This window comes from Amphiura filiformis, chromosome 13 (assembly GCF_039555335.1).
Source record: "Amphiura filiformis chromosome 13, Afil_fr2py, whole genome shotgun sequence".
NCBI classification, from domain to species: domain Eukaryota; kingdom Metazoa; phylum Echinodermata; class Ophiuroidea; order Amphilepidida; family Amphiuridae; genus Amphiura; species Amphiura filiformis.
Window position 1 is genome coordinate 14,511,295 of NC_092640.1, and position 72,089 is coordinate 14,583,383.

The 72,089-nt window shown below is 36.6% G+C and overlaps 1 protein-coding gene across 1 annotated transcript; it reads right to left on the reverse strand.

Moving 5' to 3' along the window:
- Positions 1 to 2,775: 2,775 nt before the first annotated feature.
- On the reverse strand, positions 2,776 to 49,776 carry LOC140168027 (acyl-CoA dehydrogenase family member 11-like). Its single transcript, XM_072191331.1, has 18 exons — positions 49,624 to 49,776; positions 38,225 to 38,324; positions 36,209 to 36,334; positions 31,852 to 32,019; positions 29,660 to 29,830; positions 26,306 to 26,432; positions 25,467 to 25,618; positions 24,008 to 24,114; positions 21,133 to 21,283; positions 20,447 to 20,515; positions 19,141 to 19,279; positions 15,876 to 16,082; positions 15,276 to 15,342; positions 13,520 to 13,605; positions 11,440 to 11,508; positions 9,613 to 9,767; positions 8,655 to 8,771; positions 2,776 to 6,352 (listed from the first exon to the last, which is right to left on the reverse strand). Exons 1-18 carry the CDS (start codon positions 49,743 to 49,745, stop codon positions 6,134 to 6,136), a joined length of 2,352 nt encoding a protein of 783 aa, XP_072047432.1. The 5' UTR covers positions 49,746 to 49,776; the 3' UTR covers positions 2,776 to 6,133.
- Between the last annotated feature and the right edge of the window lie 22,313 nt (positions 49,777 to 72,089).

Sequence of the window (72,089 nt, forward strand, 5' to 3'; positions counted from 1 at the left end):
TTTACCACGCAGACAGAGGAACAATCTGGATTTTAGTGTACGAGCAGATACTCAGGAGATATCAACGAGCTAGGCATGAAGAGGATAGAAATAAATAAGATGCAGTGAAGCAGAAAATTACGTATTGTGACTGAATGGAGTTATACAGGTGCAACTTGACAAAGGAGTGAGTACTGGCGCAAATAACCTCAGTAGTTGAAAGCGCCATACAAATCAACAAAAAACAAAAATAAACAAAAAAACGAATCGATGAAACCAATCCTGAATCCTTGTGGATGACGTACAAAACCATATTGACGCAGACAGCTGTTTCTGGAGAAGAATGCTGAACATCAGTTGGAGAGAAGACGGAGAAAGGAATAAACAGAAGCATCCTTGAGGAACTTGTGTGCAGAGACAGCTGCTTAAGAAAGTTAGCCCACCTTGGTCACATCTATGAAGTGGCAGTGCACTAACACTCCAGGCAATAGATAGAAAAGTTGAAGGGAAAGGGAACAGACGACGACAGAAGAAACAATAGTTTGACAACATCAAAGAATGGACAAGAATGAACCTAATGCAAGCCAAGCGTCTAGCTCAGAACAGAACAGCTTGGACGAAGGAGATAAGGAAATGCAGCCAGATGTTAACCAATTGTCAGTTGTGACGGCGGCCGGAGAAGAAGAAGGTCACTCTATTTCAGCAATTTTCCTGGGTCCTTAGTACCATTTCTAGGTATCCATTCTGTTTGGTCAATCGTCCATCTAATGTTCTAGGTAGGTGAACAGCCGAAGACCACTTCTTTTGTTTCACAGTCTGGATGCCACCGGTGACCTGTGTCATGCTTATGATCCACTCATTTGCCCTCTCCTGTCTCTTGTGATCCCGAGCAAGATCTTGACACCCCAGCATACTGAGCAGATACCCGGGGATATTTAATTCCAGAAAAGGGTCGACAGGGAGATACAATGTCACCAAAATTTTTCAACACACCTCTGAAAGCATCATACAAAAGCTTGACTGGGAAAAGAAAGGGATCGACATCAATGGAGAGAGGATATGAAACCTGAGATTTGAGATTTCCCGATGATCTGGAGTCTATGCCGCAACCCCTCAACAGAAGTAACTAAGTGGAGGCTGAAGATCAACATGAGCGAGACCAAAAGCATGTTCAACAGATTTATCATCAAGACGCAAATCTACATTCACCAAACAGCACTACAAGAAGTAGAAGAATATGTGTACTTGGGTCAATTTGTCAAAATGAGCTGCAACCAGTTTGACAAAGTTAGAAGAAGAGTAAGAGCAGGATGAGTTGCTTTTGGAAAATTGAATGAAGTGATGCAGAGCAACATGCCATTATGTCTTTTAAAAAAAATCTACAACCAGTGTGTCCTCCCAGCCATGACATATGGCTCAGAAACTTGGGCCATGACTCAGAGAATGGAAAGGAGCATGCTCGGGATCATAAATAGAGATATGAAAACAAGTGAGTGGCTCAGAAGCATGACACAAGTCACTGATGTCATCCAGACTGTGAAACAAAAGAAGTGGTCTTGGGCTGATCACCTAGCTAGAACATCAGATGGACGATGGACCAAACTGGTTACAGAATGGATACCTAGCAATAGTATTACTCCCCATTCCAAAAAACTGGCAATGAAAACAAAAATGTTTGGTCAATTTTTGGAAATACGGGCCCAAAACATGCATTTGTAGGGAGTTTTTCAACTTTTTTCGTATTCTCCGACAATCAAGCCCAAAGATTTCAAGTTATGCATTCTAATATTTGGAAAACACATTTTCCAATCTTTTTCATAAACAATTAGCAAAAATAACACAAAATATAGTAAAATATTTAACTCTTACCCTATACTCAAGATTTTGAATGCTTAGACTAGTGTCAAGTCTCAACAAATTTGTGACTACAATTGTAAGAAAACATGCAAAATTGCACGTTTTTGGACCATTTTCCTTCAAATCGCAAAATTATTAAAATTTGACTTTAAAGGAGTTTGACTAACTAAAGGATTAGGATCATTTGGCAAAACAGGATAATATCTTTTGAATCCCAAACAATTAGTGCTGTATTTTTCTGGAATGGGGAGTAGGCACCCAGGAAGACAGAAAGTTAGATGGAGGAATGAAATAAAAAAATTTCTTGATTAACCTGGATGGGAAAGATGTGGGATAAATCAGAGTGGCGTCACCTTGGTGAGGCCTTTACCCTGCAGTGGGTCGACAATGGCGTAGGATGATGATGATGATGATTATTCTTCACTCAGTAGGATATAGCTTTATACATAGAAAAAAAACCACAATAAAAATATCAAGAAATATGGGCAATAACTGGTATTGGAAACATGTAGTTATTTCTTCATTTTTTTTTAATTAACTTTCTTTCTTTTACAATTCATTAATTAATATAATAGTTTCTTTTTGTAATACACAAATTATGGTTATATAAAAATAATGAATTTTGATTAAAATAAAATAATTATATAGTATATACATAATTTCACTCAATATATATCTGTCTTGTCCAAATTGGAATGTGCAATATACATAACTTATTTTTTAGTTGCTGTGAATAATTATGAGCCCGGGGGAGGGTAACATTTTGGCAAGTCTAGGGGGGGCAAGCGATTTTTGGCGCACATTCATGGGGTGCCTTTTAAAACAATGCTCTAAAAGGGCTTAGGAAAGCAGTACGGAAACGGTTTGTAAATTGGGATCTCAAAAATTTGCCATTGGCAAGGGGGGGGAAGCCATTTTTGGTGAGCGAGAGACAGCGATTATCGCACAGCCCCTAAAGAACAATCTATGTTTTGCTCTCTTTTTCAAGTTATTCTTAATTGAATGTGCACATTAGAATTTAAAAAAAGGTGTGTTTTTTCATGAACAAAATAAGGGAACAAAATATTTCGTATTTATCCAACTTGTTATAATATGTAATATATGGAGGAGACTTTGTGTATAAAATCAGTACACCTTACAATAATTTATTTGGTAGCAGGTTAGCACAAATTCCTTTTAAGCCAACCAGATAGTACTTAAGGGCAGAATAAGGGGAGAAATAATTTGAGATTTCTTGATACTTATCAACACTAAGTATTCTTTCACTTGAAACTGATACAATACAACTTGTTAATATTTCTTCCTATGTTTCATTGATTTAAAAATCATTTCACTCTTTTCAACTCTAAAAAGTCACATGGCTCAATACAGCTTAGGGATCAAATCTAAACTGACCCGGCGGTTGAACCACATTTCATTTTTTAGAAAACCGGTGAAAACCGCCCGGAACCGGTGGTTGAGTTTTGATTTGATCCCTTAGTAAATTTGCAGGAAATAACATTACGTTTCACTACCTGGAGAGAATTGATCAAAAATTAATTCCTTCCTGAGGTTTGTATCTGTCAATGAGTTGTTCTATAGGATGCCATTATATAGCTAGAGGCAGTATGCAACACAAATGGGTCAATGAGTTACATAAAAATGACCTTGTGTGGTATTTAGTTCCCAGGAAGTGAGTTTTGTCTGAGGTAATTTGTGGTTAAATGTTGATCCCTCACTACAAGAGTTATTAGCGTCGATTTGGTTGAAAAAGGAGACAAGACATGATATTTGTGAAATATTGTGATTATGCATGCAATTCATGTTGCATGATGCGTGCATGACTTTTGACAACATTGCACAATTATTGTGACAAGATATAACTCGAAAAATATGCAAGCAAAAGGTAAACTTTTTGCACTATCGTTTAGAGCACATCAATGCCTAGGGAAGGTTATATCATTTTTTCAAAATGTATTTTTTTAACAAAAATTAATATACACTATTATGCTTTTTCTTTTGCTGAATACAGTCACAAAGTATTGCTTTTTACACATGGTGGTTTTTTTTTCATTATATCAAAAAATTCATTTTGGCCAACAACATTTTTCTTAAGAAAATCATTACTGTAAACTCATTATAACATTTATAACTGTCCATTACTGCATCGATGTTTCCAATAAACTTGGCGGCTTATGCCTGTAAGTATGCAGTTGTTCTAATTTAATCCAATTCTATGGTGTATCTTGTGTACTGAAGGTCTGAAGTGAAGTATTGATGTATCTTTCCACTTGATCAATGTTCATTGCCTGAGGCCTATAGAGTAGTGAGTCATAAAAAATATATATTTTTCCGACCAACTGACCCACCCCAAAAATCCCACTGGAGGGCATGCAAACAATTTTTTTTTGGCCTTATGCAATTAAACTGAAGTATACTCAATGTCATATCTTATAAAATGGATGCAACACAAGATGGATGATCTATTTCACAACCTGATTTTTAACACACCCCTGTGGAAGATTTTGGTGTCATCTCAATTTCACTTCCACCTTATGGTAAATCCAGCTGCAAATATTTACTAGTATTTTGTGAAATTCCAGCTGAAATTTATTTAAAATGGTTGCATAATTATTCCAGATGCAGTCATTTTCATATATGAAAGGTGAGAAACATTTTAGAATTCTAAACAAAATTGTCTAATTTTAGGCCAAATTCAACTGAATTTGATAAATTTCAGCAATTTTCAGCTTGAATTTCACATTAAGAAATATTTCCAAGTGGGGGTGGGGTGTGCTTTTCAAATAGAACAGCCAATGTCTGCACCAAGTCAAGAATTTGAACACATTTTAAACCCCTGCGCACTACCTGCCGATCTAACATTGCCTCTGATTGGTCAATTACATGATATCTTCACATTAATCACCAATCAGAATGGAGCTTTGCAACCCAATTTTTTGGTTTGGTGAAATTATTCTAACAATGTTGCTGATTGGTCCAATTGATAATTATAAATTCTTTTTGGCCAATCGGCAGGTAGTTCTCATGGGGTAAAAAATAATGTAATTATTTGGTATCAAACTATGATACAAAAGCTGAAATGAAAATCATATTTTCTCACGGAGGAAGGATAGACTTATCTAACATAAGTAGATTTCAGTTAAATTACTTTCAGCAATATTATATAACATTTACTTAAAATAAAAAAATAGATTTGTATTTCTTTTTCACTGTCAGATATATTAAAGCACATTACTATCGTGTTAAAGTCTGAATTTTGACAAAACATTAAGGGTGTCTTCTCAGCAAATGTTTGCAACAATTTGTCTTTACATTTATTATAAAATTATAGATTCTCAATCATCTGCATCATCAGCAAAAAATAAATCTCTTAAAGGTTATTATACTGTGAATCACTTGTTTTGAGGGTATTGTGAAAATCTAAACATTTTGCTTTGGAACTGAGGAATATATTCTGAGGTCCATGACTCTTATTTTTGTGAATCCTATGTATCAATGGTTAGTCTCCCACTTTGGTTTGTCCCTCACAAAGGCTCCAGCATTTATTCGTAAGAGCCCAAAGTTGAACATTAATTTGCATCTTTGCTTGCTCATGTAACAATTAGCACATATTTTAGGCAAAATGCATTACGCAGAATGGGCTATTCCATTTAAAATCCACACTACCCCTGTGGAAGATTTAGCTAAAGTCTGCCACAGTGGGAGTATCAATTTTGAATGAAATAGACAATTGGGTAACTTCCCTTTGAAATACTCACTCTAGTTGTGGAAGATCTAGGTAAAGCCATATTACAGGGGGAGTGTGGGTTTCAAAATGATTAACTCTGACCAATTACATTTGAAAAACATACTCCCTCTGTGGAAGATATTTCCAAAAACTTCCACAGGGGTAGTGTGAATTTCAACTGGAATAGCCCAATGCACACAACAAAGTACTTTGAATCAAAGTTGGGCATATAGCAACATAATCCAGTGGTTCACTGTTTTGCCTCTATGAGCTGAATACAAACATGGCGGAGTTGGTACCCTTTGGTTCTACATTCATGTAGATCTTCTTGTTGCATATTGGGAGTGTTATCTGTGAGACTGTGTTCTTTTGCAACATATATACCCAGATAAGGTGATATTAAAGTTGAATATGCAGCGACGCAGCAGTTTCATCGATGATGAAGATTCCTTTAAAAAAATGAAGATCCTTGTCTGACCTAGTTGATTGGAATTACGTCTGATTTTAGTAATTGACTAAATAAAGCGCCCTCTAGCAATTTCAAGCCACTAAGCTTACTTTTCAGCATGTTTACAATTTAGCCATAGTCATTTGATGTTTCAACTCCTGCAAGGCCACCGATGTCAGATGCACCTCATCTGGTCCGTCTGCGATACGTAGAGTACGCGCCCCGGCATACATACGCGACAACGGGAAATCTTGACACACTCCAGCGCCCCCATGAACTTGGATTGCTCTGTCAATGACTCGGCACATCATACGAGGTGCGACTACTTTAATCATGGCAACCTAAAAGAAGGAAACAAAGAAGAACAAAGATTTAGTGTGATTGCAAGACAATTTTCGCGAAAAACACCGATCATATATATGTAGGCATCAAAATAATATAAACTAATCAATTTCTGGCAATACGATGCATCAAGTAAGGACAACATGGTACATGATTGGTGTGAACAATCATACCATGCTGCCATGCCACACGCTCATCAAACGCATTGTCGCCAGTGTGTATTTGGTTAAGGTGTATTTGCTTAAGGTAGGAAACTCGGTTCCCACACGTCGGCAAGGAAAAAATTATAAAAAATATTCTGCCTCCTGGTGCACACCTCTTAATTTTTATGAGTAAACGACACATCCCAATGCTTGAAACCACAAAATATTTGAGCTGCTAATTTGCATCAATTAATGAATATCAATTAATTAGTTTAACCTTAATTTTACGACTAATAATTATTGCTAGCAAAAACTTCAACTCTGATTCCAACTTTCACTATTGGAAAAATTGTAAATAAATATTATCTAAAATCTCTCGCCAGCTTTTTCGCCTAAGTCCATTGATTACGTAATAGCACATGTTTCTAGTCTGTGAAAATACTGATGTCATTAAAAATTTATTTCTGCTTAAAGAAGCTGAAAAGTAACAAAAGCTGGCGAGAGAATTTAGGTAATCTTGTTATGTTTAACTTTCAATTAAAAAAAAAAAAGGCTACATTAAGTCAATTTTTGTGACAATAATTCTGAAATTCCCCTATTTTAGGCTTTTTTCACAGAAAACACTTTTGCGTGTATAAGTGTCCAAATATTATGTAACATTTGGCAAATTTCATTCATAAAGAAAGATCTATTTATAACAATTAATCTCTGCTACTTTAAAAGTCTCTGACCAAAGTCTAATTCTTTCACTAGGTGGGAAAACATTATTCAGATAACGCCCTCAAAGTTCTGTAAAACTTTTTTCCGCTAAAACAGGGAGTCTTCAGGGGAGTCTTTTAAGATTGCCGTAATTTTGCTCGCTGCCGGGTCTTTTTCGTGAACTCTCATGATGCGTGTTATCGCAATTGGAAAAAAAATTTTAGGCGATGCCCGGCGCTGCATGGGCTCCTTTAGTTGTAGTTTGTACAGCGCTCAATGGGACAGGTCTGGCGAAATCATGAAATTACCAGACATGTAAAACCAAATAATAAGGGTTCAGTTATAGAAACATGCATATCTCCACTTCATTTATGACTATGAGGTATTGGATATTTACCAAATTGACTGGTAAGTTAATTGTGCGCACGTAAACTAGTGAAATTGGGAGCCAAATAGCTCCGTATTTTATACAAGCAGTGTGTGTGTGTGTGTGAGTATAGGGATCGTGAATGCTCACAGCTGAGCTTCATGACATGACAAGACAAGAGCCGCTGTACATTGTGTCGCTCACTAGAAAGCACTGATAATTTCATATATTCTTACTGTACAACTCATAGCATTAAAAAAAATTCCCATTTGACAAAAATGTTCAATGAAACTACGGCTACGCTACGCAATGTTATTATTCTATTCATGCATACACGATACTATTGTGATTGCGCAATATCAATGAGACGGCTAAGTTAGTGAAAATTAACATTTTGTTTTTTGCGGATTCAGAATGATTTAAATGATGCCCCGATCTGTAATTTGGGGAAGATATTTATTACAGGATAGGGCACAATTAAGGAAATTTTGAGGGGATTCGGTGCATGACACGATAGCCGACGATCCGACCTTAAAGCCATGTTGTAACATTTCCATAAAAAATAGATTAGTATCTATTTTCCATAAAATGTTAGCTTTTACTGTCATATATTTTCACTTTTAATTTTGAGCTGAACAACTGAGGTAAAGCAAAGAAAATTTGAATTTACTACTAAAGCCAATTTCGTCAATGCTTGTCACTCCATCTGTTGTGTTACGGCATGGTCCTTTGTATAAAGTACTGTGTTATGAACATCGAGTACATGTTTGCTAATATTTCCATTGTAATAATTAAACAACAGTACCTGTGTTTTATTCAAAATCTCAGATTTTGACTAAACTATGATGTATGCTGAGTATGTTAGTTTAATAACGTACATGATAATTGAGTAAAAAACAGAATTTTGAAAAATATTGAGGGCGTCCTCCTCAGCAAATGTTACAATTTGGCTCTAATGCATGGGAAAACATCTTTCAGAACTAATTTGCTGAAAGTTCTTGATCACAGCTTTCAAATGTCGATCCTAACAAGCTAAAAGGAATGTAATATCAGAAACACAACTATGCAGACTTGGTAATTTATTTAACTTGCCTGTTTTCTTGCACTCTTGGTTCCATACATATCAATGAGATGGGCTGCTTTCAGAGTTAATAATCTTGCCTGGTCAATTTCTATACGAGACTCTGCTATCTGGTGCTGAACAACACCCTGTATGTAGTACACAAAAAAACAACAGGAAAATGTAGCACTTCAATAAACTGGTAGCAAAGGGCTACTATATAGACTGCAGCATATCCACCAGAGGGGGGGGTACTCAAGTTTGGTTTAGGGAGAAAGTGAATTTGAAAGTGGACCCCTCACTGAACCAATTTTTCAAGAAATTTTGACCCACTGAAACAACATTTTTCCAAATCTCTTGAAAATTTCTTTAAAATTTTGCTACAGTGAGGCAAAATTGGCATATTTTCCAAAAAAAAAAAAAATTTGAACAAAATGACCCATCCATATATCAATGGCTTGGGTCATTTACCAAAATTGGCAATGAAAAAGGGCTCATTCATATACCAAAAGGTCATAAATACGACCCATGTTTGCGGCACATCCCTGTACGGTCATTTGTATTGAGTCCGCTCCCCCAGCATTTCCATTGCCTACTCTGATTCTCAATTCTCTGATGCAACTTTTTCCTCCGAACTGCAGAAAGTTGTTGCCATAGCAAGCAAAGGTTGTTGCAAAAGCCTTTTTTAATTATTAACCTTAATACAAATGCTGAAGGGCTCTGGGATGGTAACTTATTTTTTTTTTTTTTGCTTCTTGATTTCTGTATGTTCCGCCCACTTACCTCTGCTGTATGTGTAAATATCTGATTACTAGCTATATACTTGATTGTCATGATGAAATATGAGAAAATTACTAATCCCAATTCTTATTCATGCTATAGGTGCCATATAAAATCCATGCTGCTGCAAAAGCATTTTATATGACAGCCCTTTTCAGAAGTAGTCCCAAAACTATTTTAAATACAGAAGAACCTGTTTATATGACTTACCATCATAGCCAGCTTTCGTCCAAATGCTTCACGTTTTATGGCCCTATCACACATCAAGGAAAGCGCTCTCTCAGCCATCCCAATTGCCCGCATACAATGGTGAATGCGCCCTGGTCCAAGGCGTCCCTGAGCTATCTCAAAACCTCTTCCTTCACCTATCAAGATACAAGGGTATATGAATAGATATGGACAATATTATCCTGATATCATTTTACATATGGACACTATTATTATTCTGATTTTGTTTTATATGTGACACGATCTGGTCCAAGGATGCCAAAGGAGGCATTTTTAAAAATTGATTTACTATAATTATTACCTTACACAAAAATTAAGCTATCCTATACTGAAAGCACAAACGGTCTTTTAGCATACTTAGTTCTAAAGTTATGAAGTTTTGTGTATTTTCTTATGTATTTTGCTGGGTTTTTTACTACATATTTTTGCCTTTATCTCAATTTCAAATTTGCCGCGTTTGGACCCCATATACCAGATCAGTACATATTGAACAGAGAAAGTAAACTGGTTGGCTTGCACATGCACAAAGGCAAAACAAAGTTTGTAACAAACTTTGCAATAGCAGCAATCACAACAGCAAATCACCAAACTTTGCAATAGCAGCAACAATCACAACAGCAAATCACCCAATCAAAAGGATCAATAATTATAGATATCTTGGTGAGACATTGAAAATGGACACCAACATAACTGCGGAAATCTCAATCAGAGTGAAAGCAGGATAGAGATGTTCATGAATGCATGCAAGACCGTACCAATATAATCAAGGAGAATTATTTTCAATCAGTGTGTTTATAACAACCATGACCTATGGAGCAGAGACATAGTCAACACCAAAGGAAATTGATAACAGACCAGAGGCAAGAAAAATGACAAATTAAAGTGAGACACATCAAAATAAGGTAAGTCAGGTCAAAGAAATAATGGAAAAGATTACAAAAATGAAATGTAGATGGACAGGACATCTGTCAAGAATACAAGACAACAGATATGGACTAAGAGAATAACAGATCTGGAGGAAGACAGAAAAGGAGATGGAGAGATGACATCACCACTTACATGGAAACAACAATTTGGGAAAGAGTAGAAACAAGTGGAAAATTCTGGAGGGCTTCACACATCAGTGGGTGGAATGGCCTGATGAGGTGAGGTGAGGTGAATGCCATTATTGATTGATTGATTGATTGCATGATTGATGAAATTCTACCCCTGTCATGTACCCTATAAACCACTGTACAATACTACTCTCCCACAATCATGTTGCAAATGCCCACTGAAGATTTAACATTTCCAAAACTATAATCAGAGCCATAGATAAATCAAACTCGGAAACGATTTGTTTACCAACAAGTTCTTGTGATGATTAAATTTCTGAATGCGGCATTAAAACAATGTGGCTTATAGTTAATTCTGCACTTCAAACATACACACCGTCTCAAAAATTTAGAAATAAGAAACTTTCTTTCCTGAAGGCACCATATCAACAATGCCGAGAAAAGTTGCTTTTTGCCTTGCAAAATTACCAAATTTTTCTCCATTTTCTGCACTTCCTTTTTTCCCGATGAAGGCACCAGATGAAATGACCCTCCTTATAACACACTACTAACCAATCAAGGGTTGTGGGGAGTTTGTTTGACAGTGATGTCAGATGCAAACTAGTCTTTTTAATTCTGTCTCAGATTATACCTACCCAATAACAAGTTTCCAAGTGGAACCCTGACATGCTCAAAAGCCATCTCATAATGTCCCTTAGGCGCATCTGAAATAGAATAACATTGAAAATGAGAGAAAACTTGCATAACTACCTACCCAATAGCATGTTTCCTACAGGGACTCTCACATTCTCAAACGCCATCTCATAATGACCATGTGGTGCATCTGAAAACAAATAACATTGACAAAATATGTGATCTGATAGTTTCAAACCTGTTTTAAAGATCGGTGATCATATTGACAGCCTCATCTCTCCAACTTTACTCCCTCAAAATGCTGATTTTACTGGTATCAGGTGAAAGTTTACATTTTTCTCAAGCTTAAATTAGGCGGTTTCAACAAAAACGGGATATTTTGTTGGCATACCACCCTGGAAATCATGTACTCTTCTCTTCTAAACAAATTTTTGCTTCTATAGAACCCAAACCACTGGAGCAATTTAACTCAAAACTATTAGTAGCAAATAACAGAGCCTTATTAGTGGTTAAGCTGAGAGCAGGGTATAAAGACAAAATGGGATATTTAACATGGAATTGTAATAACTCTACTTACGAGGGTCGGTCAGTATGTAATAAGAGTTGACTTATGACGCTATATGTGGATTGTTTTCATGGCATTTCTCAATGATTACATAAACACTGTACCTTTGTCTTTCAAACAACACATGTAAAAATTACATCACACATATGATTACGTAACAGCATTAGCATAATATCAATGGTCTGGAGTCACCTGTTGAAGATGAGTCGTTTTTGATAAGGGAAATAAGAGGCTGAAATGAGGTATTGTTGTATATTTTATATTTTCTTGGGAATTAAAGTATAGAGAATGCTGCCTTTTGGAACAATCATAGAACACAAACTTCCAGTTCATTACACCATGTTTGTTGGGCTGTAAAGGTTTTAGTTTATTTAAAATGTGTGGTCAAATGTGTTTTATTTTTGACAAAAACAATGCTTTTCTTTCTATAAACATTTTGATATTGCCAACAATTATAGCAAACATGAAAATTTAAGTTTTCTTGCCAGTTCTGTTGACTAATCCCCAAACATTAAAACCGGAGTCTCCCTAGAAAATATTTGAATCTGTGATTAAAATATAACTGTTATTCTACCATCGTTACATTTATACAAAAAGTGTGGTGCAGAGAGAGAGAGGCCATCGTTTGAAGGAGAAATTTATTTTAAAAACTTTTCTGTTCATTTGAGGTTGAGATCATTCATAAAATTCATATGAATATTAAAATTAAAATTTTCATAGCATTTTGTAATATTTTAGGCCCTATTTACATGGATTTTAGCAATTTTTATGCATTTCCAGCATGTTGTATCAATCATCCAACCTACGCATGTGCAAATTGTTGTTTGATTTGCACCAGTTATCATTGTACTGAGTACCAGCTCTCACATGTGTCCAGTCATTATATTTTAATCTGTTTCATTTAGGAGATAATCAATGTCATTTGTAATAACTGCTTTTTCATTTTCGCAATTTTTGCAGAGTAATGTTGCTTCCATTCAAGCCCTAAAGTTGTTGAAGTTCCCAGACGTCCTATTTCCTCCCAAGTTTAATCGCAAGGCTCATATTTTACCAAAAGCAAACTGAGGACCTAATGTTTATTCCTGCCTAACACTAGCCACATTCACCTTGTACTTTTGCTGTTCTCGGACATTTTAAACATGTGCCTTTGCTGTAATTTAAAAGGCCCGCCTTTTTGCGTGATTTGGCAGTGTCCATAGTCAATTGACTTTATGCTAATGATGTTACGTAATCATGTGTGTGATGTAATTTTTACATGTGTTGTTTGAAAGTCAAAGGTACAGTGTTTATGTGATCATTGAGAAATGCCATGAAAACAATCCATATATAACGTCACAAGTCAACTCTTATTACATACTGACCCACCCTCTTAAGTAGGGAAATTAGCTACATGTACATGTATTTGAATGGTGCTTTAACTTTGTCAATACTGCTGTATTCTTATTTTTTATTGCAAAAATATCTAATAACAATTTTAATGATTAATCCTTCACTTGTAAGTAATTTACACATCTTAATATTTTGGTTTTTTTTACACTTTCACTGGGATCACTGAATGGGCATTTAAATCAACCTAAGACACATCTGTGTTAGTCTCAATTTCTTACAAACTTCAACACAATAGATTCACACTTACCAACATTTCCAAAGACTTCTAGAGGTCTGACTTTCTTAACTCCTGGAGTGTCTAGTGGAACAAGAATCATGCTGTGACGCTTATGTCTGAAAAAAAGTTACACAGCATTATGAGCTTGAAGGTCAAGTAAAATAAACCAAACAAACCACAGTGATTTATAATAATACTCTATGCATGGACTTTTAAGTCCATGCATAGACTTAAAAACCCCATAAGACTTAGCACACTCTACAGGAATTTGTTGACCAATGCATTGAAGAGGCCTATCAATTTAGTAATCTTTACAATAAGCTGATCCGGAGGGTGTGATGTGACATCACTCAATTAAAACCAAAATCAGCTTGCCAGTTCAGTTTGAGAAAACATCCTGATAGGATGTCAAATGTTACTACGTCTAGATATTACCCAAGAATTTTAATTTTATTAATGAATACTTTCCAATATCTTTCCAAGATTTATGTAACAACACTGCCATGCTGTTAATACCAACTCAAGGATAACCTGTTCAAAGATTTACATTGAGTACTGACATCACTACCAGCTCAAGGAGAACATGTTCCAAGATTTAGATTAAGGACTGACATCACCACCAACTCAAGGAGAACATGTACAAAGAGTTACTTTAAAGTACTGACATCACTACCAACTCAAGAACCTGTTCAAAGACTAATACACTAAAGTACTGACATCACTACCAACTCAAGAACCTGTTCAAAGACTAATACACTAAAGTACTGACATCACTACCAACTCAAGGAGAACCAGTTCAAAGATTTACATTAAAGTACTGACATCACTACCAACTCAAGGAGAACCTGTTCAAAGACTTACACTAAAGTACTGACATCACTACCAACTCAAGGAGAACCAGTTCAAAGATTTACATTAAAGTACTGACATCACTACCAACTCAAGGATCGAGAACCTGTTCAAAGACTTACATTAAAGTACTGGCATCACCACCAACTCAAGGAGAACCTGTTCAAAGAATAGCACTGACATCACTACCAAACTCAAGGTGAAACAAAATATCATCGTCAACCATTCCATACCATAGCACTCCTCTCCTTATAAGCACCCCTACAAGTAAAATTTCTGAATGAAATTACATTTCCCACCCATTTTTACTTCAGATTAACTCTATTATATAAAGCTAATTACTGTTTATGCATGGAAATTTCCATCTGCACTTTCTTCATAATTTTAATATGTGCCTCCTTCCCCAAAAACAATTTGACTGAAGCACCGCAGCTAACTATGTAAAATATGGTAGAGTTACTAGTTACTATTATATCACTCATACATAAATTCTAGACAGTTCATTGGTTGATTACCATTTGACATTTTTACCATCATCCACTCCGTGTGATAGTCTTTACCATCATGTGCTTTGCCGTAGTGCGCCTGCGCCAAGCCGTGCGCTGACTCTTGGACTTGCCGATTTAGTTATGGGGTGGACCCCAAAATGTGAAGTATATCACCGCAAAACATGGTGTTATGTTGATGAATAAATGTATTTCATACCTTAAATAGTATTTTAGTAATATAATTTATGCATGAGTGATATAAAACAAATATTAACTGTCTTAAATTAGTGTAATGGTGAAATATAATCACTCGGTGAAAGATGTATTGTTCCATTCCACTCGCCGTTCCGGCTCGTGGAATGGAACAATCCATCTTTCACCTCGTGATTATATTTCACCATCACACTCATAGACAGTTAATATTTGTATACTATTAGTTTGTATACTACCTTGGTGCTGAGTCTCCACCAGTTCTTCCCATCACAACTGCAATCTTACACCTTGGATCACCAGCTCCTAATAAGCAAAGACAACAGATTTCTGATCAATTTCATGTCATTTGCATAACGAGTAAAGAATGTATGTGCTATTGGACATACAAAGAGCAAACAACCACAATCACCAAAAACTACAGAATAGAATGTGCCACAATAACATTCCTGGGCATGTGTGGGTTTTGGTACCTAGACTTTATGGAATCCCATCACTGAACAGACCTGGGCAAAAACATTGTATTCCTAACACTGAAGCTAATATCATACTAACAATCACAGCATGTGATTCAGTCGCTACCAGCGCTCAGTCGTGTCTAGCGACAAAGTTGCTTTGAGTCAAGTAACTGAAGTTAAGTCATACAAAATATGCATCTTTCTAAACTATTATTGCTAATGCAAGCGTCAATTTGAAGCTTGAACATACTCACCTCATGCCTCGACATATTATCATTGGCATCAAATCGACGTCGATAATATGTCGAGGCAGCAGGGCAGGTTTAAGCTTCAAATTGACGCTTGCATTAGTATGATATGGACATAAGCAAGAAATCTTACCACTACTCCACCATTTCCTGCCATTGATGACATACTGGTTGCCGTCTCGCTCAATGCTCAGTTCCATATTAGTTGCATCGCTAGAAGCTACTTGTGGCTCAGTCATACAGAAACATGAACGGATCTCCCCATTCAATAATGGTTTCAACCATTTTTCTTTCTGTTCTTCGTTACCAAAGAGGTGTATTGTTTCCATGTTTCCAGTATCTGTAGGAAAAACAAACAAACATCAGAAAGGTTCCCTCCTATGGGCTTGCTCTAACGTTTTTGGCCACTAGCCAGTCGGGCAGGTAACTCATAAAAGTTACCAGCCCAACAGATATTGTACATGCCTGACATATACTTAGAGAAAGAGCCACATTCATAAGAAGCACAATTTGCAAACATCTAACATACTGACAGTGTTGCGCTGCGTGTGTATTTATTGATGCATGGAAAAGGAACCTATTTATTTTTCTGAGTTTTCATATATTTTACTCTCTACAACAATTCATGCACACACACTTTCAATCATCAGGCCCATACGGAATATTTATTGGTAGGGTGTGGGACTTCCAAAATGTCAGGGATTGAGTTTTGAGGCATGCGAGTGCAATCACCTTAAATTAAAGTGCGATTTATAGCACACTTCACTTCTTAAACTTCTTGACTATGCAATTTAATAGCATGTCTGACAGCCCACCTTAACATTTCCAGAAGTGCGTTTTGTAGCATGCCCGATTTCAAAACTCAACCCCTGAAAAGTAGACCTTTTTTTGAAAAAGTACGCGTATGCCGATTTTTGGACGTAAGTGGCCACGAACCCCTAAATATTGCCATTTTTAAAACCTTTTTTCGACTTTCTGAACACTTTATCACCAAAAAGTGGAATTAGAAAAGTTCGGAAAAGACATCCCAGAGTAGCTCAGCTGCGGCCTGCAGTTTGTCATCCTCAAATTCTTACCCGCCAGGTGGGCGGGCACTTTTGAAAATTTACCTGCCCAACAGCAAAGTTACCCGCCCCTGGCATTCGGGCGGGTGTTGAAGTACATCCCTGTTCCCTCCCTAACTCAGTGGGTCTTAAAACATAAAACTATCATACTGTGTGTAACCCCTCCCCTAATATAATGCCTTTCCAATATTTCATCAATCAAAATGTTGCTAAATAACAAAATTCAATACGTCACAATCACAATATTGGATGGCATAATAAAAATCTCAGCTTTTACCAAAAGACTTGAAAGAATCATAGGATTCTCACACATTTTATTTGATGCTGTATGTGTCAATTTTGATTCGATTTGATTTGTTCCGGTCTGACAAGAAACCCTCCAATTTCTATTGGCATCTATTTCAACACCAGGACAGGTTGGGAATATTCAGGCGTTAACACCCTACGCTTCTGGAAACTGACTGCGCTCTACATCCCCTCTGAAGGACAGAATTCTCTCATGGTCCATATACCCTAATGCAGCATGGGGAGAGCGGAAGCCTTAATTTAATCTAAACATGTTGCCAATTAAGTTGACACTACATTATCCAGGTCAATATCTCAGCAAGTTTTCCACCGCCAGGATTTGAACCGAAGACCGCATGCATTAAAAGCAAGAATTTTAACCACTGAGCCATACTCTACAAGAATTTACATTGAAACACATAATTGTGCATGCTCTTTCTCAAAAGAATTTTCAAAAAAAAAATAAATAAATAAATAAATAAATAATAAAATAAATAAATAAATAAAAAATAATTAAAACCCATTATAGGTACGTAGCTAACCCCAAGTAATAAAACTAGACTATCCATTTTTATGTTCACGATTGGACTGTCAGTTTATTAACTTGCCTGGTGCACTGCAGTTGAATGGTTCTGATCCAATTGGGGACCTTCCCATCTCTTCAGCCATGAAGGCATAATCCAGCTGGCCTAAGCCACTCTCACCAGGTAGGAATATATTCCACAGTCCTGCAGCTTTAGCTTTGGACTATTTAGCTAATTAACATACCTGGTGCACTGCAGTTGAATGGCGCTGATCCAATAGGAGACCTTCCCATCTCTTCAGCCATGAAGGCATAATCCAGCTGACCTAAGCCACTCTCACCAGGTAGGAATATATTCCATAGTCCTGCAGCTTTAGCTTTGGCCTCTTTAGTTAATTAACATACCTGGTGCACTGCAGTTGAATGGTTCTGATCCAATTGGAGACCGTCCCATCTCTTCAGCCATGAAGGCATAATCCAGCTGACCTAAGCCACTCTCACCAGGTAGGAATATATTCCATAGTCCTGCAGCTTTAGCTTTGGCCTCTTTAGTTAATTAACATACCTGGTGCACTGCAGTTGAATGGTTCTGATCCAATAGGAGACCTTCCCATCTCTTCAGCCATGAAGGCATAATCCAGCTGACCTAAGCCACTCTCACCAGGTAGGAATATATTCCATAGTCCTGCAGCTTTAGCTTTGGCCTCTTTAGCTAATTAACATACCTGGTGCACTGCAGTTGAATGGTTCTGATCCAATTGGAGACCGTCCCATCTCTTCAGCCATGAAGGCATAATCCAGCTGACCTAAGCCACTCTCACCAGGTAGGAATATATTCCATAGTCCTGCAGCTTTAGCTTTGGCCTCTTTAGTTAATTAACATACCTGGTGCACTGCAGTTGAATGGTTCTGATCCAATTGGAGACCTTCCCATCTCTTCAGCCATGAAGGCATAATCCAGCTGACCTAAGCCACTCTCACCAGGTAGGAATATATTCCATAGTCCTGCAGCTTTAGCTTTGGCCTCTTTAGTTAATTAACATACCTGGTGCACTGCAGTTGAATGGTTCTGATCCAATTGGAGACCTTCCCATCTCTTCAGCCATGAAGGCATAATCTAGCTGACCTAAGCCACTCTCACCAGGTAGGAATATATTCCATAGTCCTGCAGCTTTAGCTTTTGGCCTCTTTAGTTAATTAACATACCTGGTGCACTGCAGTTGAATGGCTCTGATCCAATAGGAGACCTTCCCATCTCTTCAGCCATGAAGGCATAGTCCAGCTGAGCTAAGCCACTCTCACCAGGTAGGAATATATTCCATAGTCCTGCAGCTTTAGCTTTGGACTATTTAGCTAATTAACATACCTGGTGCACTGCAGTTGATTGTCTCTGATCCAATTGGAGACCTTCCCATCTCTTCAGCAATGAAGGCATAGTCCAGCTGACCTAAGCCACTCTCACCAGGTAGGAATATATTCCATAGTCCTGCAGCTTTAGCTTTGGCCTCTTTAGCTAATTAACATACCTGGTGCACTGCAGTTGAATGGTTCTGATCCAATTGGAGACCTTCCCATCTCTTCAGCCATGAAGGCATAATCCAGCTGACCTAAGCCACTCTCACCAGGTAGGAATATATTCCATAGTCCTGCAGCTTTAGCTTTGGCCTGGATATATTATATAATTATTCAGATTAATTGTGTAAAAGTAAACATGCAGACATATAACATTAAATATACTAAATTGAATTCACTTGCATCACATTTAAAGGGTACAAAACAGTTGATACTGTATTAGAATAGGATCCCACAACTCGTAAGTTTATCCTAACGCTTTTTGAAATAAATTGAAATAAATTGATAAATATTTTACGAAATGTACAAATGTAAAAGGTAACATTATTTGTTGTCCACAAGTGCACCAGTTTATAGCATCACACATCATTGTGTTTGGTCACAATGGTTCATTTTGTAAAAGAGGCCGTTTTAAAAGTTACACATGAGTCTCCATGCAAGTCAACATCCCTTAACAAACACATGAACAGGCCTGTCCTACTGTATTGTTTGAGAGTTGATGCCTGTGGACTCAAATGCAATGATGTGCAATGATATAAATTGATCTACATGTGTACAACAAATAAGGCGGCACATATTCTTTCACATTTTTACATTTCGTAAAATGTTTTTTTGATTTATTTCAAAAAGCATTAGGGGGAAATTATAAGATGTGGATCCTATATGATCACTTTTGTAAGGCAAGAATCTGCCATTTTTAGTGACAATTTTGTTATAAAAATAACAAAAATCACAGAGTTTTTTTTCTTGTGTATATAGTAAACTTATCACTTGCTGCTCGAGAAATTGTACAAAATAATGCACTTGTACTGAGATGTTGATGCATCTAATGCACTCCCACCTGCTGGGCTTGTGGGGTATTATTTTGTACAATTTCACTATCAACAAGTGATATGAACAGCTCTTTTCAGAGCCAACAAACTTTTCAATTTAGCAGATAGTAGGCGAAGTCTGCTTGTTCTCTGTTGATTAGGGGCAGTCTTCAGTGAACTGCTCTTTTCAGATTCAGTGCTTTTACAGTAGCAGATAGGCAAGGTCTACTTGTTCTCTGTTGACAAGGGACAGTCTTCAGTGAACGGCACTTTTCAAAGCCACCAGTAGGCAAGGGACGACCTTCGTGTCTCATTCTTAGGCACTTTGTCCTGAAGAAGTCAGAGCTACTTCTGACGAAAGCTTGACAGTTCTAAACTTGTCCGATATGCATTTATTAAGCTATAAATGTATGTGAACCTTTCCTGTGTGTATTACATTACTATGTACCTTTAATTCCTCCATAATGGGTGGCGCATACCAAATTGTTGGAGCATCTTGCAACTGCTTCTGATAAATCTGAACAAACAAAATGACACAGTTGAAATAAAATAAATAAATTGGGAGATATATAATACACAGGCCTCATAAACCTGGTATTTCTCATATGGGTACGTATTGTGTAACAGCTTTTCCTATAGACCAGGGCCTAGATTTCGCGCCAGTTTGCGAGAATCAAAAACCATCCGAGTCGCTTCGATTACTGTATGATTCAATGAAAGAAATCGATTCTCGCAACAAATGTTACGAGAATCATTACGAGAATCTTTACATGTGATGTCAATATGTCATTGCCCGGCAGTATGCGCCCGAATTAGAGCAATTTCCATTGTTTGCTCAGGGCACGTGCATTTTAAATCGCCTACCACATTTCATATAGTACAAGAAAGCCATTGAACAGTGTACTGGTTCGTTTAAGTATATCGATAGACCAGTCCCTCGCCTTTGTTGATAAACAATGATGTCAAGTGGTCTATAGGTTCTTATATGAAGAGTACATCAAGTGAAAATGCTGCCTATTTGTTGTCCTAATTCTCCCACCTCCCAAAAAAACCGTTTATATCAAATTTAAATTTTGCAACTATCAGGAAAGTATTTCAAAATTTATGATAAGTTTTTATCTAAAATATATTTACCGCCTCAGCAGGAAACACTTCATCTCTCATGAAGTCTTTCACTTTCTGGTATAACTCTCTACCTCTAGCCGTGGATGGGCCGGAGTCTAACACTGCTGTAATGGATTGCGCTGGAGATGCTGTGGCAGCCATGGCAACTGAAGCACTTACTCTGTGATAAAAAAAAAATGGAAACATATTTATTGATAACACATATATATATATACCAGCAAAACACACTGCACCCCAACTGACAATGTGCACAACAGACATTTTGACCGAAATTTCTATTAGGTGTCAGTGCTTTTAATTGATCACAACTTGAACTTTCTCCTAAGGTTTAATATCTGTCACATAAGAACCACATATGCCAGACCTTCATGTGTTTTCAGTATAATAGATATCCTTATGTTTGTATGCAGTAATAATTATAATAACTCAATTTTCAAAAATGCCTCCTTTTTTAGCCTCCATGGGCCAGCTAGATCATGTCATAATTTTGACATGATCAAACAAAAGCCAAATATTTAAGAGTTTTTCACACCAAAAGTTTCACAAGTTCAATTCAAGGAAACAAGGAAAAACTTGTGACCAATATCCAACAGAAATGCCCATGTATGCATGGCAGCCCTAAATGCATGACAGACTAAACAGGTGCTCTATATACTTAAATGAGCATTTTGTGATCCTAGCTTCTTCTTTTACGACATATTTCAATCGATATCCACGAAAAAAGCTTATTCCCAAAATGTCATTGAATTCTGATTTTGCGTTTGTTCACTGGCTGTTCACTTGCTTTATTTCTATAAACACATGTATGGACAAATTTTGAAGTGTGAAATTAATGTTCTGTGAAAATGTCCACTTCTACACATAGTACTAGCACAAGTGAATCATGCACGACATGTAGCAACACATACACATTATACATGTATGCATATATATGTGACCCGTCCCATCAAAACATACTTCTTGTCAGCATTGGCCATTTTGCACAGCAGACCGTGCAATGTGTAAATAATGAAAAATCTAGTCCAAGGATGATTTTTGGATTTGATCGCAAAATGCATCTTTTAAGTGTATATGTTCAGAAAATCCACTTCAAATCCCCCAAAATATAATTTAAAGTTGGTAAAAATGATGACAAACTATGCAAGTAGGCATGTTGGCCATTTAGAGTACATGAAAGTAAAACTGTTAAAATAACAACACTGACAGCCTTTGCTTAACTCCTTCATTAATTTTTACTAAAACTATAAAATACCTGTCAAGCTGGAATTTGGTGTGCACCTGCAACAGAAATGTATTAACATGTAGCCGCCAAGAGATTCTTCTGCTATCACAAGAACTACAATCTTTGGACTACACAATTGCCTGTTCCAGCTATCTTTACTAGCCCGACCTCTATTTTGAGTTAGACATTTTTCCGCAGGGGTTTTATTTTCCCGAATTTTGTGAATATAGGTTACATCATGAATTTAACACAATAATATTCAATAATTTCGTCATATGATAACATTGGTAAAGCATGAATTTCGTGAAAATATCAACACACACAAAAGTCTGTGTTGGAAATTGTGAAAATGTCTGAAGGTGAAGATATCCAAATACAATATAACCAACACACCACCTCCAGAATTAGTTAGCTAATTTTAATGGGCTGAAATTTTCACTAATTGTCACAAAGCATATATATGAGAAGTTTCCAGACATTTAAGGATTTCAAAAGAAATTCCTTTATTACCTTCAATAACAATAATGAAGAAATATATCAAATCCTTTATCTAAGAACAACTTTATTAATGCCATTATTTGAAAACAGTCAAGCGTGTTTTTTTTTTTTGGTCATATCATCTATTTATCAACTAGATTTATTGTCATATCATCTATGTACTTATCTGGGTGCCATATATTTACTCTTATCTAGGTACTTTATATTTACTGACAGGACCAAAGATCAGGTAAATTGATATCAGGTATATTGCACTGATTTATGTCATTTTTATTTTTATTTTCACAACATCACTATGTAAGTGTAACCATTTCAGGCAGCAATCAGGTGATAGAAAATACTTCTAAAATGTTTATCAAAAACTTGAGTTTAACAATATCTTTAAATGTAGGCAAAAAACAAACAAATAAAGGTTACCTGAACATTTAGAAGTTGAACATTTAATGAGGTATGGGTAGAAGCCCAAGTTTTATTTTTTTGCATAGATATATATGTATGCCTTTTGGGTTTTTTTAAAAGCAATCAGTCGATCAGCTATCTGTCAAGGACCAAAAAATATCTGTACAATTTTCTGAAGTTGCTTGAATTAAGGGATCGGATAGCAACGTTTGCACAATATTTTTTGTGGGACATGAGAGCACATCAGACACATCAAATTACATTCTGAATATGAGGAATGTCCTTCTGATATCAAATAATTGTTTTTGTTTTTTTTAAATTGCGATATAATACAAATTTTATGGCAAATTATTAAAAATTTATATTTTTGATATTTAACAGTCCTAGAAGTAAATAAATCTAATCATATGTACTTAAAGTGTATGCAGCTGGGAGAAAAAGTCATCCATCTTTTGAAAATTTTGACCTTTGTATTGAAGATATGCATTCTTCCCCCATGAAAAGACCTAAAATTTGACATTTTTGTCGGTAGATATTCCATGTTAGGTGATGAGATGCTAATTAGATCATTAACATATAGGCCAAAAGGAAGAAGTGCATCAAATATTTTGATCACTTTTGTTGAAAAGGAATGTCCGTACACACAACCAGGGGCCCATTTATGCACTGACAACCAGTGATGTACCAACAGACTATGATGACCCCACAGCATTGCCCCACTGGCTTTGCCACTGGGAATGGAATAAATAAAAATAAGTCACTTACTTCTGTGTTTGGCGCCAACCAACTTCTGCATACTGCTTGGTTATCTCACCAAACATCTGAGCCATCTCAGAACTGGCATTACCCATAATGCCTCTGGCATACACACCCTGTGAAAAAATGGCAAAATAAATAGAATACAATGTGACTATGTTGAATTGAATTCATGTTACTTTAGTCAAATCTCAACATTTTTTTCTTTTGAATTCTCTTTCTTTTAAATTGTAAATATGTGACCTGATCTGATTAACTCAAACCAAAGTCAAAAATTTTGAAAATTGAGTTACTAACTTAAAGCCTTAATGTACGATCTTTTTTCAGAATTTACCTTTATTTTTTTCAAACCCGATTTTTTGGCATATTTGTAATACTTACACATTTTCTAACTTAAAATCTATGAGCAAACTGTCAAATTTGCCCTATTTGTAGTAAACCGGGATGATTTTCTTTTGGTCCGACATAAAATTTTTTAGATTATGATTTTATGTCGGCCACGATCGCAAACGTAGTCTCCTACAAAACTAGTTTGGTTACGCTCTGACTAACTCTGAGGCTGCACTCGCTGTCCTAATCCAAATAGTGCGAGATGTTTCGAGTGATAGAGGTGAAGTTGTTTCTTTGCAAATTCCCAATGTTTTTCGCGTCCAAATGTATTGGGAACTTTTTATAATGATTGCATATTATCATTTTGGAAGGAAAAAAGAAAAATCTACAAATTTAAAAAGATCGTACATTAAGGCTTTAATTGCTCATTATCTACACTTACTGATGTTAAATCACCAGGTCTGTTAAATTCTAATTGGTTGCAAAGTTATGAACCTTTTATATGTCCAATTTCTTATATTTTTTCTTCATTTTTTGCCTATTTCTCAGTTTCATTATTGCATTGCCATTAGATGAAATAAAACACAAACATACATTGTATATACGAGACTTATTCCACTCCCTGTCACACAAGAGCCAGGATACATTCACCCAACACAACCACATGCACACAGTCACCTTGTTTCATAGATCTAAGGATCTCACAAATGACACACAATTTCAAAGTCCAAATGTCCTCTGTCAGTGTGTTATGATACCAATAAGCCCCCACAAATTGGTAATACTGAAAAGGTCCTTGGAAGGTAATTGGAAATTACATTTTGCCACAAGGATAGAGGGTATGACCTGCTCATCTTCTAAGAACTATGTTCATATTATATATAGTGTATACCCCTACCTCCAGTCACCAGCGCTAGCTTTGAAGTTAGCGTGGTTGCTTGCATGTACATATGCGGCACATTGATCGTGAGCGTAAAAGTATGTACACACACACCAAGTAACGCTAAGCTAATGCAGAACACGCTGAACTTCAAAGCTAGTGCCGGCGACTGGAGGTAGATAGGCATTGTAGGCTTCAATGTAAGTTAGAAAACAGAACTTGAAAAAATTGGACCACATCGCTTTAAAGGAGTCTTACCTGGCAAATAGAGCATATCTTGAAGAAAGATAATGCTAGATAGAACTCCCAGTTAGGCACAGGATACTTGATCCTAGATCTATAGCAGTAAGCTTGAAGAAATTCAGTCTGGGTTGGTATACCATCAAGCTCAGACAGCTGTCTTCCTGCAGCTTACATGTCAAATAACAAACAAGAAAACTGAATTTGTTTTTATTATTATATAAGGAGCTATGGTGAACAATTGCCCAACAGACAATAACAAGGTCAATGAACAGAAAGATATATGGAATCAAACTGATAAGTCTTAAAAGAGCCCAGGTGGGCCAATCAAGTGGTTCACTGCTGCTCAGAGCTGCTTGACAATGAGCAAACCTAAAAAACACCCAAAAAAAAAAACACCAAAAACAGATGAGCAGGAGATCACAAATGTCAGGGAATGTTTACATGACATAAAGTGCACAAAAGCCCATTCACATGTAAAAAACATCAAAATACAAATGGTCTGGAGGTCATGGCAAATTGGTATAAATCATTCTTCAGAAGTACTATATTTCTATAATTGCTGCTGCTGTTACTAAAATTTATATTCTTACTCTAAATCCTATATTCCTATTTCCATATACATGTATATTATATAGCCTACTCGATGGACAGGACTAGCAACCATATCCAATGCCCAGTTAATTATAGGACATACATACACGCTAGGTCACTGTCACATTATTACACCTGAGACGAATATACCTCGTCTCAGATTATGGGCCTACCTGATGGATTAACAGGACTAGCAGCCATATCTGCAGTTATATTGCATACATGTACATATATGCTAGGTCACTGTCACATTATGGTCCTACCTGATGGATTAACAGGACTAGCAGCCATATCCGATGGCCAGTTATATGGCATACACACGTAAGCCAGGTCACATAATGGATCACCAAGAGTAGAAAGCTCCCAATCAAGAACTGCAATCACCCGAGGCTGTTGTGAGAGAAATTGTTAAAGGGAAAAAACATAAAATCAATCACATAAACAAGGAAATCTTTTTAAGTTATAACTTTGGACAGAAGTAATTCTTATCACTCAATATACTACCAAGAAAAAAAATTGTTTTTCTTTTGTCTACACTACTTCTGCAAGACATAGGATCAGCCAGTCAATCATAGCTGAAATAATTTAAGAAAAGAACCCTAAATGCGACTATCCCCCAGACCATCCACACCAAATGGGCTGCATGTCGGCACAACTTGTTTTGAGGCAGGGCTGTCAACTCTCACGCATTGGCCGTGAGTCTCACGACAAGGTAATATAATTTCACGCCTCGATAATAAATCACGCAAATAGCCATCAAATTAGTAAAATCTCACGCATCATAAAAATAATTTGTTGTCCCTACCCCCTACCCCCACTTTTTCGATTCTCGAGCACCATGGCTCAAATAATCATTGGTCAAAATGAATATTGTAGTCGGCAAAAAATAATTCCGCCCGGTACGCCTCTGTTTGAGAGTGTCTCACGCCAAGCAATTCCAAATGTTGACAGCCCTGTTTGAGGTCTGGTCCATTGAACTTCTCAAAAAACAATACAAAACAAAGGGTTTCTCAACTATTTTGCTGATTTGTTACTTTGCAAACAGCAACAGGGACATCATTTAAAGCTTTATCTTGAGGAGAAGTTGTCTGTCCAATATCTCAAAAAGTGAAAATGCCAATATTACAGCCCATTAGGGTCGATCCTTCATGTAATTATTTCGTGTAATCTAATCCTAACTCTAACCCTAATCCTAATCATAACCCTAATCCTAACCCTAATCCTAACCCTAATCCTAACCCTAAACTAACCCTAACCCTAATTTCGTGTAAAATTACATGAAGGAATAACCCCATTGGTCTTACAATTAAGAATATCAAATTCAAAACCGAAAAAAAGCAACACCATTCTGGATGTTCCAAAAGAATGTTGCAATCCTTTTGTGCAGCTAGTAATTCTCCTTGTTTTTCAATATTAGGGCTGGCTGGTCAGGTGTGTATGGAGATCAGACAAACACCTTTGTTTTTGGTTTTTGGGCCTAAGTGAATCCATTGAAGGTACATACAGTCATTTAATTTGGACATCCATCACATAAGACCAGATCATCAATATTGTATGTTGTGATTAAAAGAGTAATATTGACCCAAAACTGATTCCTTTACATTTCTTCATTTATATTTAAAACTGAACACCTTCGCCATGCATATAAGGCTGCTAGCTGTCATACATAGGCAATTCTTTTTTTTTATAATATTTAATTGTTCACTTTTCTCCTTGAAAGGTAATTGTGAAATGTTTGGTGTGAAAAGTGAAATCCATATTGCTGTCAAACGGTAAGCACTCCATGAGCAATTATTTAAACAATCAAGCTTAAAAACACAAATTATCATTTTTCCAATGATAGAAGTCAGTGGTACACTATTTAGACTTCTCCGTAGTCCACTTGCCCATTTTGCATACTCTGGCTATTACATTTAAGCATAAAACTCTGATTTATATTTATTTGTGTGCAACTGATAGAATTTCACATGTATCTGATCTTTTCAGTCACCGCACCCCCTATGTTTGTTAGCTTCCCAAGTAGACTACTGACTTTGCCTTGCGGTGAAGATTTTTAACACGGGACTCTATGGAGAGTTAGGCCAATTTTTGGCCTAACTAAAATTCTCGCTATTCACAATAAAGGCGCCGCCAGTGGATTTTTGCGATGTAATCGTGATGTATCATGGGAAAAGGTCGACATCCAAGTCCGCGCAATCTGAATATTACCATGCTATTACATAGGAACACATGACAATATTTTTAGTTTGTCAATATAACGGTATTACACGCAAATCGATAGAGAAAAAATTAATTGTGCACATTTCAAATCACATTATTAAGTATTATTGAGTATCGATTCGCGTGTAACACCTTTATTTTGACAAACTAAAAAAATATTGTCACATGTTCCTATGTAATAGCATGGTAATATTCGTATTGCGCGGACTTGGATGTCAACCTTTTCCCATGATACATCACGATTACATCGCAAACCGCTGGCGGCGCCCTTATTGTGAATAGCGAGAATTGGCCATGATGTAATGCGTCTTTAAATGGATCTGCCTTGTGATTGGTCGCCCATATCTCGCTATGGTTTAAATCTTCCGGGCCAGCGCCATTACCATTAACTACTCCGTACACAACTGTCTGTGGTATTTGCAGCGCTTTTGTGTTGACGCGAAAGTTAATCTCTCATCAAACATCTGGCGCATCTTGTACTATACCATGCGTAGTACTTGTGGTTAATGGACTGATAAACAAGTATGCTTGACAGTGTGTTTTTATAGAGCAAAGTCCCGGGGGCAAAGTTCTGCTTAAATTCAAAGTCCATAGTCGGATTTTCGTGGTTCGCTATCAATAACTGGTAGATTCCAAAATCAGAATTGTTCAGTATTAAAGTGAGCCATTATAATTATGCAAGATAATGTTGCATTCAATTACTTTTATTGTCACAAATCATCTGATATTCTTAATTCTTTATGACCATTTTACTATTGAATACTTTAATTTTAATAAACATCTGTATAATTTTGAGTTCAACGAAATGGGTTCATCATGACTAATAATAACAACATATTTTTAATAAAATTCGACTATGGCATAGTCTATACACTATTAGGTTCTCCGTTCAAGACAAACCAATGCGGCAGATGTATCATAGCATTATGTATGGAGCATTTCTGTTTCAATTGGATGGAAGATCATTATTTTCTAGCCTATATATAATCTTCATGTGCAACAGTGGTCCTCCCTTCTAGTGGTATGTTTGCTCCCTGGGTTTGTTTCATGGGCAATTTAACAATCAAGCTTAAAAATGCAAATTATTGTCACATTACAGTCTCTATGCATGACAAACCAATATGGGAGGTTTACCATAGCATTTAAACACATGGAGCAATTCTGAGTCCGTTTTTTGGATTGGGCATAATCTCTTTGGCATGGGATATTCCAGATGAAATCCATACACCCCTATGGAAGACATGACCTTAATCTCCCATACAGTATGAATTTCAAATGGGTTTACCTGAATGGGTGACTCAATCCATTTGAAATCGGACCCCATATGGCAGATTAAGGATATGTCACCACAGGGGTGTATGGATTTCAAATAGAATAGCCATGCAATTGGCACATACCTCAGTTGGATGGAAGATCATATTCTCCAGCCTATAATCTCCATGTACAACAGAGGTCCTCCCTTCTTCTACTGGTATATTAGCTCGCAACCATTTTATAAGCTGATTAGCTGCTGGTATAGGAGGCAATTTGGCTAATTTGGCTGCTCCTTCATATTGTTTGGTCCAGGTTAAGAGCTATAGAAAGAGTTAAAATAAATTTACAGTATCAAAAGAGCACATTGTCCATAATTTTCTGAAAATCTTATATTCCAGTACTGTGCTAATTTGAATTGTGAATACTCTCAATCATCTGGGAATCATAAAATGAGAGAATAATTTCAATCTAGTCAACCAGATTATTCTAAAATACTTTGGAGCAACCAACGTTATAACATCACAACCCAGTTGAAGTTGATTGCTCCAAGGTATGTTGGATTAATCTGATTGACTAGATTCAAGATTGAAATTATTCTCTCATTGTACTAATTTGACCTTATGTCATGTGAGCACTGACAATCTATAAAAATAGCCAACTTTATCTTTAAAAATTAGGTACAAATATGTTGATCATTTCTACCAAGTTCTATGAAATAAAAAATATGCGGAAAACAGCTACAGATGGATGGACAATCAGAAAAGTGGTTACTAACCCCAGGCCACCCCAGGTTAAACAAGAAATAAATAAATAAATGTAAACAAGACAGAAAATTTAGCCAGCTTGACAGCTCCTTCAAATTGTATGTTCCATGTACAAGGATCTATTTCAAAAGAACATGAGTTAAATCAAATTGAAATTGACAAAAAACCTTGAGACAGATGAAGAAATGTAGCATTTTATCCAAGCCAACCACTGAACATGTCCAATTTGTATACTCCTGGCAGGCTTCAGAAATAAAAGGTTCTGGGTAATAACATTTTGCTTGCATACAAGGTGCTATTTTCACTGAGCCAAGGGCTACTAAATTCCGCAGGGCAGAACAAAAGAAATAAACAAATTTTGATCATGCTCAAGTGTGCATGAATTAAATTAGACAAGTGTATTCAACAATCAAAATAGATTTACATTTATGCTGCATGAATCAATCTGCTCAAAATGAAGATATTTGGACGAAGGTATCCAGGGGGAGTTTATTGACAAAAAGTGACTCAAGGGCAAGTTCGCATTACCGTTCTTTTTCAGTGTGGTCTTAAAGTTTATGAACACTGTCGATAATGCCTAGTGGATATAAAGCTACAAAGGTCATGTTTTTTGGGTGTAAGTAGCAGATAACAATTTGAAGCAAAGTAGATGTATGCTAAACACCAGCTAGCCACCTGTTTGCCCCCCAGGGGGGTACTTAGTACAAATGACCATACAGGGACATGCCGCAAATATGGTTAGCATTTTTGGCCTTTTGGTATATCAATGACCCCTTTTTTTGTATATTGCCAATTTTGGTATATGAATGGATACTTTTTTCAAAAATTTGTAAATTTTCTTGAAAAATAGCCCAATTTTGCCATAATCTAGCCAAAATTTCAAAAATTGTCCCAAAAAAATTGGGAAAATTTGTAAAAACTAAGACAATATGGATTAAATTTGGCGAAAATTTTGGTATATACCGTATTTAAATCGAATAAACGCCCGAGCGTTACATTTTCCCAAGGGGGGCGTTTATTAGAGGTCATTTTTAGCACGCAAATTCCCGTTAAAATCATTAGGTAAGCTTAAAAGTCACGCTAAAATGACGAACTATGACCTTTTGACACTGACTTTTGGTTCACTTCCGGGTTCGGATGCAGATTTTCGACATTTATTGGTGCTACTCGCGACCATGTGAGCAACTTGGTAAGCTTACTACACAAGATAGCATGGAAATATCGGAATTTTTGAAACATCTGGGTTGAAAAAATTGGAGGGGGGCGTTTATTTGAGGGGGGGCGACTATTCGGACGAAATACGGTATATTTTGGTATATCTATGGGTCCAAATTCCTTGAAAATTTGGTATATTTATGGGTCAACTTTCAAATTCTCAGCGGCACACCCCTACCAAAAACCAAAATCAAACTTGAGTACCCCGGGTGTGCCCATCATTTTGGATGGGCAGTTTGATCCTGGGATGGACAAAATCTATGCCTTTCACCAAACGAGGAGATGAAATGAGCTAATTATTAATGACAGTTTTACTTCATCAATATAACAAATTGAGACAATTTTCTTGACTTTTTGTTATACCTGTCTTTTGGGTAATTCCTGATGGCGCCATATTTCTCCAATCCCAGTGCCCTATAATCTAAACTATACAGTTTAGCTAAGGTAGCATTCATAGCATCATAGATATTACGTCTCTCAGAGGGGGACATGCCTGGTAGGGTGACATCACGGAAGATCCTACCCTGTAAAATTGAAAATATAATAATATTTACTTACACATACCCCAGCAAACACAAATATGTTTTTACAATTTTCTTAAATATGAAGATTAAAAATTCAAAATGTTTTAATAAGATTTAGATGTGGGGTTATAAAATCATATCGCAAAATATTTATATTTTCTGTAAAAAAATAAAAATGTTTTATATTCATTTTAGCACAAAATTTTTCAGACAACCTTTATGTACCCTTTTAAAAATGTTACAAAAATGCTTTTTGTTTGCTTAGTACAATAATCCATGGTACAATAGGCTATTGCAGTTGAAATCCATACATCCCCTATGGAAGACATGAAATTTAAGCTTCCAACATCAGGAGTGGAGTCACCAATTCATGTAACTCCATTTGAAATTTGCATTTCATGGATTTCAACTGGAATATCACAATAAGGGCCCCAGAAGCAGGTTAATTGGTACTATCCGAACAAAACACTGCTTCTATGTTGCCTTTATTAACCCCCTGGACGCTACTGGTCATCTAACAGCATTTCTGATTGGTTGATAACTTAAAATGCTCATTTAAGGGGGTACTACATGGCCAATTTTGTGCTTATTTTTGCATTTTTCTCAAAAATTATAGCACATTGGTGACAAATAAGATATGTATATTATAGGGGTAAGGACTACAACTAATGCACTGGAAATTTTATTTCAGCACAGACAACAGTTGTGGAGTTACAGTCAAAAATGAGGGAAACCAATATGTGATCAATAAATCAATAACTACCTGCCTTGACTTGCTGAATTTTCAGTGCAGTAGTTGTAGTCCTTGTCCCTATAATATACATATCTTACTTGCCACCAATGTGCTATAATTGTAGTCTCCTCCGCAGCCAGTTTGGTTACGCTCCCTCCACACAAACAGTCTGCCAATGGCCACTTATAACGCCGTTTCTGATTGGCTACACGTATATAGCCGTGAGAGCTGTACATACGGGAACTTGATTGACCTCAGTCTAGCTGGCGAGATGGCGGGTCAAACTTGCTCATGAATAATAAAGTAGCCGTCTAGCCGATCGACCAATTGAAAGCTTTGTTTGACGTCAAGCTGGATGACGTCGGCAGAAAACCGTTAGCGAATCAAAAAGGACCAGTTCGTGACCATTGGCAGACTGTTTGTGTGGAGGGAGCGGAACCAAACTGGCTGCTGTGGAGACTACTATAATTGTTGAGAAAAATGCAAAAATAGGCACACAATTGGCCAGGGGTGTATTACCCCCTTAAATTGCCAATTATGACCGGGCTTTAAACTATTTATGATCAAACTTGCATTTGCAGATGATGTTATTAATACCCTCCTTGATTGGTTGAAAATTGGAAACAATATTCATTTTGGCCAATCGGCAGGTAGTTCTCATGGGGTTAAACCAGAGATGATAAAACTGACCAGAGATGATAAAACTGACCAACCTCTGCCTATCATATGATTTTACTTTTCTTCAATTGCAAACAAGCAGATAATATTTCACTTGCATTTGCCTCAAATAATGAAGATATGCAAGCAAAACTAATATCAGGCATGAATACAGTTAGCGTAAATTTGATTAAATATATATTTATATATGAGGGGAATTTCTGAAACTACCCCATAGGAATTTGCAGTTCAAAATGTATTTATAAATTTAAAGGTATATTCAAAATGTATTAATAAATTTGTAATCTTCAAATATGAAATTCATAGGATATTAGAAATCCTTTGTTACACATATTTGGACAATTTAATTTCCTGAAAAAAAGCCCATAACATTTGAAAATTATGTGTAGCATAAATTTTCAAGAAATTTGGTACGTACTGCACATGTGCACATCTCGACTAATTTAAAATAACATCATTATTTTACATGTAGCATATGAAAATTTCAACCATCATACAATGTAAAAGGTTCCCAAATTTCATAATTTTTTTGTTGTTATTTTTGTTATTTTTTTAAAGCCAAATTAAACAAATTATTGAAAACACCTGCAGATGCTATTGAGGCTGAATGCACCAAAAAGAAAAAGAAATTGACATTCAGACAGTGAAGGCCATTATTTACAAAACAGTCTCAGGTGAAGAAAAACAACATCTTGTTTTACAGGCAAACAGATTAATTGCCAAGTGGGATTGGTTGGTCTGGATTTTTTTTGAAGAGGCAAACGACCCTACAAAATCCCAGAAAGTTTGAAAATCTGGAAAAAGTCTAAAATTTGTTTGAAAACATTTATTTTGAAACTTTTTTGACTTTTTTCACATAAAGTCACAATCAATCCACTTCAGCTAAAAAACATTACATACAGCTAAATAACAACAGATACAAAATCTGCATCAGTCTGCATGGGCCCCTAGGGAACAGGTGTTTTTTTTATGCAATTACACCACAAAGTGATATAACCTTGGTGTATATGTGCCATCAATTGTTTATGGTCTATAAACGTGGCTAATTGAAGTTGGTGAAAATGAGATACAGGGAAAATGAGTCCGATGAGCTGCACCTATAATTAACCCCCTCCCCCCCAAAAAAAAAATAAAAATAAAAAAAAGGTAATTTACCATTTTCACTGCAGTTTTGCAAAAATTTAATGATTTCTGATCCCCAGAAATTCACTTTGTCCCCCACACCCAACAAACAAGAACTGCCTTTAAAAAAGACAATGCCATGGATGAAGATCATGTTTCATAATTTTGCATTGCCAAGTACTTGGAATGCAGAATGCTAGTAATTTTGCACAACTATCCGGGTGAGTAATATTGTATTGGTAAATACCATCAATGACATACTAGGAAATACTCGAGAATTTTCATGTTGAAAGCTGAATTGAAAAATGTGTGCTAAATACATGTAGGTCTACACAACAATCCAACAATCTATATTCAGGCGACCTTCGCTTAAGAATGTTTGCTGCTCAAGGGTGATCATATCAACCAAATCAACCAAGTTTCATGACAGTAATGGAAAAAAAAATCTGTTACCATCACTGATCACACAGGTGCATATATTTTCATGTAGGCTACAGTACCACCATAGCCATTGCAATAAAGCCTTAATGTATGATTTCTGTCAAATTTTTATTTTATTATTCTTTTTTCAAAATGTTGAAATAATATTAGTAATAACTAACGGGAAGGGTTGCTGTCCATTTTAGGATGAAATAACAAGGTAAAGTGAAAGAAATTGCACTGGTTATTTTGGCCATTTAACACGCAGTTCTATGGGAGGACATATTATCATAATTTTTAAATTATGACGAACTTTACTCTGTTGACCTACAAAGACAACAACTTTGGCCGATTCCATTTAGGTGCAAGTTGGCACATGTGTAAACATTAAAAATATGCAAAAAAAATCAGGTTTGAAAAATTTTTACCAATTTCATATATTATAAGATCGTACATTATGGCTTTAAGTGCCTTTGTGGGTGGTGCCAATTTATTTATCCTTTAAAAAACTGATCACATGCCAGCTGGTTGTATGTAGTGCATCATATATTGACAAATAAACACTATGGTCAAAATGGTGACCATAGTGACCATAATAAGGAGCAGCATGGCACAATGGTTTAAACGTCTTGTCATACAAATGCCATGTAAGTGCAAGGGAAAAACATGATTTTGGAAAAAAAATGCACCTTCATTTCCTAAAAAACATGATTTCCCAGAAAAACAAAACAAAACAAACAAAAAAAAGGAGAATTTTATTTTTTTCCACAAAAAAGAAGTTAAAGACCTTAAATTACTTGTTATTCAAGGTTGGAACTGGAGAAATACTGCTACTAAAAAAAGTTGTGCATGCATTATAATTACTTTTGCTTTTATTGTTCAATGAAAGCAACAGTAAACAACTTTATCCAGCAGCTTTGAAAAAAAACCTTTCTAACTTTAAATTTTTTCATTTTTTTTTTCAGGAGCATTATTTCTCCAGTTCCACTTGTATAACAAGTAATTTCTAAATTCATTTTTTGTTGTTGAAAAAATGCAATTGCACCCAAAAATGTGACTGCGGCTGTGAATACCGTGATCATGTTTTCCTCCAATGCTTACATCTACTGCGACCCCTTCAAAAGGCCAAGTTGAAGTGTCATCAGCATTATTTTGCATAATTCAGCTGGCTTGACATAAAAAAAAAACATTAAACAAGCAGTACAACACACAATTATTAGGTTATATACCACATACCCTGACATGGTCCATGACATAGAACTCAGTACCGATGACAGATGCATCATCACAATAGATGACAGGTCTTGGCACAGGAAAGCCAGCTTTGTGTAAGGCAACTTGCACTTGATACTCACGATTCACCTGAGATTAAACAAATAGAAATATTGAGTGAATAAAGCAGAATTTACACTCCCATCGCTAAGTATTTGGTATTTGACCAATAAGGTAGCGTGCTTTACTCAATGCAACAAAAAGTGTGTTACATCATTGGCTTGGCTAGAATTCAATTGTTTGTTGCTTAGCGATGGAGTATAAATTTAGCTCTTGGGCTTTATTATTCATAAGCATACACAAAATTAGCCTAATTGTCAAGACTTCATTGAGGGATTAGACAGTTATTCCGTACACATGTACTTACATGATAATTTGCTATTTAATAAATTGGTTGGCTTTAATGCTTTCAATCTAGTATAGGGGTGAATGCAAGTATTTCCAAATAAGGCATATTTCCGTATCAGAAAACAGTGACTCAGTGAGAATAAGTTGCTTGGTTTTTTTTTTAATGACGTTCTTGCTATAATATTTAAGTATTATTGGAGCTGTTTTGTTGTTTTAATTTGCTGTCAAAAGATGGGCTCTTTTCAGCAGCCGACCGGAGGGCTTTCAGCTAATCTTACCTGATGGGCTCCTTTCAGCAGCTGACCTGGGGGCTTCTTACCTGATGGGCTCCTTTCAGCAGCTGACCTGGCGGCTTCTTACCTGATGTGTTCATTTCAGCAGCTGACCTGGCGGCTTCTTACCTGATGGGCTCCTTTCAGCAGCTGACTTGGGGGCTTCTTACCTGATGTGTTCCTTTCAGCAGCTGACCTGGCGGCTTCTTACCTGATGTGTTCCTTTCAGCAGCTGACCTGGGGCTTCTTACCTGATGGGCTCCTTTCAGCAGCTGACCTGGCGGCTTCTTACCTGATGTGCTCCTTTCAGCAGCTGACCTGGCGGCTTCTTACCTGATGTGTTCCTTTCAGCAGCTGACCTGGCGGCTTCTTACCTGATGTGCTCCTTTCAGCAGCTGACCTGGGGGCTTCTTACCTGATGTGTTCCTTTCAGCAGCTGACCTGGCGGCTTCTTACCTGATGTGTTCCTTTCAGCAGCTGACCTGGGGCTTCTTACCTGATGGGCTCCTTTCAGCAGCTGACCTGGGGCTTCTTACCTGATGGGCTCCTTTCAGCAGCTGACCTGGCGGCTTCTTACCTGATGGGCTCCTTTCAGCAGTTGACCTGGCGGCTTCTTACCTGATGTGTTCCTTTCAGCAGCTGACCTGGGGGCTTCTTACCTGATGTGTTCCTTTCAGCAGCTGACCTGGGGGCTTCTTACCTGATGTGTTCCTTTCAGCAGCTGAGCTGACTTGGGGGCTTCTTACCTGATGTGTTCCTTTCAGCAGCTGACCTGGCGGCTTCTTACCTGATGGGCTCCTTTCAGCAGCTGACCTGGCGGCTTCTTACCTGATGGGTTCCTTTCAGCAGCTGACCTGGGGGCGTCTTACCTGATGTGTTCCTTTCAGCAGCTGACCTGAGGGCTTCTTACCTGATGGGCTCCTTTCAGCAGCTGACCTGGCGGCTTCTTACCTGATGTGTTCCTTTCAGCAGCTGACCTGGGGGCTTCTTACCTGATGGGCTCCTTTCAGCAGCTGACCTGGGGCTTCTTACCTGATGGGCTCCTTTCAGCAGCTGACCTGGCGGCTTCTTACCTGATGTGTTCCTTTCAGCAGCTGACCTGGGGGCTTCTTACCTGATGTGTTCCTTTCAGCAGCTGACCTGGGGGCTTCTTACCTGATGGGCTCCTTTCAGCAGCTGACCTGGGGGCTTCTTACCTGATGGGCTCCTTTCAGCAGCTGACCTGGGGGCTTCTTACCTGATGGGCTCCTTTCAGCAGCTGACCTGGCGGCTTCTTACCTGATGGGCTCCTTTCAGCAGCTGACCTGGGGGCTTCTTACCTGATGGGCTCCTTTCAGCAGCTGACCTGGGGGCTTCTTACCTGATGGGCTCCTTTCAGCAGCTGACCTGGGGGCTTCTTGCGTACCACTAGTTCACATTCATCTTTCTTCAGGTAAAAGGTAGGGTTTGACTGGCCAGATCTAAAATAAAATCAACATAAGTAGTATCATACAATGTCAGAAATTATGCATGAATTAGGCATCTTTTTATAGACACTGAAATAATAACAACCCTGTACTCTTGTGAAGTACAGTCAGAGCGTCTATTCTTCCGTTATTCGCCCCAAAGGGGAGGGAATAATTTTACCCCTTTGGGGAATAATTTTGTGTTTTGAAAAAGAAAAAAAGGATTCAAAGAACTAATTGGGGGGGGAGGGATTCTATAACAGAAGCACATATTATTTATGTTTTATGGCCCTTTTTGGGATAAAATAGATGGTCGGGTCACTGGCTGGCAGTGACCGCCATGCAGCGTATGCAAATTCATCAAGTGTCATTTAGGGAAGAATTATAATGGGTACAGCAGTCCCTTCCCTTGGCTTTTTCCCATTCCCATCCCAAAAATAATTATTTTGAGGGAAATCATGCTTTATCATACAACAGGGAAGAGTTGGGTCAGTAATTCTTCCCTGCCTGGGGACTAGCGGAAATACTATTTAATGCACACAAAGATTAAGGGAGCTGGTCTAGGGAAGCATTTGGGATTCTAAAGGGAGACTACCAATTAGCCCCAGGAATGCTTTTGTCTTCCCTTTTAAACCTCAGCTTCAGATCCAAATCCTTGATTATCCTTCCCTAGATGCAATAGTTCAGTGACAATATCCAGACTCTGCTACTGAATTGCTTTATCAGTGGTGAGTCACCACATATAAAAGAGCTGAAAAGCTGAAAACAGCTAGCAAAAAGCTGTAATTTGGGAAGATCCTATACTTTTGTACAGAGCAAGTGTACATGTGTACCAGTACAAAAAAAGCTGAAAATCAAAACCAAAAAAGCTGCTCTCACACCCCTGAAAATAATAAAGAACCTAGATGTGTTTGACAGTCTGAATCTGTCTTCCTTTTAAACCATTAGTCCTTTAATGCAATGATTCAGTGTCCAGGGTGTAATTGAGATGGCCGAGCGGTTAAGGCGTTGCGCTGTTGGCCGGGAGATTCGATCCCTACCAAAAAGTTCCTATATGGTCGGGAATCCTTCAATTAAGTCCAGTTTCATCACTGAATTTAATTGTAAAATTTCTTCTCGCCCCCATACACTGCTTAGCATGTGCAGATAGGTAGTGTATGTGCAACGTCCGTGATTCGGAAGTCATGTAAAGCCGTTGGTCCCGTGTACAGGAAGAGTTAAATCCTGTGCACGTTAAGTGTCAGAGCTATTCGAAAAGAGAAGGGGGACCATCCCCGGTTCTGATATCTGCAATCAAGAAAAAGACAAAATAGAACAATTAACTCACAGTCTAAGAGTGGCATAAAAAGTTCATGGGTCTGACAAATACCAGTATGCGTAGGTAGCAGCCAGCACTGGCAACCCGGCTTTCAACATGGAAGGCTGGTAATTTTTTCTCTCGCTGAATTGGTGCTATTTTATGTTAATTGTGGCTGTTTTAAGGAACAATAATGATATAATGACGATGTTACTCTGAATAAACTGGACTGCCGCTGGAAAAATGAGTATTAGAAGTGGAAAAGTGACACAATAAAGGTAAATTCTACAACATTTACATATGACATAAACTCTGATATGCCTCGTAGTACAGGTAGTACTATGGCGGGCAATACGAACGATACGCAGGTGAGCGTGACTAATGCTGAACTGAAGGACATAATAATAAGAATGGAAACAATGCTGTCAAAACGAATGGATGATTTACAAGCACAGATCAGGGATATAAATGAAAAGGCAAACAAAAATGAAAAGGACATCAGTGAAATGATAGAATCAGTAGAACAAAATGCTGCGGATATTAAAGACTTTGTGAATAAGACCTTACCACAGATATTAAACAAGGAACGAGATGACTTAGAACAAAAGGTTGAACGTGAATTTATGACGAGAGAGTTACATGACAGAAAACAAAATCTGGTATTTTATGGTATCCCGCAAACAAAGCACGAGACGGGACCACAAGCTGGTGAGAAAATCAGAAAAGCTCTACAAACCGATTTCGGCTTCAAAGAAAGGGAGAGCAAGAACATATTTCTAGTAAATGCCCATCGCTTACCAAGACGTAAAATAAATGGTCAAGATGGAGAGGAGTACGGACAACAACACCGTCCAGCTCCCGACCCGATTATAGTTCGGTTTGGCTGTGTGTGGGATAGAGATTGGGTTTTACAACAACAGAGAAATAGACCATACATCAAAGATAGAAGACCGGTAATGGCGTATCCTGACCTACCCGCCAAAATGAAAGCGGGACAGAGGGAAACTGGTTCAGCACTCAAAACTCTTACTGACGTGAAGGGAAAATGACTCGCATCAGAACTGTTCATCTTGAAGTCATTCTGGAGTTCAAGGAAAAGGGCAGAGGAGGAGTTTGGAAGAAATGCGTTCCAAATCAGTTTTTAAAGTGACTTTTATGTAGCCCCAGATAGGCTAAACTTTCAATAATTGCATTTAATGGTTAAAATAATTCAACTTGTTCTACAATAATTACTTTGCTCTGTTTTGATTATGAAATGTTTCTTTCGGATTTCCTTATCCGTTTTCTGATAGTTTTTGTACCATTATGCATTTTAAAAGATAGGTCCAAACAGTTTGAAAAAAGAGGAATCGGAAAACATATATTTCAACTGTGTTTGAAGCATCGGGCCAACATTGGTCATGTTGGTTGATTTAAAAATAACTCTCATTAAGATTTAACCCATATCCTTTGCTTGCCCTTTGCGTGCTCTTTGGTGTTTATCTATTCCAAAAAAGATGACATATATGTTTATTTTATTTCTCTTTAATGGTAGACAACGATACAAAAATTTATTAATATGCAAGTACGATTGTGTCGCTAGTAAAAAATATAATTGTCTAGGAAACAATAATTAGCGGTGTATAATACATGTCTAGTTAATAAGACGCTGCCTCAAATTAATTATATGCATGCAGCTTTTTCTCCAGTATTAATCTGCGTGACGTGTATAATACATTTTGTGGATTAAGTGTTGGTAGCGGCAGGTGTATGTTTTTTTTATGAAGTTAGTGGTGATTTATATGAAGTAAATTTTTGTGCCTTTTGAAGAATTTTTTTTTATATTATAGGCCTACCCCTCTACTTCAATCAAACGCTTTTAGTTTCGATTTATCATCTTATTTCACAGTGCCACAGAGAAGTGGTCTCGTGATCACTGTTACTTCTAAATTTTGCTTTTTGTGGCCCTTTTCGGCGTGTTTAAATTAAATTTTGTCTTAAATTTAATTTTGGTTTTTTTTGTTATTTTTTGCCAGACGAGATCAAAATTTTTCGTTTTGTGTGTATGTGTGTGTGTTATGGTATGCATGTTCATTGTAAACTATGAAAAATATTATTGTGATATAGTTGAGATACAAATGTTTATATGTTCAAAATCAGTTATAATACTATGCTTATAAAGCTTATACATGATATTATTATGGATATTAAAAATGTTTAAGTATGGCTAATGATGTAAAAATTCTATCAATGAATTGCCGGGGTTTAAATGCTAAACAAAAAAGAAGAGATGTTTTACATTATTTGATTAACAAAGGTGTTTCAATATTATGTTTGCAAGATGTTCATTTTGATAAGAATATGGAAATAATGGTAAAAGCTGAATGGGGAGGTGAAGCTTTTTCAGCTCTTTGCCTCAAATTCAAGAGGAGTTGCAATATTTCTCAGTAATAATTTAGATTTTAAAGTTCATACAACACAAAATGATGAAGAAGGAAATTGGGTTGCTTTAGATGTATCTATTATTAACAATGTTCGTATAACACTTATATCAATATATGGTCCAAATGATGACAAGCCAAACTTTTATCACGACATCAAAAGGGTAATAGAAGCATTTGATAATGCCCATTGTGTGTTATGTGGTGACTGGAATTTGGTTCAAGATCCAAAATTAGATACCTCGAATTATATTCGCATAAATAATCCAAAAGCGAGAAAAACTGTTTTAGAAATGAAAGAAGAACTTGGATTGATAGACCCGTGGCGACTTCAAAACCCAAACTCTACAGAGATATACCTGGCGTCAACCAACTCCTTTAAAACAGTCCAGATTAGATTTTTTTCTGATATCGGAAGAGCTTACAACATATTTAGTGAAATCTAAAATAGACCCTGGATATCGATCAGACCACTCTCTTGTTAGTCTTTTGCTAGACATGTCTCCTATTAAACGTGGGAAGGGTTTTTGGAAATTCAATAATACGCTATTAAAAGATATTGATTATATAGATAGGATTAAGAAAAAAATTAGTGATGTTAAGAAACAATATGCAGTATCACCATATAACTTAAACAATTTTAATCAAATGCCTGCAAGTGAGCTCGAGTTTACGATAAATGAACAACTGTTTCTTGAAGTATTGCTCATGGAGATAAGGGGGGAAACGATCAAATATGCATCAGAAAAAAGCAAAAAAAATAAAAATAGAGAAAAAATACTTGAAAGAGATATAGAAACTTTAGAAAAAGAGCTAGATGATTCAAACAATACAGAAGTTTTAGAAAATGTTGAAATTAAAAAGTCTGAATTAGAGGAGATGAGGAAGGAAAAAATGGAAGGAGTAATGTTACGATCCAAAGCAAGATGGATAGAACACGGAGAAAAACCATCTAAATATTTTGTGAACTTGGAAAAAAGAAACTGTGTAAATAAAGCAATCGTTCATTTGCAAAATTCAAAAGGGGATGATATAAAAGATCAATACCAAATTATGGAAGAAACTTTTAAGTTTTACTCGAAACTGTATGAATGTAAAGACAACAATTTAAGTTTGGAAGAATTAGACCAAAATCTTTCAAGATCAGATTTACCTCAATTAACTCAAGATCAATTAGAAAAGCTCGAAGGCCATTTGACTTACAATGAACTTTTAACTGCCTTAAAGAAAATGTCAAACAATAAAAGTCCTGGGTCTGATGGGTTTACCACTGAATTTTGGAAAGCTTTTTTTCAAGACTTGGGAGGTTTTCTCTTACGTTCTCTGAACTATTCATATGAATCAGGGAATTGTCAGTTACGCAGAGATTAGGGATTATTACCCTCCTTCCTAAAGGAAACAAACCAAAACAATTCTTAAAGAATTGGCGTCCTATTACTTTGTTAAATATAACCTATAAACTAGCTTCATCGTGTATTGCTGAAAGAATGAAACAAATCTTACCAAGCCTAATAAATGATGATCAAAAAGGTTTTATGAAAGGAAGGTATATTGGAGAAAATATAAGATTACTTTATGATTTAATTTTATACACAAAATTACATGACAAACCAGGTATGCTACTGCTTATAGATTTGAAAAAGCGTTTGATTCCGTTTCTCATAAATTCATTTTTAAAACATTAGATTTTCTAAATATCGGTCCATCTTTTACAAAATGGATCAAACTTTTTATAACAAAAGTAAATCCTCAGTTTTAGTAAATGGAAATTCCTCAAAACAATTCGATTTAGGTAGAGTTTGCAGACAGGGGGACCCTTTGTCCCCTTACATCTTTCTAATTTGTGCTGAAATGTTGGGCTGTCTCATACGAAAAAATACTAATATATGTGGTATTACAGTTGAAAATATTAATTGTAAAATCACCCAATACGCTGATGACTCGACTGTGATCTTAAATGGAAGTAATGAGAGTTTAATACAAGCGTTAAAAACACTGGATTTGTTTGAACGTTTGTCAGGGTTGAAAATAAACGAAGATAAAACAAATGTTGTGTATATTGGGTCACTTAGAGGTAGAAAACCAAACCCTGGCATTACAAATAAAAATCTAAAATGGGTTGAAGATGGAAAATTCTCTGCATTGGGAGTACAATTTTCAACCATTTTGGTTGAAATGGTTAATTTGAACTATGATAAGGTTATGGAGTCGGTGACAAAGATAATGCATCATTGGTCTAAAAGAAACTTAACAGTTTTTGGAAGAATAACTATAGTCAAATCCCTACTGATACCAAAGTTTAACCATCTTGTTCTTTCAATTCCTAACCCGTCTCAAGAGTTTATAAAAGATTTACAAAAGAAAATCTATAATTTTATTTGGAAAGGTACAAGAGATAAAATAAGTAGAGATCAATTGTCAAACGATTATTCTGAAGGTGGATTAAGATTGGTTAAAGTAGATTTATTCTTTGAAGCACTGAAATGTACATGGATAAGACGAATTGTAAATGGAAGTATTGATGCTAAAGGATTAATGTTTTTTGCTATTTTAACTGGTATACATATTAATGATCTTGAAAAGGGCGCAAATTATACACTAAAAGTAGCTAATAATTCCCAAAATGTTTTTTGGAAAGAAGTTCTTTTAGCTTGGTCTAAGGTAAAGAAAAAGCACAATCCTAATACAATTGATGATGTTTAAAGATCATGTTTATGGGAAAACGAATGGTTTAAGATTGGTGGTAAAGAAATAAATTATAAAAAATGGCGTACAGCAGGTATTGACTTTGTCTCTGACCTTGTCCATGTTAACCAAAACCGTTTTCTCTTTCTTCATGAAATTGAAACAAATTATGGATTGAGGCTAAATTTTTGGAATACAACAGTGTAATTTATGCAATTAAGAGTAATTTCAAGCATCTATTTCAGGAAAACGCTACATTTATTGCAATTCCTAAGCCGTTTATCCCATTTCATTTCAGTTTTATTTTAAAAGATAAAAAGGGTTGCAGATCAATCTGCAAACAACTTATGTCCTCAAAGATACCAAAAGCAAAACAAAAATGGGAAGTAAAATTGAATAGTAGCTTTTCAGATGATGAATGGAAGATATACTCTTTGTTGCCATTTAAATGTACAATGGATATAAAATTACGATGGTTTCAGTACAGAATTTTAAATGGAATTCTTACCACAAATACATTTATGTTTAAAATTGGCAAAAGAAATGACAATATATGTACTTTTTTGCAAAAAAGGTTTAAACCCATTTGGTCTCAGCTCGAAACCTGGTGTTTACAAAAACTCGGTATTCCTATCACTTTCAACCGAAATCATATTCTTTTCGGGACAGATTTAGGAAAACTAAATAGTGCTCTAAATTTAATTCTCATTTTAACTAAGTTTTATATATATACAGAAAAAGATGCCAAAATTCAACCCTTTCTTTTATCCCTCTTCAGAAGGAAATATAATATTATCATAAATTGGAAAGGTTCATTCTTTTAAAAGATTCAAAATACCGAATTTATCAAAATAAATGGCAGGTTTGGAAGGGACTTTTCAACTAAACATTTTGTTCTTATTGTAAAAACTAGACCATTCAAATACTATATAAATATGTATGTGAGAGTGTGTGTGTGCGCGCTGGTATTGTTTATGTATTGTTTAATATTAAAAAAAAACCTGGTGTATAAAAATGAAATTTCTGTATTCTGAGTAAACTATGATTGTAAAATGTACACCGGAAAAAAAGTAATAAAAAAAAGTCCATTTTTGTGGGATTCCAGATGGCGAAGAAACCGAAGAATCTAGGGAAGGATGCAACACACCACGGTAGGGTGAGGGAATAATTTACATTTTCTGGAAGAATCCCTGCCCTGGTCAAGTACTAGAGTATAGGTATGCCAGGTGAATTCAAATTTGCCATCAAACTGCATCATTATATCAAATTAAAGCCCTTGAGTAAAGAAAGCCAAAACTGAAAACCTTTTCTTCATAGCACTTTCTGTAGCAAAGTTACATCTTGTCAAAGATTGACTTTCATCAAAAAGATTCAGCTAGCAAAATTCCCCAAAAAAGCATTTCGGTGGTGTAGAGATCTTAGGCTCAATGTTGATAGCAGCTTTTTTAATGGAACTGCTATCAAAATCCTCTAAAATTCCATGTCGCGAGTGACTTATCACCATAAAAAATCATATATTTGGGTTAAGTGAAGTATAGTCTCTGTATAGACAACATATTTATGTAGGTTTCCTTGACCGGCCAGTATTTCTATGTAAATATATGTATTGTTTTCTAGGCGAATTTGGCTGACTAGCAAATGTGTTAATTAAGGTTTGCCTGGCATACCTATAGAGTAGGGATTGCCACAAACCGTTCAAACCCAAGGGAACGTCCTTTATTATTATAATACTAGTTCTTTGTTATATACCTAATCCTCTTTCGCCGTCTTGGCAATGGATGCCTGGATGTTTATGATGGGTTTTGATCGATTGGCTATTATTTAGTTTATTTATTTACAGTTATTTTATAGTTTTCAGTGGAGAAATAAGTTTGATAATATTATAAAAAATAACACGATATAAATGAATTGGATGAATGGTTTTTTTTAATGTTTATTTTTATTATTTTACTACTATTAGTTATCATCGTGTATATTATTATTATTTTTTACATTATCTATTATTACTTTTATTAAATTATTATTATTTAATATCAATTATTATTTTTATTACTAGGCCTATTATTATTATTATTTACTATTTATTATTAATATTTTCATTATTTTATTTGTAAATTTGTAAAATACAATTAAAATGTAGGCCTACACTGATTCATTTTAGATTTTTTTTTCTTTTTATAGGCCTTTTCATTTATTTGTATAGCTATATATTATTTGTTTACATTATTATTTTTTAAATTTCTTCAGGTAACTTTCATTTATTTATCATTCATGAATTAATTTAAATTTATTTACATGCATGACATGGTAGCATGATTTTAATTTTATAAGTTAGTCATTTATTAAAATGACGACCTTATTTGTTCATTATTTTACATGATAAATCTCTAGTACTGATATAATTCCTGTATTTTTATTTATTTTAATTAAATCATAATATCATGATCCATTATTATTTATTTTTCATTTTAAATGTATTTTTATTTATTTTTAAATCTGCTAGTGTCGGCTGACCGTGGGTGATGGTACTCAAGTACTTGTGGCTTTTGATACCACTGAATAATCGAAGTCAAGTGGTGACTTCCTTATAATGGACGTTCCCTTGGGTTTGAACGGTTTGTGGATTGCCTTGGGGGCCTTTAATATGGTAAGAAGGGGAGGTGAGCAATATTAATCTTGACTCAGAAGGAGAGAAGTGACAGGGGTAGACATAGTCCTAGACCTTAAACATCATATTCCGAGGCGCGGAAGTACACCAAATTGGTGTCTTATGACCTATGACATTCTTTTGTGGCGAACGACATGGTCTTTCAATTCACGACGAGTGTCCTTGACAGGCGTGACAATGCTTCAGTGGTCATGAAAGAATTCAAAAGATAACCTCTGCCCCAATAATCCCGAGCTATTGTCTGAAACTGCTCCTCGGAAGATGTATCATAAGAATTCAGTCTTCAAATGATAGTCATTTAATGTCCAAAAGATAAATTACTGACTATCATTGAAGACTGAGTTCCACAGTCTAGGGTAGACATGCCTTAGGAGCATTAGTCAGCTGGCTTTTGGGCCAGCTTGAGCTGGGAATGTTAGGGGGGACCATCCTGGTTCTGATATCTGCAATCAATCCAAGGTTCTTTGCATAGGCAAACTGCGCACGTAAAGCCCGTGCGTTGATACTCAGTCAGTTGAGGTAAGCACGTATATGGAAGGAAGGAACCTGGAAGGAAGACATGGACGGTAGATGCGTAAGATGGTTCTGTAGTCGGCAGGTTCGTTTTGCATACCTGCATACTGCATATTTTTAGAGTTTCTCAGTGGCGATTATATTAAAACATAGGAGAGCATGTTTTGGTGATGTTGGTGCAAACTTTGTGGTGGTGGCATGTATGGAGAGGGTGGATGGGTGTGTATATATGCACTTCCATTTAATTTCTTGATATTTTTTCATTTTGATAGGTTAAAATGAGTGTTATGTTTTAACTTCGATAATATAAATTGGAGAAAAAAGAACCCAAGATATGTAGTAGATGCACTATCACCTTAATAGTTTTACTGTACCTCCCCAAGGCTATATGATCATTGATCAAACTTACAAACACTTTCCTCTAAACCACATGTGTATGGTTTATCTACCATTTCGTTTTTGTATTAAAATGTATCATTGCAAACAAGCAATGTATTGTATCATTATTTTGTTCTCAACTGTAAAACAGGAAGTAACTTTACTGATGAGCCCCTTTAGAATTGAATAACAAAAAGAGGGAGCCTTCCCTTTTATCAAATGTTTACTTTTATGAATTGCATGGCACCATGTTGGGCCGAAAAAATCAATGTTTTGGTTCTCGTACCCTCCCTCCTCAATTTCTGAGATTTGTCAGATTGTTTTTAGTTTCTAAATTTTTCAAATATTTTGGAATGCTTTGGGAAAACTTCATACATAGACCTAAATAAGTTTATTAATATTAATGTAACAAGAATCACTTCCAAGTCTTTTAGGGTTTATCCCTCATTAAAAAAAATCACATGTTTGAGAAGAGAAAATAAAAGGGACCTTCCTAATAAAGGACAAGATTGAAACTACTAACATTGCAAATTTTACATTAAAAAAAACCCTAGGTCATGTACACTCATCCATGTATAAAATTACCATACCTCATCCCCATGTCCCCCTGTTAATAGGCCTATGATACTAAGTTTAAATTATTCCCCTCCCCCAATACTGCTTCACCAAATGTTAGGGTTCAGGTTATATATTTTGAACACAAACTATTTCCAATATTGGCATATATTTAGATGTCTGTATGGTGTCAAGTCATAGCTCACAAATCTGGATTTCATATTAATTATGTCCCATCATTCAGTGGGACATTCCACCTTACTGTAGTATAGACCATCCAAAGATATGCATTATGGGATATGATGTCACAAATCTACACTCATAATTGACATAAATAATGTGTATATTTTGTTTTGGAGAATATTTGCCAAGAAATAGTTCATGTTAAGGCGATGCTGACTGAATCATTTAAGACTGACTGTTTTTCCAAATTGAGATACAGACACCTAGAAAATTGATTCACACTCATAACACAAAGCTCCAACATTGCACAGTCATCCAATCTAATTTATAGCATCTCTCGCAAATTTTGAGATGCCAGGGTCAAACAAAAGTATTTATATCATATGTGTTTATATTTTGTTTACAACATATGCCCAATCTTGCAATATTTGATGCTTACAACTCGCCACTAAGAAACTCTAGAAATATGCAGTATGCAGGTATGCAAAATGAACCTGCCGGTGCTGTAGCGTACATACTACAGTACAGTGTATGTACATGACTTTGAAGAATACTTCGCAACGCTTCCATACATGAAGTCAAGCGCGAAGGGAGCATGTTTAACTTTAAGCTTACCGATACTGTCGCACCTGGAGCTCTGATGTCGTCTTTGGAAACTCACGAACATTCTGCATCAGAAAATTGTGCAGATTCAGCTCATTGAACTGATGCTGTTTCCGAACAGCTGAAGTATCCATGATCGAAGTGTTCTTAGTTGGAGTAAAACAACACGACTATGGCAAGCCAAGGGGGCCAAAAGTGTGGAACAGCTACGCGTAGCTTCTTTCTCGTTACGAGCAGCTGTTTGACCAATCAAAATAGTCAAATTTAATCACGTGGTTGGGTCGTTAGCTGCGCGTAGTATAGTTATAGGTATCCTCTTTCACAATTATTATCTTGTAATTAATTTACGGAATTAGCATAGATAACGAACGGGTAAAGGAGGCCAAATCACAGCACGTGTCAAGAGAACATGTTGCTAATGCCTGGCTAAAATGACACAAAGCATATCTATTTAGTGTTTCCAAGTTTACACCGTGTTTAATAGCAAGTAACTTTATACTCGGGCTGTATTAGCGGTGCAGGGGATATGAAGGTCAAACAACAACAACTACTAATGTAAAGCGCTGTGTAAAGATAGTGCAGGGAAAGCGATATCACATGCCACTGTGTAAATATGGAGAGAGTAAAATGGGTCATCAATTTTTTCGGAACGGGGGGGTTCCTAAATTTACAAAAAGTCGGCGTCAATAAATTGCGGCCCTCACTATTTCGGCATCAAAATGTTATGACCCCGACACCCACCACCGATACACCGTACCCCTAGACAGGCTAAAATTGTATTGAAATCAGTCTTTTGAATACAATAAACACACTATCTGTAGTCATCTTGTGACTCCCTACATTTTGTCATTATCAATTTATGACCCCCCCTCCCCTTATTTTTCTTTCCAAAAAGTATGACCCCCTATATTTGGGATCCCCTTCCGAAGAAAATGATAGCCCCCTAAATATAGAACAATCATCATTCTGTTCAGATATTACTTTAATAGCACCTATACCATTTTTTGCTGATATAGCCTACTACAGATATTTTCATTTACAAAAATTAACAACGTAATATTTGTGAGAGAGGATGTTTACATCAGCTCCACGTGTTTAAAACCGCGAATCTGATTGGTTAATAAGCTGCACGTAACGAGAAAGAAGCTGCGCGTAGCTAGTCCCACGTTCTGAGCCGCTTAGCTTGCCATACACGACGGCACAACCCACTCACTCAGCTGCTGGTGCTGGACTTTGGATGGCAACTTTGACCTACTAAAGAAAGCCCGTATACCAAATAGAATCCGATTACAACCCGGGATATTTAAAACCATGGAGCTATTAAAGATGGAGAAGAAATAGATTACGTAACGCATTGAAACCTTGTGCCGATTTGAAATCTGACAAGCTATTCATCGAAAGGTACCTTTTGGTTGGGACAAAGGGCTTCCGCCATTAAATCGGTAAGCTGACCCGACAGTGTATTAACGCTTTACCTAGCAGGCTATGTCAATATAAAATGATCAAATGCAAGTCGCGTGAAAAGTACCTATTGTTATACATAAACCCAAGGGTGTGATTGAGTAGCCGTAAGCACAAAAGGCACACATTAGCCGCTAGTTCGTTGTCACCCCACTGACTGACATTAGGTGCTTCATTTAAATAAATTGAATGCGCCTGCTGAATGATTACACATCAAGGCTGCCATGTCTATAGTACAATAATGGTATTAAATAGCTACGTCCCGGGAGCTACGTATGCATGTAACATATAATAAGTATACCGGTATAGGCCTACAGCCTGTCTCAAAAAAAAATTGTGCAAGTGAAAAGCGCCCTCTGTGACAATTAGGAAATACCGCTGTGACATAATGCTTACATCAACGTCAAGGGCATAGTCTTAGCTCTCAAATGCCGTTTAGTCTGTTCAATTTGCTTGTTTTAATCTCGAGATATGCTTATTTAACAAAGAAAGGGTAAAATCACAATTGTGCCACTTTTACTAGGGAAGAGGGCTGTACAGTGTACATGTGAAATCAAAGGAATGCATCAATTACACAACAATTGGTCCAAGAGATAGCAAGAATTTCTTTGACAAAAATGACCAGGTGTCTTGTTATAATAGTTGGATAGAACATCCCATGGGACATCTGAAAAGTGAAGTCTTGAGTGTCGTGAGCGGTGGAGCGTGACATCAGAGGTCAATGACCTCAAATTTGACCTGTTTTCCTGTATAATTCGTATTATGCATGCCATTTATTAACAACAGCCTCGATTTTCACATTTTTGGTGTCTAATGAAAGATATTAAAATTATCTATCAAACAAAACCAATATCAATGAGATTTAACAATGTTCCGACCCTAATTTTGAGCCAAAAACGTCAAAATTTAGCATTTTTACCCATATTTTGCAAATTGACCTGACACAAAACTTATAATTTCCTGAAAAGCGTGAATGTTTTACTTAAACATTCTTACTCAAAAACTGACCCATTATGTTCACAAAAAGATGACCAAAAACAATGTGTGTGGGTAAAGTCGTTTTTGGGCAAGGACATTTAAAGTGCAATGACCTCTTAAATTGACTATGTAAGAGGTTTTCTGCACATATAGACTGTGGGCTATGCTAACCCCACTCCCCCTAGGGGATTTATGGAGGCAGGTATTTTGGGACCCTAATGAATTGAGGTTTTGAAATCCGCTTGCCTGCACATTGGCCAGCGGTGGGTGAGGCGGTGAGGGCGCTTTTTTCCAAAATGGCCGCCAAAAACACAAAAATCAACATAACTAGGCCAGTGAAGCTCCTAGCAGCATAATTACGATATCTACACCCATGTTTTTAGGGTCAAGGAATCCAATAGACACTTACATTAACAGGGGACCTAAATTTCCAAGATGGCTGCCAAAATTTCAAAATGGCCGACATTGAAAATGAAAATTATCTATATCTCAGTCCTTGAAGCTCCTGCAAGCATAATTTTGATGTCTATACCCATGTTTGCAGGATCAAGGAGTCCAATAAAATCACTAAGAACAGCCTAGGACACAAATTCCAAGATGGCTGCCACTGAATTTTAAAATGGCTGCCATTTAAATAAATTTTGTCTATATCGCAGTCGTTGAAGCTCTAAGGAGCATGTCTCTGATGCATTATACTGTAATCAAGGATTCCAGCCAATACATTTAGGTTTTGAAATCCGCTTGCCTTCACATTGGCCAGCGGTGGGTGAGGCGGTGGGAGCGCTTTTTCAAAATGGCATCAATAATGACACCATAAATAATCAACGACATGTCTATTACCTAAACACAAGAAGTATCAAAGCCTTAGTAGTATAAGTGGGTAAGTGCAATGGCTGTCCTGTGAACATTTGGCAATATATTATATATTGTACTCATATACACATGTCAGCTACACATGGCAGCTATTGCACTTACCCACTTGGGCACTCAACAGTCGATGTCCCAACTCCAAGATCAACAACTAATCTAATCATATTCAGTAACTCTATTTGTAAAAGGATTAATTCTAGGAAAAAAAAAAATGAAACGATAGCTAAGAGTAGCTTGATGATGTAGCTCCCAGTTGCTGATTGGTGCTGGCTTTACTGTACTGGTGATACTGGTGTTGATACAGTAGCTCCCAATTGCTGGTTGGTACTGGGGTATCTATCTACTGCTGGTATTGGTGATGATAAAGTAGCTACCAACTGATTGTTGATGGGTTTAGCTATCTACTGTTGATATTGGTGTTGATGAAGCAGCTTTCAATTGAAGTCAATGTTCATTGGCGCTAAGGTAGCCATCTACTGCTAATATTGGTGTTGACGAAGTAGCTACCAATTGCTGCTTGTTGCTGTGTTAGCCATCTACTGCTGACATTGGTGTTGATGAAGTAGCTTCCTTTTGCTGATTGTGTTGATGAAGTAGCTTTCAATTGTTCACTGGCAATAAGGTAGCTACCTACTGCTGATATTGGTGTTGATGAATAAGCTTTCAATTGTTCATTGGCTCTAATGTAGCCATCTACTGCTGGTATTGGTCTTGAAGAAGTAGCTTCATATTGCTGATTGCTGATGGGTTAGCTATCTACTGCTGATGATGAAGTAGCTTCCAATTGCTGATTGTTGTTGATGAAGTAGCTTTCAGCCTTATTGTTCATTGGCTCTAAGCTGCTGATATTGGTGTTGATATAGTAGCTCCCAATTGCCGATTGTTGCTAATGTAGCTATCCACTACTGATATTGGTGTTGATGAAGTAGCTTCCAATTGCTGATTGTTTCTAAGCTAGCTTTCAAGTGCTGATATCCGTGTTCGTGAAGCCCTATTGCTGATTGATGCTTACTGGTGTCAATGGCGTTTATGAAGTAGCTCCCTATTGTTGATTGTTGTTGATGAAGTAGCTTTCAGCCTTATTGTTCATTGGCTCTAAGCTAGCTATCTACTGCTGATATTGGTGTTGATATAGTAGCTCCCAATTGCCGATTGTTGAACGGCAGGTTTATCGATTTTTATTTTTACAAATTATAATCCATTATGAAATCTGTGAGATAAATTTACAATGGCTCACGTTATACTGGTTATGGCTTACTTGCATTTTATATACACCTATTCGGATACAAATAACGTAATGTATGTGTTTTGCATCAAAACAAAGTAATCATAATAATTTTGTATTAGAAAATGAAGCTCACATTAATTTCAGTGTCAAACAACCATTTGTGACAGGTTGTTGACAGGTTAATTAGTATTTCTCATTCATTTGGATGAGAAAGTTTTATAGAAATGAGAAAATTTTCAATTCTCATACTTTTGTCCAATTCTCATCGTTTTGAAAGAATTCTCATTCTAAATTTCCACTAGTGTAGGCGAGGCGCTGACCTTTTACCAAGATACCAATTTTGGGCGCAAAATGCGAGTTTCAACCGTCAGCCTGATGTGCTATCCCGACTTAAAGCCATATTATAACATTTGTTGAGGAGGACGCCCTCACTGATTTTTTAAAATTCACTTTTTACACGATTATATTGTACTTTATTAAACCAATATACCCTGCAAAATTCAAGACTCTAGGTGCTGTAGTTTTGTCAAAATCCGAGATTTTGAATAAAGCGCCGGAACCGGCGTCTTATTATTACGATGGAATTATTAGTCGAACGCATACACGATGTTCATAACACACAGTACACACGGCGTGCAGGACGGTGATCTACACAACAAAGGGTCGTACCATAACATGACCGAAGGAGTGGTACGTATTGGCGACATACGCGCTGGTAGTAAATTCAATTTACTTTGCTTTGCCGTAGTTGTTCGGCTCAAAAATAAAAGGGATATATCTGACAGTAAAACTAACATTTTATGTTAAAGAATTGCTAATCTATTTTGTATGATAATGTTATAATATTGCTTTAAGTTTTGTCACTTGGCCCTAGGCTGTGGAATAGCTTACCAAAGGAAGTCAAAGAAGCAAACTGCATCTCCAAATTCAAAACTGGTATTATTAGAATCATTAAAGGTGATCACTAACTCTTGATTATCGCGTCATGCATGTAATGTTTATGTTTATACTCTATTGTACAAGTTACTTGTTACTTATAAACACTTAAAAAAAAATTTTTGCATTAATTTGCATGATATTCAAGATGGGTTCCGTGTTGTCTTAGTTCTGTTTTTACTTATTTTTCTTTCTTGTGTTAATATCTAAACTGATATTGTCGAATCCAACGAAAAGTGTACACGGCATGTTCAGGGCCATAACTTAAAAGTATTAATCAATTGGCATTCGTTTTTGTATTGTGTTTATTTGCCTTGATCATACGCTTCGCGCCATTATAATAAGACCCCCTTTTGTGAAAAACTTAGACACAGAGACCCCAAAACATGCTATTTTTACCCATTTTTTCAAAATATTTCTTAAAGTATTTTTAAAAACATCTAAATCAGTTATGAAAAGAAGTCATTGGATTGAATCTAAATTGATTTCCTGAAAGGTATGTATTCAAAGATTGCCTGTTCAATTTTTCACATATTTGTACATAATTATGAATTTTTTGTGATAATTTTTTGAGTGGTATTTTTTTACATTACCTACGCATACAATTTTTCATAGCACTAGATATATCTTTAAAAATGGAAATCACTAATAAATGCGCAATTGATACAAGCTTTGATATGTCCAATACTGAAATGCATTGCATTCGGACATCTTTGCACATCCGCCATCGGCGATGTGCATTCTTTTTACCGCGTTCTTCTTTGCACAGCCGCCATCGGCGCTGTGCCTTCTTTTTACCGCGTTCTTCTTCTGAATCTTCTGTCAACATTATGATCAGCCATCGTAGCCACATGCTTTCAGGCATGTTGACCATACTTGGTCAGTAGAACCGTTTGGTGGTGCCACAGATGTCACATGATCAACTTCCGGTCAAATGTCATCCACTTCCGGTCAATGGCCAAAACTTGGATTTTCACTAAAAATGCTTCTCCTCCCACATATTACATAGCATCGTGACGTCACTTACACACATGCATCATCTATATCCAGTGTCTAAAAGTTGTTCACAGAATTGGGATCAAAGGTCATTAAGGGGTCACTTCCGGTAAAAGTCTGACAAATTTGTAAAAATATTCAAAAAATCACTGTCTTTACAAATTACATAGCAGAGAGTCGCCATTAGCACACATGCATCGCTACTAGCTAGGGTCTTTAGGATGCCTACAGTTTTGGGGTCAAAGGTCATTAAGGGGTTACTTCCGGTCAAAAACCAAAATTATCAAAAAAGTTAAAAAAAATTTTATCTCAAAATGTAAACAGACCAGAGTAATATAATCATCATACATGAATCAGTGTTACTTGATGTATGCATGGTATTTTTATTTTGGGGTCAAAGGTCATTAAGGGTAACTTCCTGTTTTTAGCTAAATAACTTTAAGAATTTTTATCTCGACAACTAAACAAATAGAATGTTTTAATTGACTGGAAAAATGTAGGCCTAATAATTTATGTTGCAAGTGAAAAGTGTGAGCGGTATATGATAGGCCTATATATTTCGAGAGTGCTTTTTCTCAGCAAAGCATATCCCTGGAGCAAATCAGAATAAAGTTTGAAACTTGAATTTTGCACTTTAACAGCATATAGGCTTAAAAAGTTTACTTTTCGACATAATTGCATAATCGCCCCCCCCCATCCGAATAGGAAAAAAGTTGACAGTATTCTCCAATTAAATATACAAACCGAAAAAAAGAACATTTTTTGTATGAATTTGACCAGTTCTATATGATTCAAAAACACAAGCTGGGAAAATGTAAAAAAGAAGAAGAAAAAAAAAAATCATTTGAGAAGGCTTGGGTGGGGTTCGAACCCGGGATATACGCGTGATATGAAAAAAACACGTTACTGCGCGCTAACCGATTGTGCCACGAAGCCAAAGATAAATAATTTAGGTAAAACAACAAACTTAATGAAAAAGAAGTCGAACGTTAATAAAACTAATTGATATCTCTCATCTGTGTTTTATTTGCATGCTTAACAACAGAAATCAAACTTTGTCCATATTTAAGCAAACAAAATACAAAACAAAGGCAATTCAAATTCCCTTTTTTTTTTTTTTAAAGGGGGGGGTACGGAAAACACGCCGCCACGAGGCGTTCAGAAATACATTTGTTATTGAAACAATGCGCCAAGTTTATGCACGATATATCATGTCCGACTGCCTTAGAATATTTCAACTTTTATATATTTCCTTAAAATGATGTAATACAAATATTTGTGTGGAAATACACGCATATTATGTTCATATTTAAGCTTTTAAGGAACTATAATGACGTTGCACTTCCGGTCCGTTGAAAGTAATTTGCCTCCATGTGATTTGAAACGACATCAGAGGTGTAACGATATGTTCTAGGGAACATTAGAGTCAATAATTGAGTCAATAAATATAGAAGAAGTAGAGTATTTCATGTCACGAGGTCAGCCATAAATGTCAGCCATTTATTCAGTAGTGCGCATGCGCAATCCAACGCTTGCACCTTAAGGGCGCACATCACTATACATCTTTCCTGTTTTAAAACAAAAAGTATTGCTTTCAACTCTGCTTGATAAACTTCACTTGTACACTGATTATTTGCATCTGCTGAAATACATGTACACTGGATCTAGTACAGATAAACAAATACCATTTTGTTTTCTTACCTGGCAACATTGCAAACCTTTCAAATTTGCAGTTATTTGACATCCTGCCTTTTTCACAACCTTCAACAGTAAGTGCTTTAACCATACACTTTGAATAAACAACAGTAAGTGCTCAGCACTTTGAACTAGAACAAACATTTTAAACACTATTGGTACCTTAACCACTTGGTAAGGTCTACACACAACATGTGATTCCTTTTCACTTTACTTAACATTTTCTAAACATGTGTGGTTTCTTGCCACAAATTTAAAGAATTCAAAAACTTTTGTGATTGCTTATCACATTTCTGAACTTTCAAACATTGGTGATTACTTATCACATTTTTCTTTGATTTCCAAAACATTCGTGATTACATGTACTTATTTTACATGTATTAAACATTTCCAAAATTGCCAAATTGCTTAAACATAAGTTTCAAACATATGATCTTGAGATATGAAAACCATAATTTGGAAACACTTGTGATCACTTGTCACTTGTTAAACATACATGTAATTTCAACACTTAAAACATATAATTTCAAACATTTGTAGTCTTTGTTCTTGATTGTCTTTGTCCTTTATTTTTTTATGAGCATTCATATTGTTCCAGGTACTTGGGTACCTTTCGCTCTCTGTTACTGCGACGTAATTCGCTTGTTGGTTCTTGGATTGTCACATTTGGCTTAGCAGTGGGTATTTTGGGCGCGTCAGATGAGTTCGCGTCTGGCGTATCATCCGCGGCATCTTCTTGGAAGATTTCTGCAGTTTTTCTTAGATGTCTTCGGTTTCGTCTGTACACGCGGCTATTTTCCGTGAGCACTCTATAGGACCTAAAACCCGATGCAGAAATTACTTTTGCTTTGTCCCACTTGTTTCCTGTAACTGGTTTGATTCTTACAGTGTCTCCTGTTCTTAGAGGTTCTAATGCTTTTGATCCTCTATTGTAATTGTTCTCTTGTTTAGTTTTGCTTTGCTCTTTTTTGACTTTTACATCATCTACTACTTTTGGCTGAAGTAGAGATTTTTCAGTAGACAAGTTAGTCTTTGTTCTTCTGGAGAATAGTCTCTGTGATGGAGAGCTGTCGAGGCCCTCTGTCGGCGTGTTGCGCCATATTAGCAGATTCATATGTAGGTCTCCATTGCTTGTTTTGGCTTTTCTCATCAGCTTTTTGCTGTTTTTACACCATTTTCTACCTTGCCATTACTCTGGGGGTAAATAGGCGAACTTGTATTATGGGTTATGTTGTATGCTTGTGCAAATTCCTTGAATTGGTTTCCACTGAATGGTGGACCATTGTCGGAGAAGAGTTTGTCAGGAACTCCGTGTCTTGAGAAATGTTGCTTCAGCAATGGTATGATCTTATTTGAGTCTTTCTTGGTCAGACGATCTATTTCAAAATAGTCTGAGTAATAGTCAATTGTTAGGAGGTAGTCATCTCCGTCGAGTGTAAAATGTCACACGCGATCTCTTCCCACGGGCGATCAGGGAGGGGATGTTTGATCATTGGTTCTTTTGGCTGGCTGCTGGAATACATGTTACAAGTTTCACACTTAGCAACTAAGTCCTTCAATTCAGCTGTGATACCTGGCCAAAATACAGTCTCGCGTGCAAAGCGTAGCGTGCTTTGTATACCGGTGTGGGCTGCGTGTAGTTTACTGCGTATAGATGGTCTTAGTTGTCGCGGAATCAAGCAGCGTTGACCTTTGAAGATGATGCCATCTTGATATGTAAGTTCATTGCGAATGGCAAAATACGCTTGCGTGTCCATGGTACAATCGCGAACACTTCTGGGCCATCCATGCTGTATGTAGTCTGTGATATGCTTGAACGCTTGATCCTTTGATGTTGCTTCTTGGATTTCTGTCAGCGTTTTGTCTGATATGTCAAGCGCGTCTGTAATATTGATACACTCTGTCTCTTGCTCTGCGGGCGACTGCTCTGAATCAAGCACATATGCTCGCGAAAGCGTGTCAGCTAACACTAGATCCTTTCCGGGCATATAGCGTATCTCTACATCGTAATTGTTAAGTCTTATGATAAGGTTCTGCAGTCTCTTTGGAGCAGATGTCAGTGGCTTGCGATTAATGTTCACAAGAGGTTTGTGATCTGTCCACAACAGTATTGGTCGTCCGTAGGTATACTGATGATTGCGTTCCAGCCCGAACACTAGCGACAGTAACTCCTTCTCAATCTGCGCATAGTTAACTTCCGCGTCTGTCAGCGCGCGACTTGCGTATGTGATAGGATGATCGTTTTGCAAGAGGACAAATCCTAATCCTTTCTCGGACGCATCACCTTGAGCTTCAGTTGGAATGGACGGATCAAAGTAGCTTAACACAGGAGTGGATGTCACAAGTTCTTTTATACGCTCAAATGCTTTGTCATGTTCAGATGTCCAATTCCATGGCGTATCTTTGTGCGTGAGCTGTCTGATCGGTGCGCTGACGTTTGATAAGTCAGGCAGAAACTTAGACAAGTACTTCACCATGCCTATATATCTTTGCACACCAGGGACATCTTCAGGTTTAGGCATGTTGGTGATTGCATGCACTTTCTTGGGATCAGGCTTTAAACCTTCATTAGTCAGAATATGACCCATGAAAGCAATCTGCTCACATCTCAGTTCAAACTTGTCATAGTTCAGTTTAATGTTCATTTGTCGGCATTTGTCTAGGAAACAGGCAAGGTTGCGGTCGTGATCGCGAATAGCTTCATCACGCGACTCTCCTTTACCGGTTATCACTATGTCGTCTGCTATCTTGTATACACCATCTAGGTTCTCCAGGCACTCGTCGACCTTTTGCTGGAATATTTCAGGCGCTGGTTTTATACCGAAAGGCATTCGACGATAGCGGTAGCGACCCCATGGCGTTTGGAATGTGGTCAAATATGTACTTTCTTCATCTAGTTGGCATTGCAAAACCCATCTTTCAAATCTGCCTTAGAAAATATCTTAACATCAGTCATATCTGGTAGAATATCTTCAACAACAGGTAAAGGGTAATGCCTTCGCTTCAGTGCATTATTCAGGGGCTTTGGGTCAATGCAAACCCGTATCTTTCCATTAGGTTTCTGCACAGTGACTAGTGCTGACACCCAGTCAGTCGATTCTGTAACCTTGCAGATTACATCTTGCTCTAGCAAGCGATCTAGTTCTTCTCGCAGTTTTGGTTTTACAGCTATTGGGACTTTCCGCGGTGGCATGATAACTGGTTGGACTGTATCATCTATGTCCAAATGCACTACACCAGGCATTTGTCCAAGTCCATTGAAGACATCAGCATAAGTCTCTTTGACACTCTCCTTTGATGCGAGTTTGGAAGTCGAAGTAGCGACTGCTGCGATGTTTTCATAGTGTACCGTTATCAGATTCATTTGCTCTGCTGCGCGCTTGCCAATTAATGGAATGAAGTGTGATCACTGAACAACATGAAACTTAACCATGTATTTACAACCATTTCTTTTGTTTCTGATTGGAAGTTTACATGTACCTAGCACTGAGACCACTGTTTTGTCATACAATGATAGCTTGGTTTTACAAGTTTTGACCTTGATTTTTCTGGGTACGTATTTTTGTGGAATAACATTACATGTAGCACCACAATCTACTTGCATTTGTACTGAATCACCACCTTTGATTTTAAATGCAGCCATTATTTTGTCATCACTGTTTTTGGATAACAGATTAACACACAATACTTCATATTCATCCGATTCCTGTTCGGTTTCAGAATCTGTGTATTCATTTGTTTCACTCACTGCATGAGAGGACCTATAACTTTTCTTGGGTCTACCACTTGATTTGTATTTTCTCTCATGGTCAGATTTTTTGTATTTGGATCTCTCATGGTCAGGTTTTTTGTATTTATTACTCTCATGGTCAGGTGTTTTGTATCTATTACGGCATACCTTAGAAAAGTGACCAACTCTACCACAGGTTTTACATGTTTGACCATAAGCGGGGCATTGATATTTAGACAACTCATGTTTGCCTCCGCAAAATTTACACTGATCTGTAAACCCTTTTTGACTTGATTTATGTCCACAATGTTTACACTTTTCTGACTCTTGAGTACTTCTTTCCTCTTTGTAATTGTAGTCACTCTTGACAGCACTAACACTTTCATTGGTCATTGCCTGTAGCTGTGATTTTGTAGCTTCATTTGTTCTGCATGTAGAGATAGCTTGTTCCAAATTGAGTTTTGCTGTATTCATCAGCTTTTGTCTTACTCGACGATCTGTAACACCACACACAATGCGATCTTTGATAAGCGCATCCTTTTGTGCTCCAAATTCACAGGTAACAGCCAATGTTTTCAATTTCAATAGAAACACATCAAATGTATCATCTCCTTGTACACACATATTGAATTGGCTCCTTTCAAATGTAACATTAGTCTGACCCTTACAGTGGGCTTCCCATAATTTGAGTACTTCATCCAATTTCTCTTTATCACCTTCATTGACATAGGGCAAATTGTTGTGGATGTCTAAGGCATCAATACCAATGGCCATGATGAAATTGGCTAAACGTACTTTTTCACCCCGTTTTGGCAGATCTGTGATTATTTCATAACTGTCCCACAACTGTCTAAATTTGAGCCAATTATCTTTTAAATTGCCCTCTAGATTTAATTTTGGCAGGGGAACAGGTAGGGTAAAAGGACTGGTATTAGCCTCAGCATCAGCCATGATACAGGGCTTGTGTTACAACTTTGAATAACTAGAAATATAGATTATGTATACAATAATACTCATGTAAGCATACAAATTGGCATAAGTTGTATTGTTTCACACCTTTGAACAATTTTTCACTTTTTTTTTTGAACAATGTATATACATAGATAGAATGTACACAATGATACTCATGTAAGCATACAAATTGACAAAAGTTGTATTGTTTCATTCACACCTTTGAACAATCTTTCACTTTTTGAACAATAGACTGTATGCAAGTATATCAAATTGACAATTATAATAACCTTGACAATTCACAAAATATGCAATTTGCAGAGAAATAGAGACAAATTGTATTTTATTGATTTTTTTTTTTTTTTTCGATCGTGAACAACAACAACAATGTATCTCTATTTGCAAACAATGATATTAATTAAGCATCCATCTCAGAAAAATGACAAATTGTTTCCAAAAATTTGAACTTGAACAATTTGACCCAAATATGGCATAGAATTTCATAGACATAGATTGTACTTTATGTACGCAGTTTGCAAATTCACAAAAATATCACTTGACTTGCAATCAGAAAGTTCTTTGACGGTTGACAAAAAAATCACTTGACTTGTGACGTTTACAAAAATATCATGTGACTTGTGACGTTGTCAAAATATCACTTGACTTGTGACGTTGACAAAAATATCACTTGACTTGTGACGTTGGCAAAAATATCACTTGACTTGTGACGTTGACAAAAATATCACTTGACTTGTGACGTTGACAAAAATATCACTTGACTTGTGACGTTGTCGTTGACAGGATGATAAGAGTTATCGACTTGTAACTTTTACTTTAGAAAATTGCATCCTGCTCAATTACACACGTTTCTTGAAGCTTAAACATGTTGTTATTGTTAGTATCATTATCAACATGTAACAAATTCTTTCATGAATATTGTGATTGACTGTAATACATGTACATTTCATTCATGAACACTTTGCAAATCACACATTGACATGACACTAGTTTGACTTGAGTAGACATATTAATCTCAATTTTGAACAACTTGATGGACTTTGACACGTGTCTGGAGACTTAAATTGATTGAAGCTAAATATGCTTTCGACTCATTTTGTTTATGACTCTGACATGTTGAACTTGATTCGATTGACAATTCAACTTGCATGACTAGACTTCGAATTGATAATATCATGGATGGCTCTTTAGAAAGCTTAAACTAGAGTTATACAGATTTACATACACTACTTGTACAACTGAACCTTAATACGCAAACACTAAACCATTAAGTTGATCAAGGATCACCATCGCGATCGAGATTGTCGCTTGGCCCACAGCAGATCATTGGCAGTGCGTAGCGAGTGTGTTGAATTCGGCAGACGATTTGCGAATTGCGAAAGCCCACATTGCGAGTGCGTTTGAGAGACACTTTGAGATGCAATTAAGCCCACACTTCGAGTTGCGATTTAGCGGTTTGATGGCACGATTAAATCCCGGTTCTTGACACCATGTAACGATATGTTCTAGGGAACATTAGAGTCAATAATTGAGTCAATAAATATAGAAGAAGATGAGTATTTCATGTCACGAGGTCAGCCATAAATGTCAGCCATTTATTCAGTAGTGCGCATGCGCAATCCAACGCTTGCACCTTAAGGGCGCACATCACTATACAAGAGGGTGTCTGACTTGATTTAAATTAATTTATCTGATGTGATTTTCTATTTTTTTAAAGCCAGTTTCTTGGGGGGGGGGGGGGGTGAATGACTTTAACTCAAGAGACAATTTTGTTAGTGTCTATTTTCTGTGATTCTTCAAAATTTATTAATCATCACAGCAAAATACGCAGGGAATTTAACTTCAATAGGCCTATATCAAAACAAGGGAACAATGGCCTATATCAACAAAATGACTATTGGACCACTATCTACATGTGGGTCGCTCATTAGAGATAAATAACACTTGGCTTTTTCCAATATGATTTTCTAATGTCGGGGTCATAACTCATTTGACACTGCTGGCTGTGCATGCTCGCGGTCGCAGGCGAACGCAATCAGATCTCGTTCTTAGTCCAGCCGAGCAACGGCTGGACTCTTGAATCCCAGTGGTTTCTTCTTCTTTCTTTCTTTCTTTCTTTCTGTCAACATTTAACATAATTGGCTCTAGCTCCCTAATTATTTGACCGATTCTGACCAAACTTGGGCAAAGGCTCCACTACACCAGGCTTTACATTTGACATGACCCATTTGGGGTCAAATGTCACGCATGAGTAATTTTGGCTAAAAATGCGATGTTTACCAAAAATGCTTCTTCTTTTACAGATTACATGGTAGCGCAATGAGACTTGGTCATCGGCATCGACTATAGTTGGAGTCTATGGGGTAAACACAGATTTGGGGTCAAAGGTCATTAAGGGATTTTTCTGCACATAACCAAATACTTTCAAAATGCTTCCTTTCCTACAGATTACATAGTACAGAGATGAGATTGACACATATGCACTGACATTAGCTGGTGTCTATAGGGTAAACACGGATTTTGAGTTCAAGGTCATGAAGGGGTAAAATAGGGTTGATTACTGAAAATCACCTTAAAGTTCACTTCTTCCTGCATATTAAGTTCTGTGATCATCAGAATAATGCCAAAATGACTATAGCATTGGGTGCATATAGGGTTATTATCAGATTTGGTTTGAACATGGGGAGGGGTCTGTTTTGGGGTCAAAAGGGGTAATATTTAAAAGTTTATCCAATTTGAATAAAAATTGTTATTTGTAATTTTAGTATGGTTCAAAATATAATGGAGGTCTTTTCAAGGTCACCAGAGGTCAACCAAAGGTCAAAAGGGGTAAAATTGAACATTTTATCCAATTTGAATGATTTAAAATGAAAATTGCAATTTCGCAAACCAGACACTTTCTAACGGTGATTGTAAAACAATTTGCCTAACTTAACAGCCAATATAGCAGAGTTAGGCACTAATGCAGGCTACTCTACACACCGTTAAAAATCATAAGATGTATAGTTAGGCAAAAATGTGAGAGCATACTGCACTAAACGACAGAGTAGATCACAAGTTATTGATACTGTTACATAATCATCTTATAGACAGCTATTCATAGAAGATAATCTATGAATGTAGATTGTCCCGCTTTGGTAAACAGATAATTGTCCTTTCTATTCAGAGGTTCTATTTACTCTTGGTCAGTCATGCATGTTAATAATACAAAAGAAACTGACTTGATGCACTTTATTTAAATCCCATACAGAGTGCTTGCACGGAAGGTCATTAGTTCAAATCATCCTCCAGACACGCTCCAGAAGATATGCAAATGCATGGAGTACAAAAGAATTACTTTGATCAATACCAGTTACACAGGTGATTGGTATTGTGCTGCATGCATTTGCATGTCTTCTGGGGCGTGTCTGGAGGATGATTTGAACTAATGACCTTCCGTGCAAGCACTCTGTAGCACTCTATGGCACTGACCGATTACCATCACATTATTAATTTTCTAAAGTCGGACGCCATGGTACATTTTTCTATTGCAACACATTGCTATACGCTATGAGCTCTCGTATAAGGTATGTACATTTTTGCTGTGTTCTTTTTCGCCAGCCCATTCGGGGCTGGTACGTACCTGTTTCAGGTTTGGGGTCAGTTTACTCAAGAGATTATGTTTTAGTGGTATTGGAATGATTTTTTTAAAAAACTTTTTGTGGTTAAATTTTTTTTTAAATATTTTAATTCGATTTGTTAGGAAAAGTAAGTATGTTTTGCCGTTTCAACGAACGAAAACGAGTGAGTATTACCAAAGTTATGTTTGAACTAATTAATTATGACTTTAAAAGTTTAAAGGCCTAAATGTAACAATAATAGTTAATATATATAGCATCATATGGTCAGCAGAAGAAAATCTGACATCACCTATGATGTCATATCAGTGTCCTTGACCGGGGGTCCTTACTCCTTGACCACTGAACAGCGTGATATCATGTTGATAACAGATCTATAGAATCAAAATCTCCCAAAATCTTCATCATATCCCCGGATCATATCACAGATTCTCAACAATCTGTGATCATATGGACCATATTGATGTGAAAGTAGTTATCTATCATATCCTGTGTCGTTTTATGGATAAAAATGACTCAAAATGTTATTGATGAAATGGTTGCTATCATAAACATCAGTTTTGTCTTTTCAACGGGAAAAATCCGATGCAAAATAAAGTTTTTAGGGCCTAGCTATAATATGGGCATAATTTATGCATATAGCATTGAACAATGTACCCCATTTGTCATGCACTTATAGATAAATAAATTGTCTTACTTTATTAATTTAATAACTTCTTTATTATAAATAAAATGACACATAACTATTTGATTCATAAAATTACATTCAACAAAATGATTGAAGAGAAAACACACAAGGCACTAGGCAGACTGTTATAGAATGGAGTATGTAAGATGCCATGTCCATAGCTTCGCAGGAGTTTCCGACTAGCAATCAACATGATCAGCACATTCAGAAAAACACAGTTTAAGAGTGAAGATTGTAGTGAGTAACCAGTCCTTTATAAATGTGCTGGCCACTATCTATTATAATATAGTAGGCTTAAACTATACATTGCGAATTAATTAAGTTATTTTAAAATAAAATGTACATGTAAGTTAACTCAAACCGGCAGTGTATATATCGAAAGCAGTGAAATCGGACATTCCTAAGCGAAGATATTGAGTTCGTAAGTTCTGGTATTACAAAATTGGAAATTGAGATATCGTGGGTAAAAAGCTGAAAAGACAAAAAAAACCAACGACAACAACAACAACAACAACAACAAAACAAACAGACCAGAACAATTTGGAGTACATGTAATGAATTAAAAGAGTTGACATGAGATTAGGAATTAATGTTTTCTGCTGTTTCAGTGTGCATGTTCTCATCGTTGATGGTTTGGTGGACTGTCATGTAGATGTAAGCGTGATCCTAAAAATGCCTTTCACATTGACCAAAACTAATTACAAGACCTCTTCTACATTGAGGCTGGCTTTCCTTTTAAAGGGAATTTTTATATACCGTCTTTCAAGGAAAACAACAACACGATTACGCCTTATTATATTAATGTTAGAGATATGTATGTTATAAAAATCACAATAATTAACTTCATTATGACTAAAGAATTAGCGTATATGGGATCGGAGGCACCAATTTCAAACACTGCCTCATTTCAAATATATAGTTTTAGTTTTGGTTTTGGTTTTGGTCACGTGGTTTCCTATTGTCCTGCCTAACCACTTGAATCACAAGATATCGATCTCTTTGTTTCTACCTTTTGTTTAAAACTAAACATTTGTGACAGGTGGTTTCGGTTTTGGTTTCAGTTTCTTATAAGTGGTGTGACGAATAAAATTACAGGATTTTCGAGCTACCTGATCTAAGTATACAAAAGAAATGTTTAAATTTCGCAGTGCAATATTCACGAGCAGAGAAGTCGAACAAAACAGTCTACATTTGAAAGCATTGATTTAGTTTGAAAGCATTGGCTTGAGACTACGAAATAGCCTAAGCTGATTTCACTGTGAAAATATATAGACCATCGAAATATTTGCATTCGACATTACAAAAGGGCCACTACTGTAATTGTATAGGTGCTATAAACAAAATCGATTCATGTCCTTAATCCCATGTACCAGAATCGATGGAAGGCCATTATATGACCTCTAATAACCTAATGACTTTTACTGAAGCAATTTTTACTGCAAAAAGTAGAAGATAGAGGGGAGAAGATTGGGGGGTGTGTGTGTGTGTGGGGGGGATGGCGGGCAAGGGGGATATGGGCCGGGAGTGAGAGAAACATATGAGAGAGAGCATTGGAAGTGAAAGAGAAGGGGAGGAGAGCTCGAGATGAAGATATCGAATGTAGGGGAGGAGGAGGGGAAAGGGGTAATTTAGGAAAGAGGTGGTTATATAGGGAGGGAGCCCCTCTTAAAGAGGTATGGGTTGTGCTTCCTGGGGATAATAAACTAATTCATAATCAAATCATCTCCATGCATCGTTTATGTTTCATACAAACAAAAATTCCCCCACCCCACCCCATCCTTCAGTATACGCGCATGTATATGATTTCTAGGCCTAGAACTCGTGAGTGTAATATGCCACCTACCTTCGACAGAGAGCATCAACTGTCGTCCGCGGGATAGATTTCCGATATCAATCATGATAATAATTATGTTAGCACAATAGGCTATTGTATACTTCTGGTTATATACCCTATACTGTGTCCTCCCAGCATAATAGTGTTATGATTGCAGATCAGATCAGCTCTACTTTTTAATCCCTTGATTTTTGGTTTCTGAACAAAAGAGAAACCAAAACTATATATTTGAAATGAGGGACTGCATGTCAGATAACTGTGAAGTCACTTCAAGGTCACGGCTGGACTTCGCAGCCTTCTGAGGATGCAATATATCTAGTTTCTTCTTGCACATCCGCCATCGGCGATGTGCATTCTTTTTACCGCGTTCTTCTTCTTTCTTCTTCTTCTTCTTCTTCTTCTGTCAACACTATGATCAGCCATCGTAGCCACATGCTTTCAGGCATGTTGACCATACTTGGTCAGTATAACTGTTTGGTGGTGCCACAGATGTCACATGATCAACTTCCGGTCAAATGTCATCCACTTCCGGTCAATGGCCAAAACTTGGATTTTCACTAAAAATGCTACTCCTCCCACATATTACATAGCACCGTGACGTCACTTACACACATGCATCATCTATAGCCAGTGTCTAAAAGTTATACCACAAAATTGGAATCAAAGGTCATTAAGGGGTCACTTCCGGTAAAGTCTGAAAAATTTGTAAAAAATATTCAAAAAATCACTGTCTTTACAAATTACATAGCAGAGAGTCGCCATTAGCACACATGCATCGCTATTATCTAGGGTCTTTAGGATGCCTACAGTTTTGGGGTCAAAGGTCATTAAGGGGTTACTTCCGGTCAAAAACCAAAATTATCAAAAAAGTTTACATTTTTTTATCTCAAAATGTAAACAAACCAGAGTAATATACCCATCATACATGAATTAGTGTTACATGGTGTATGCATGGTATTTTTTTATTTTGGGGTCAAAGGTCATTAAGGGTAACTTCCTGTTTTAGCTAAATAACTTCAAGAATTTTTATCTCAACAACTAAACATAGTAGAATTTTTTAATTAAAAGTGGAACAATGCATTTCGTCGTTGTATAAAAGGTTTTATTTTCATTGAGGTCAAAGGTCATTAAAGGGGTCAAAAGGTCAATCATAAATTTAAAAAAATCATAATCCATGTATAAGTTCCGATAAAGCTGAAAATTCACCAGGAATATTCCTTATGACATCCTAAGCACTATGTAATATTTTTGCGGGGTCAAAGGTAATTAAGGGATCACTTCCGGTTCTCACAGATTCGGAGCCATAACTCATTTGTCACTGCTGGCTGTGCATCCTCGCGGTCGCAGGCGAACGCAATCAGATCTCGTTTACATTATTGATTTTTATTTAGGGTCAAAGGTTATGAGGGGTCACTTCCGGTGTTAAACAAAATACCTGGCGGTTGTGCATGCTCGCGGTCGCAGGCGACCGCAGCCAGATCTTGTTCTTCTTCTTCTTCTTCTGTCAACACTATGATCAGCCATCGTAGCCACATGCTTTCAGGCATGTTGACCATACTTGGTCAGTATAACCGTTTGGTGGTGCCACAGATGTCACATGATCAACTTCCGGTCAAATGTCATCCACTTCCGGTCAATGGCCAAAACTTGGATTTTCACTAAAAATGCTACTCCTCCCACATATTACATAGCACCGTGACGTCACTTACACACATGCATCATCTATAGCCAGTGTCTAAAAGTTATACCACAAAATTGGAATCAAAGGTCATTAAGGGTCACTTCCGGTAAAAGTCTGAAAAATTTGTAAAAATATTCAAAAATCACTGTCTTTACAAATTACATAGCAGAGAGTCGCCATTAGCACACATGCATCGCTATTATCTAGGGTCTTTAGGATGCCTACAGTTTTGGGGTCAAAGGTCATTAAGGGGTTACTTCCGGTCAAAAACCAAAATTATCAAAAAAGTTTAAATTTTTTTTATCTCAAAATGTAAACAAACCAGAGTAATATACCCATCATACATGAATTAGTGTTACATGGTGTATGCATGGTATTTTTTTATTTTGGGGGTCAAAGGTCATTAAGGGGTAACTTCCTGTTTTAGTTAAATAACTTCAAGAATTTTTATCTCAACAACTAAACATAGTAGAATTTTTTAATTAAAAGTGGAACAATGCATTTTGTCGTTGTATATAAGGTTTTATTTTCATTGAGGTCAAAGGTCATTAAAAGGGTCAAAAGGTCAATCATAAATTTAAAAAAATCATAATCCATGTATAAGTTCCGATAAAGCTGAAAATTCACCAGGAATATTCCTTATGACATCCTAAGCACTATGTAATATTTTTGCGGGGTCAAAGGTAATTAAGGGATCACTTCCGGTTCTCACAGATTCGGAGCCATAACTCATTTGTCACTGCTGGCTGTGCATCCTCGCGGTCGCAGGCGAACGCAATCAGATCTCGTTTACATTATTGATTTTATTTAGGGTCAAAGGTTATGAGGCGTCACTTCCGGTGTTAAACAAAATACCTTCTAAAATACCTGGCGGTTGTGCATGCTCGCGGTCGCAGGCGACCGCAACCATATCTAGTTATTATTGTGTTTAGCTGCCAGAAATTCTAAATGGCACAAAGGTAGGTTTGGTAAAGAATATGCATTACTTCCGAATATATGTTAAAAGCTGTGTCATTTCCACAAACTGAGAGAATAGTAAACAATAGTTAAGCAATAGGTACAGGGTAATACACTCTTTATTTCCACCAAGTTTCAATAGCCAGCGTTTAAATATTTCTGAGATGTCAACAATAAAAGCAAGTATTCGTAGGTAAATTTCGGTAACCGAATGTTGCCTACGAATACAATTTGACATCATGACAGTATTGTGAAACACCGCCATTCATGCCAATGCCCATATTGGTACATATCGAAGGCCTGTATGTTTGCTATCAAATCATATGTCAATGGAAGTTGCGAATTCACATACATGCCCACCATGCAAAACTGAATACGGCTTAATTGTTGAAAAATATGTATTGAAATAGACGACGGTCTGCTCATTTGAAAGAAAATCAGATTCGAAGAAGATTAGAAGGGATAAATACTTGGATTTGTCAGCTGTCATGTGTGTTTCATGGTGCTCAATCATCCTATAAAAATGTACTTTGTGGAGTGCCACAAGGGTCTATCGTTGGTCCTCTTTTTTATTATATATGAATGATATATGTAACACATCAACACTTTTATCATGTATTTTGTTTGCTGATGACACAACAGTATGCTACTCTGATAGTAATATATAAAGATTATGTGATACTATGAATGGAGAGTTAAGAGGTTGTAAATTGGTTCAAATGTAACAAACTGTCTTTAAATGCCACTAAGACAAATCTTATGTTCTTTGGAACACCTCATCAGACTAATGATATTAACAATGATTATGAAATATATCTTGATGGATGTAGGTTGACAC

Bases quoted from the DNA above. Each gene is read 5' to 3' on its own strand.
- LOC140168027 (XM_072191331.1), bottom strand. From the start codon at position 49,745: ATGGATACTTCAGCTGTTCGGAAACAGCATCAGTTCAATGAGCTGAAT. The intron at 25,619-26,305 runs GTAGGACCATAA...TTGACATGTAAG, and splicing joins TAGTCCTGTTAATCCATCAG to CTGCAGGAAGACAGCTGTCT. The intron at 15,343-15,875 runs GTAAGATTTCTT...TTTGCTTATTAG, and splicing joins CAGGAAATGGTGGAGTAGTG to GAGCTGGTGATCCAAGGTGT.